Source organism: Lytechinus pictus, chromosome 5 (genome assembly GCF_037042905.1).
Source record: "Lytechinus pictus isolate F3 Inbred chromosome 5, Lp3.0, whole genome shotgun sequence".
Classification (NCBI taxonomy): Eukaryota; Metazoa; Echinodermata; class Echinoidea; order Temnopleuroida; family Toxopneustidae; genus Lytechinus; species Lytechinus pictus.
The window spans coordinates 15,107,349-15,179,437 of record NC_087249.1 but is presented as its reverse complement, the minus strand read 5'-3'; the positions used below and the strand labels follow the sequence as shown (position 1 = coordinate 15,179,437).

The following is a 72,089-nucleotide window of genomic DNA, read 5'->3' as shown; positions in this document are numbered from 1 at the left end:
CCCCTCCATCCACTTCTGCTTACATGACTGTAGAAGAAGAATAAAAATCATAAAACCCATATGGGTTGGTCAAGGAGACGTAAGAAGAAAAGGGAGAAGGAGAAGAAGGGGGGCAAAGGAGTAGAAACAAGCAGGAGAAAGGGGGACAGACGAAGGAGGAAAAGAACAGGAGGCGAAAGATAAAAAGAAGAAGAGAAGAAGAAGGAAGAGGGAGAGAACAGTGAAAGGAAAGGAAAGGAAGGAGGAGGAGGAGAATGAAAGGGAGAAGAAGAAGTAGGAGTCGGCGGGAGAAGGATAAGAAGAAAAGTACGGAGAAAGGGAAGAAGGGGGAGGTCATGAAGAAGAAGAAGAAGAAGAAGAAGAAGAAGAAGAAGAGGAGGGGAAATAGAAGCAATCCATGATGAAATAAATGCCAACTTTGATTCATGTCACTAGCATTTTTGTTATCTGCCCATTGTTTTGATGGCCGCCAGAAAGCATTTTCAAATCGACCGTTTAAGGCTTTATCAGTTTATCTTAGTGCACGCTTCACAGGCATGAATCACAAAAGTTTGACAAGCCGGTCAATGTCCAAAGGCACTTCGTCTACCGAAGATGTTGAGTTCGCGAAAGATAAAAAAAATCATCCTTGGTCGCAGACTTGGTCAAAGCGTCTCAGGGATTATCAAACATTTTAAGGTTATGATAAACGACATCTGTGAGTGTTTCAAATAGTAGCCATGGTCATGATGGTCGTTAAGTTTCTAGACTAAAAACGGTTGGCGTGTAATTGATGTTGAGATGAAAGCAAGGATTGACTGTACATCCCATTTCGATATTTTTTTCTTCAACACAAACCTACCTCTCCAATGCTATCAGTGGCGTACAGATGGGGGGGGGGGGGGTCTTGGGGGCACCCCGACCAAGAAATACAAGGAAAGGAAATTTAACAAACGAGAGAAGGGTGAAATAATGATATTATTTTATGAATTATGCACACAAAAAACTATCACAAAATTGGATTTTGTAGTGAAAATGTCGAAAGTTTTGATCGCTCGCTTCACTCGCTCGCATTTTTTAGATTATATAAATATATAAATGTTGTCCGATACGCCTGACCCCTTAGGACTTTTGGCTCATTACGCCACTAAACACTGTTATGGCATATAGCCTAGTAAGATGCAAAATATGATTTTTAAAAGGTTAGATCGTCTCCCGTATCTTAACATCTGGGTGTCACTTAAAGCCTCTAGTTTGATATCTTTCAGAGAATCTGTGCTCCTTCACTGGACAGTATTGAGTGATAAAGTGATCGAGCATTACTCTTACTTTGCCTAAAGACGTACAGGGAAAGTTCACGCTGACAAAAGGTTTACTGTATATTTAACAGAAAGAACAAATAATAACAAATAGTGTTGATGGTTTGAGGAAAATCCGTCAACGATTAAAAAACAGTTATTAGAATGTCAATTTTCATTTGTGACGTCATATGCGAGCAGCTTCCCCATTATGTCGTGGAGTAAAAATCAATAAAATATTTCTCTATGTAGGCCTAAATGTTTATGATGGAATGAAGATACTGAACCAAAATGTAACCTAATAATTATGTAACCGTATATAACAAGAAGTCGTACGCCAAAACTCTTCCATTTAGGTGCAGCGTATTTCTCATACAATTTTCTTCTTTTTTTACGGTGATAAACCGGGTCAGTATTGTTGAAGAAATGGGCTTACAACTTATCTAAAAGCACAAAGTGTCAACGTATTCATTTCAATGCTCTCAATCCGAGCGGAACCGATTAACATTTTGCAGACAAAATAATGTGCACCTGCATTCAAAATGTAATAATGGGATCCTTTTCGGAACTCGGCAACTATTTCGAGAAGATACGCACAGACAGTCAACAAAATAATTTTCTTTGATGTATCCTCGGACAGTAAATGGATGGAGAAATAGAAAGAGACGGGAGAAATTGTTTGCCTCAAAATCTCATTTTGTTTTAAGGTTTGGGAGAGTGGCCCCCATTCCGCGCACGACCTCTTAGATTAAGGACAAGGCTAAAGTAAATTGCGTGAGTTAGTGGGAGAAAACTGGAACAAGCGTTTCTTATATTACACGTCATTGTATAGACTTTCTTCTCCTGCGTGTACTTTATCACGGCATGTCAGGAATAACAAAGGTGGCCGCTTTGTGATATATATTACCACCAGAAATTGAAACGAAAATCGGGCATTATGACAAACCCATAACAAGCGATTTTGTCTGTATTAAGGATTCCTTGTGTAAAATTGCTAGTAAAGATAGGAAAATTTCCCCTCTGTATTTACTTTTTATATATATATTCTCCACATATATTCACAGGTCGATAAATGAAAGAAATTAAGGAGGATAATCAGGGGTGACACGAAGGTACATGTATTTTAGGGAAAGAGTGCCGTCTGCTTTTCCCCTATTCTTTCTTTATATCCTCACTTTTACTACTTTTACTGCGGCCGACGCTACGCTTCCATGCGCCATCCCTAGATAGCAAAAAACAACAAAAACAAAAGGGGAGGAAACGCGAACTTTCAAGCCGTTTTCAACAACGATATCCAGGAAAGTTTAAATGGTAGTTTGATAATAATAATAAGAGAATAAGGTCTACTTTTAGAAAGTGGAAAGTGCCAACTAGTTCTCCGACATTTTCTATCTATTGTTGCATTACTGCATGCTCGGAAATAATAACAAAAAACCCGTTGGATGAAAATACGACAGATATAGCAGCGACCTTGTCCCTCGAGTCTTTTCTGTCCATTATATACGCCACATTCACGGTGACAATTAATTTTCATCGAACAGTTTGCTGTCGACAGCACGAGCTATAGCACGGCGACATGGGAGTGAAAATGTCAATCTCGAATGTTTCATTGTTTCAAACGAAGGAGAGAGAGGGGGGATAGGGAGGGAGAATTGTCCGTGTATTGATGAACTAGTTCTGCAATTAGATCAATAAAAGTAGAAAAAGAAAGGAATGTATTCGCCAGCTATTTATATCGAGTAAACTGCATTTTTTCTGTTCTTTCATCTGTTATTGGTTGCACCGTCGCAAGACAGTTCAATTTCCTGATAGCTGACTTGATGAGAACGGCCGATATATATATATATATATACATATATGTATATATGAATTTAAAATAATAAAGCTCAGAGGTACTTTATTCCCTTAAATGGGAACATATTTAATCTTAGTTATAAGTTTGGTCATTGGACAATTAGGAAATAGAACACTCAAATCATTAATGATAGTTTTGTAGAAAATAACTTTTTTTAAACCTTAAAACGGAGTGACAAAGCGCGGACATTTCACATTTGTTAATTCATTTGATTGTGATTTACAGCTTAGCCTATAATCATGTCAAATATCTTTACCCCCAGAAGTTAAAGCGAAATACAGAGGCGATCAAACAGACATGATTATCAATTTACTCGCCAAACTATAGGAACAGGAATCTCTAACAATGTAAATTTGTCTTAATGGGCAGTGTACAATATATTTACATGATTTAACGATCTTTCTGGCAGGCATAATGCGAAAAAAGACAACGAAAACTATGGGATACCCGTTAATGCAAAAATTGTGCACTGAACAATAAACTGCAGTGTTTTGGGTTTTATTTTAATCTGAATATTGCGCCAAGATCACCTTTTACAGCTGTGCAGGCCTACTTGACTAGTACTCTATCTAATACTCTTTTCAGTTTCTTGTCCAACACTCCGAGACACCATAATCATGAGGGCCAATCCCGTCCTACTTTCTTGATAGCTGGGCGGTAAGAAATCTACCCCTCCATTAGACTACTCAACAAGTACGGGTTCATTCCAATTTCCTCCATTTATTACTGTAGAATGTTGAAGGACTTGACAGATTGGTGTTTTGACAGCTATACCCACACATGCTACTTGGAGATAAAAGTAGAAGATGAAAATAATTCAAAATAATCATTGGGCATACAGACCGGAAGATACTGTTTTAATTTTATAAATTCTTTGTAAATAATGTGATTCTTTATGATTTTTTTTAATGAAAATATTATAAATATAACAAAAATATTACTAATATCCTACATAAATATATCTCATTAGATAAAATATTTTGAAATGTCTTCCTAAAGACTTCAATTTTACATTGTGACAGCTAAAGGGATGTTTTAATGTCTGAATTTCGTCATTTCATTATAAAGAAATCATCACATTCTTTCATCTTCGAAGAAAATATACTCACAAAACTACATGTAGAAAATGTAGTAAATTAAACATGTGTAATCCCTTAAAATTAACGTCCCGTTCCTGGCTGACAGGCATCAATAACAATTATATCTTTAATATTATCTTTCCATTGAAATGGAAAGCTCGAATGATTGCTATCCTATGTTAAAACTTCATAATGCATTTCTAAATCGGAAGAGCTCGTCTGGAATAAGATGGATGATATTTAAAAATCATTCGATGGCTTGCTACAAGTGCTTAATAATCTATTGTAATATAAACAGAATTCCTTCCTTATCCTCGCATGCCTGAGATCGAAAGCTTGTGATCCGTTTCCACTTGAAGATAATCTTGTAAAATAAACGGTCTATATGCATCTCGATTAGTCTATTTTAAGACGTTACCTCACCGCCTCTTTTCTGTCCATCTCTCTCATGTCTTTCCCAGTTATTCCTATGTATTCCTCTATTTTCGTTCCATCATCATCAATTGCTCATTCATTCCCCCTCCCTCCTCGCAAGGGCGTCCCTGGTGTAGACGGGGGCATCGGAAAAGGCGGGAAGAGGTTAACAACACCCCCCCCCCCATCAAAATATCCTGGGCCACCCCCCCCCCCCCCCGTACCTCCCTCACCCGTTTTCTCGTTATCACTGTCTCTGCCTCTCTGTTTGTTCCTCTTTCCTTACTTCTACCCCTCTACCTACCCTCCCCTTTCTTCTTTCTGCTTCGTCACTCTCCCCCTTCTCCGTCTTTACCCCTCTATCTTTCCTATATCTCACAATCATCTCACAGGATTCAGTAAAGGGGAGGGGACACCTCCCGAAATTCTTTGTTAAAGCCATCTTCCTCCTCTGCCTCAATCACTCTTTCCAGACAGACATATCGCTACCTTGACGTTGTTTACAAGCATTCTGCATCCACTTGATTATCAAAAGATCAACGTCAATTGTCATTTAAAGAGATCAGGTTCAGCTTTCAAACGTCTTTTCTCCTGCCATGCGAATGATTATTGTGTGATCGAAATTGAGAGGCGAATCTTTCATTTTTTGTAGCGGAGAGATGTGATTTACAAGTTAAAGTGATACATTATTTGAGCCAACCCGATCCTCTGATGCTTACTGAAATGAGAAATGGGAATACAACATTTAATTGGCATGTAGTATTCCCTAGTTACAATTTATTCAGGTCTACGTGGCACGTTTTGACTCAAAATGTCAAAGGCAATGAAGGCCGCCCTCCAGTATAAATTTTCTGAAACAGTTTGTCCTCACTATTATGTTGTGTTATACTTGTTGGTTATGTTATATACCTAATCATATCTGGTATTATTAACATGTTTCCACTTCTCTCCGTTTTTACCTTCCTCGTGCATGTTATAAATTGCACACAATTTCCAATAGAAAAAGGGAGGCAGTATTGGGATTTAAGCGCCATGGGTATGACGTCATACCGTAGATAAACAATTGAAACTCTTAAAAGACGTTCTCAATAAACATTGTTCGATAGTGGGCATTTAAAAGTTGAAACACCAATATGATTCTATAAGTGAGTTTTTAACCTGTGAATATAATCAGAATATGGCTAGGGGTCCTCCCCTCCATTCATTCACAATGTCATACACTGGTGTACAGATGGGGTGGGGGTTTGGGTCCCCCTCCACCCCCCCCCCCAAAAAAAAAAAAGAAGAGAAGGTAAAGGAAGGGGACAGAGGAAAATATTTGATCCTTTTCTGAATGTTATGCAAAAATCTAGACAAAATCATGTATTTGCATTACAAAAGGTCAACACATTTGCTCGCTCGCATCGATTTAGAACCTTTGTCCATCCGCCATTGATACCTGGCCCCCTAAAATATTGGCTCATTACGCCAATGATACCATAGTGGCAGTACTGTAAATAGTTTATTCATTTGTTTTGTTCGGGGTTTTTTTTTTCTTGGCAAAATCTTTGTATTGTTTTTTGTGAAAAAAAAAATATTTGAAATCATAAAAAAAAAAAAATAGCCATGAAAAAGGACCCAAAATATTTGTATTTCGTCGTTCGGCATATGATGACGAATGACCCATATAAACCCCGTAAAAAGTCAATCAGGATTAATCTTAAATCAATCTGACATGGTCTCAATTATATGAAACTAGATTAAGGGTATCGGTGTCAGAAAAATAGGAGAAAGTTGTTATAAATGCTCTTTAAACCAATTCATAAGAAGCACCTTGCCGGTGGCGCCTTTGAAAGGTCGCCAAAAATGACACTCTCGTGGGCCAGTTGGTAAACACGTCACTCACATTACAATGTAAAGACATTCCAATGGAATATCTACCATTCCTCCTCAAGAAGTTGTTATCATGATGTCTTCTTCATTCTCATTCAAACAATGACAGTGTTATTATGTATGTGGTGAGCAGGGAAGTAAACAAGTCGTGGTATGATCAATAGCTTCTTGATTTTATAATGCGAAACTCCTTCTCTTTTTACATTTTTGAAGTGTTTTCACTAATAAAACCGAAATACGCTTTTAACTGTATAAAAGTATCATCTTGCTTTTGCCAGCAATTATCGCTAAAAATAATCAACGTATTTTATCACAGCGTATCCATTTTTTTTTTCTGTTCTTCTAATTCAAAGTCAAGAAGTTCGCAAAGTTTCGGTCGATCTTTTTTGAAGTCTTGTGCTTATCTCAGATTAATTTAAAACAATTGAAAATGACATGTACCCGGCGCTTGCCTTAGATTACAACAGCAAACATGACATTAAAGCACAATGACCGTGTCCTGTATCGGTGTTGAACCAAAATAACTTTTTTGTGATTAGTAATCACGGCAATGGCAGGAAAATTTATATATACACTCTAACCGCACTTATTTAACCTGTTTCTTCTTATCTTGTACAATACCAGAACAAACTTTTAACTTGAAATGCGGAGACCCGACGGCGGTGATATCGTCTTTTGCGAAAGATTGTTGCTTTATCCCAATAAATCGCATACATTACGACGTAAAAGATAGGATAGATGTCACCTTTGTCAGGTCCAGTAAGGTCACTAATGCGGTGGGTCTTTTGAAGTTCTGTTGTTAATTATTTGCATATCTAAGATTGACTTCAATAATTAAACAATGTCAATAGATGAAAAGTTTGCAGCGCTCACCTAGGTTTTTGAAAATTGAAAAAGGAACCTGAAGTACAACCCCAAGTTGGTGAACGTAATTTTAGATTTAGATTAGATTTTAGATTTGATAGCATTTGATCGCAGAGACTTTTTTTCATTATTTATTCGTTTCTTTGTTGTAGGCCCTGATCTTTTTTAACTCAATTTTTTTAATAATTCACTTTAATATTTGAGGGGTCCTGACCGTCTCTCGTATCTGTTCTCTTTCATCATTTTTTTGTCGGTAAGCAGTACCAAGAAACTAATGAGCTAGCAATTTTGAGGGGGCAGACTGGGTGTATGGGGCAAAATTTTATAAAAGCTGAAATATTTTGGGGTTTTTTTTATCAAATATCTAATTTTGTGCCATATTTTGACATAGTATTCAGAAAATAATATTATAAATCACAATTTTCCCTCCCTTTATTTTGTGTTTTCGTTTTTTTTCTTGGTCATAAAAAATATTTGGGGTCCATGGCCCCCAATGTCCCCCATCTGTAAACCAGTGACATTATCAAAATTTTGTGTGGTGGTTCTCTCCATTCTCTCTAAATATCAAACACAGTAGTGTTAAATTATGACATGAGTGTTTCTTGAGGACAACAATAACACAAGCGTTGAATATATGGTGTTAGTTATTACACAATCTATTCGTAATTTTAACAGTAGGCCTATTTGATGTTACGTCCTACTTCCTTTCTAGCACATGCGGGTCCTCTAGATCTATATGGCACCGTAGATTTTACACATCAACAACTCTTGTGTTAATCTGGTTATTGGTGTAAGAGGATGATCACACCAGTCGTGTTACTCCAGTGTTATTTTTGGGTTTTATATTATCAGCTATTGAACACATCTGGTAGTTACTTGGACATTCTTTGGTGTTATGTTCAATCCAATCTCTTCTCTGATGTATTTCTAACACCTGAAGGTCCTATAGAATCTAGAAACACCATGTGGCCTTGTTATTTACACCGTAGCTCATATATATATTAATTCAATAAATCGTTAACTTCTTTGTGGCATTCGAGTCAGGATCACAGAACAGGTCCCCGTGTCCCCATCCATGATCATAATGATCCAAACTTCGCCTCTGTACTGTTTGATTTGAAGATGTCGAGTGAAGCAAGTGGGGCTTGATGCTGGTTCTCTTTCAACACCACCCATATTACATAGCATAATCAGTGACTCACTTACACGAATGTGAATATGTGGGTGTAGTGTGATGTGACGGGGTCTATTTCGTAACGCGATGGTATGCGGTCAACGCCTTTAAGGTATGAAAGTCGCCTACACTCTCAAGTTAGGTAGTATAGCAATTGTGCATTTCGACTTGTAGGACATCGAAATCTTACCTTAGTTGGTCCCATATTCCTGATTGCGCTGTCGCTAATTCAACATAATAATGCTATTTTCTGGTTCCTATTATCCTTGCTTTTCTAAGTATTCATAACTGATTGTAAATTGGTATTATCATTGCATTGGATAGTAAATAAATTCATTCATTCATAATCTAGTTTGCTTCGTTTTCATCCAAGCATTTCTTAATTTGAATAATATGCCTTTAGCTTACCCCCACCCCCATTTTTTATAATTAACAGGGCGCCCCGGCTTCCCCTTATCTCAAGTCAGAGACACTTGTGTTTTTAACCTTTTGGTAGTGCTTAAGCCTTAATACAAGATGCCATTTCTGGACAATCAAGTGCTGCACACATTGGCGAACTTTTGCAACATTTTAACATCTACCGTAGACAAAGGGAGGCTTGTTACAAACTTAGCAAGTGATATTCCGGTCGATTTTGAAGATTGATTGGGCACTGCGGGTAATACAAAACAATCGTGAAAATGGTTCTTACGACCAATGGTTACGGTTTGTGATACGGTGGTCCTAATCGGATAATTGGAGGTGAATTGGACACCAGATGGCTTGCTAGTGGTAGGCCACTGGTATTGCGTCAATCTCGTGCTGGCGTTGCCCTGGATGAAACAACCTCCGTTCTACTTTTTTAACAAGTCGAGTATAGGTCATGAAAAGATGAAAAGGACACCTATATTGCGAAAATAGAGGTGCTCTGTTATTCCGTTACTTTGACACAGCATGTGGGGGGTTACACTATTTGTGATTATGAAGACCAATAGATAAAAGTCTGATGTGGTGGAAATGAAGAAGTTTCACTATAAACATGCATCTACGTACATGTCATTTAATTGCCTTTGCGCTTAACTGTATACACATGGCTATCCTTACATTCAGAAGCAATGCAGAAACTGTTGTACCTGGAGGAAGGAGGAGGTGGGGTGCTGCGGTGCTCCGAATTGTGATTGCTCGTAACTCTGTTCAGCCTCCCATACATTAATGCATACATACTTAAAATACAAACTTTCAATTTTCAGTTGCCTCGTCTTGAGTTTTCAAAGACGACATCTAAAAGGATTGTTAATTAGCCACTTTTTTAATAAAAAGGAGGGGGGGGGGTAGTATAAGAAGAATAATTTTATAGAAAGAAAAGAAGTGTGACATTCAAAATCGGAAGGCCTGGAGGTCGGCTTGATACTTACTAACTTCCATTAAAGGTGGTGTTGCGTCTACACTGGACTCTTTTATGTACAACGGAAACTCAATTTTCGAAATTGGAATCTCAGTTCTTTCTTTACTTTATTGAAGCCATTGGTTCCCATGGTAATTCTCAACAATTGTTTGCTACCTCTGGGAGGAGCGTGTCATATGACACCCTTGGAAATAGTCTCCGCCAACCATAATGACATGAAGTTTGGCGGACTCGGGATGAAAAAAAAATTGAAGAGGATTTTGAAATATAATTATATAACGTTTTAGTATCTCGTGAAATGCGAGTAGTTTAATATTGATAGCCAAGCTTACGAAATTCTTAGCCAGAGAAAACTAAATGTAATAATTCATTGTATATACCATGTATACGGTACACCCCTGATGAAAATGGGAGAAGATAACGCATTGATGTATTCATATTCAAGAACATATAGAAGGGGAATGTTTTCACATCTTGGACTGAGATAGATGTAATATAGTGTCATCCAGAGATGCAAATCTTAGCAACAGTGTGCAGCGCTAAGAGGGGAGACAAGGCCGAATTACCCCCCCCCCCCCCATGATTTTAAAGTAATACAAAAAGGAGACGAAGAGAAGAAATGGGAAGAAATGATGAGAATAACATATTATTCATTTATCCCCGTTATTTAATTGATTAAACAATGTTATCATCGTAAGATTGTCTTTGCCCCCCCCCCCCCGTCTAAATGATCTTGCGCCACTTTCTGCATAGCACCTTCCTTCTGTGTAAACTATGTCCATGACGATTTGTTGATGTTGGGAAACGTGGTGATATTCCATTATGTATAACCGGGTTGGTCATGTTAGTGATTCGAGATCAATTTGCCCCATCCAAGCAAGTGTGTTTCAGTTTGCTCTGATCATATCGTGAATGTGCTTTCAAATTTAAGAATAGTCATGATAACAACTACAAAAGAGGGGTTCATTACCATGAAGTACTTGTCAGAAAGATTCGACATTAATTGCCTCCAAAGTACTCCACATCCCTCACACAATCTTACTGTCATAGTTTACTTTTACATTAACTGTAGATAAATGCTAAAAATTTGACAAACAGTTTGGTTAGGGTTCCAAGAGTTTGGAGCAAATTAATTGTCTAATCATTATTATGATTTCTTTCATTGGCATGACTTTCCCGAGATATGAAGTTTTTTTCATGTTTTATGTAGGTACGAAGTGGATCATTATTAGTTCCTTGTGCCAAACTTACAAAAGAACATCGATCGCTGATTCGAGGTCAATTTAATTGAAGCAAAAAAAATTGGAAAGTAGTCCACGGTGTTTGGAATTAGTTGGATCAAAGGGAGAAAAAAATCTCAAATTCTTGTGATAATTACTCATGTTATTCAAGACCAACTGTATTATTAGTCTTATCGATAAAAGATATATATAATATGTAAACTCCCCCTGACAACAACAACAACACTGAACTGCTGAAAATAAGAATTCGAGGTCCTGTGCAGGTGACATGACATTTTCTCCTGCGACCATTGCTCCGGGCTTAATTTCGTCTAAGATGTAGGGTTAGGGTTACCCTGTGAAAGCTTACTGATTTTTCATTTGATGTTATACAATTGCATTCTTGGCAAATGAAATCAATGAATATTCAACAAGAAGGAAACAAATAGTAAGATGGAAGTTCATATTACCGTTTGATGTCATTTCTTAGTGGTGGTTTTCAACATGTTCAATCTATGAGGTTCCTGCTATCATTTTGAGTGTATCCCATCGTCGCAAAATGGATGTTTCGTTCAGTAATACAGTCATAACAGAATAATTTGTCAAACTTACCTTCACATCCTTTTCTGTCAATCTATTAAGTACATTTAGATGTCAATGGGAGTAAATAATGATATGGATTCTACATGCAGACCGAGGAATTGTTGAACTAAAAATTCTAATCATTAATTCGTCATGTTCGCAATATGTTTTTAATCAGAATAGTGATATTGTGTTTATAAACTACTCTCTTAAACACGTTGGGCAACATACTGTCCACACAACAATTGGGTAAACCTTTATCCAATTCTGGGTAGTTTTAAACCAATATGTGTGCTTTGGGTGAAAACTACATAGTATTGCTTGAAAACTACCCAGAGTTGGGGAATTTTTTTAATTTTTAACCACTTGTTGTGTCGACAGTATGTTGCCCAACATTTTAAGAGTGTACTCAAGCCTTCAAAGAAGAAACACCTTTGCAAAATGCATATTGGTGATTAACATCGCCTTTAATCACTGGAAAAGCGCAAATAGGCATGCTGTCTGACCGACCCGCCAGATTTCAGGTGCGAGTGTATTATACCAGCCGAATAGAAAGAGGAGAATGAAAAAAAAATTAGAGGGCAAATGGAAAGAAAAAATACTCGTCTATCTGACGAAAATATGACAGTATGAGGAGAATGTAAGTACATAGAACATATAAATTGTAAATGAAGTCTTGGTTGGTAATACTCAAACGCGCCTGACACTATGATTATTTCACTTTCCTAGCTACTGTATGTTAATATAAATTATTCGGATTGTACGAATTGATATACAAATAATCATGATTCCCTTTATTTAAAAATAGAAATGAAATTAAGACGCATGTTAATGTCCATGTTTCCAAAAAGTATCCCGGCTTTGTGGTTCAACATGTTCAAAGAGCAGATGATTACGGGTGAAGTCGTATGACCTGGTCATGATATTTGAACTTTTGAACTTATTTCGTGCATGCTCGATCTACTTTTCCTTCAGAGGGATCCCTTGCGATATTAATAAAATTATTAAATTACTGAGTCAAGAAATATGATGATGATTGTTCACTCTCGGCGATTCCCCCGAGCCGGCAGGAAACTCAATAATTCCGACAATTTCCCGATATTGACTTTTGGAATGACCGTCCGCAATCTTGACCCACTGTTCTCGAGGTCCAAGAAGGCAGGCTCTACTGAAGTTGGGGTCAAGCGGTCACTTGCACTTGACCGTCGTAACACATCTGTTCACATTTCCCTTGACCATGCTTCACATGAGTGGTCATTGGCCATACCAATATTATTGATGATTTAATTGCAAATGTAGGCCTATGCATGTAATGTCTGCTGCAAGCTTCGTCGGGCTCTACAGCCACTAGCTGCGTTGTAGTTATGCTCCCAAGCCACATACATCTGGATATTATTAATATTAGGCCTGTGACCCTTTAAAACGATATTTGACATTTTTGAAATCTGAAGGGAAAGATGACACTGCGTTTGAACTCTGCCAAAAAAGGTCGCTTGCCGATATCTTTCCAATTTAGCTGTTCCCCCATAGACGAAATCCTTCTGTTGACTTGGGAGAATACCCCCACGGGCATTAGACAACTGTTGAAACCATCTTATTTTCTGTTTTGTTCTGGAAGTAGTCAGTCTCGAGTCCCTCTCTACTGTTCTTCGACAATATCCGTCTTTGAATGATTTGAGTTAGAACGAATCAATCACACGCCACACTTCGCCGCCAGAAATATACCCCCAGATGCGAATACGAACCATTCATAAAAAAAATACCAACGCAAGAGATGCATCCGTCATGAAAACAAACGACAAAGTACATTGCCACTTTATTTTTGTAAAGAATTTAGAAAAGAAGGGTCACAAATTGGCCCGCAGGAAGTAAACGATATTACATTCAAGACAATATATTTGATTGATGTGTTTATGGAGCAGTTATTGATGATGCTTGAAAAGTAAAAATTTGTGTTTGGTTTCTGATCTTTGCCATTTGTTCTGATACGAAAAAAATTAAACGTTTCATTTTTTGTACGGGGGTTAGGGTTTTTTTTTCGTTTAATTTTCTAAAGGTTAGGGGTAGTAGAAGTTTACATTATGTTTTGTTTGAATCGGGGATTTGTTTAATTAAGTCAATTCTGTTCTTATTTATTTCTTATTTATTTTATTTTTTTATTATGTATTTTCATTACGATGAACGAATTTGTTTAACCCTCTCATTATGACCAAATGAATTAATCTTTGAAGTGTTCATGACCCATGCGAACCATCATACACCACGAAGGGCTTCATTGTATCCCATGAATTAGATTTTGCGAGGGCATCTCGATCTCTCTGCGGATCCCAGTTATGTCAAGTCATTCGAGCCCCCCCCCCCCCCTCCTTCGTTGATTATCCAGTCAGTCTGTCATATTTGAGAGAGATTCGACGAGATTGGAAGGGCCTTTTCATTTTCTTGAGAATCCCCCCCCCCACAAGTCCAAGCCAAGACACCGGCCTAAGCCTTCAAGAACCCGATGAAAGCATGGTATCAACACTCCTAGATCTCGGAGTTGACCTCAGCTCTGCAATCATGGCAATGCTTGCTTTGTTGGGCGTTTTTAGCATAGTTTGGAGATCGGGGACTCCCGCCTTGGTTCATGCATTAGCCGCGGGGAGAGATGAAAATGGGGGTGCGATGATGTTTTTTACCATCCTTGGATAAACATGAAGCACAAACGACAGGGACGCACCATAATATATCCAGGGGGGCTGGAAGATTCCCCCCCCCCCCCCAAAAAAAAAAAAAAAAAAAAAAAAAAAAAAAAAAAAACTTGATTTGCTATATGAACAACAACGAAAAAACTGACTCACCACCAGAGTAAAAAAAAATAATAATTGGTCAACTGAAAAATCATCTGAAAGGGGGGGGGTTGTCTCAATGGAATAAGGAAAAAAAATACTCAAAGAAGAAAGGGGGAAAACATTTGCATCAACCCAAACTTCCAGCCCCCCCCCCCCCCTCCCCCCGGGTATCTAAAGGTGAGTCCCTGAGGGAAGTAGGATGTGAGTAGAGTGGATCCAGAACCCCGTTTAAGTAACCATTATGGTTAACTTTGCTATCTAGTGGTAACCTGTCTGGAATCCTTTGATTTTGATTGGTTGGTGATTAATAGCGTTACCATGGTATAGTTACCATTGGATGCCAAAGTTACCATAATAGTAACCTTGATGCAACGGGGTTGTGTGTAACAAGAAAAGGAGGGTGATGAAGAAGAAGAAGAAGAAGAGGAAGAAGAAGAAGAAGAAGAGGAAGACTGAGAAGAAGAAGAAGAAGCTTTTGAGAAATTTTGTCAGTTATCTTCACTACCAGATGTTATAAGCTTTCCTCCAAATCCTTGCATCTGATTGGCTGAGAGCAAATTAGTCCGTGAAAAATCAATGACAAAACATTTCATGAAACGCCCCCTTTTATACGAAACACAGCGAGCTTTCATCTTGTCATTTTAAGCATATTTTCTTTCAAAGACAACTGACAGTATGGATAAAAGTAACTCTCAGATGTAATCGAGAAGATAGATGAAATATTTCGAAGATCTTGACGATAGAGATAGTTTCCATGCCCTAATCTGCGAGTCCTGTGATTGGCTAAAAGACGTGCAAGAATGCTAAATAGTGGACTTACAGTTGATCCCAAGGCAGAGCCATAGGGATAAACTTAAAAAAATCGAGCTCATATTATTTGAAATATATATTCTCCAGGTATTCGAAGGATGTAAGATGTAGAATGTTGGTGTGTCTTCGTGAACGTTTTCTCTTTCAATTCATATCATTCGTCCGTCTGATGAAACCCTATCACATAGGTCTGTCATAGTTATCCGCATGGACATCAAGCTCATATCCATGGCCCTGTTATCCCCATTGCGGGGCAAAAATACATAAATATTATTGATGATGTAAGAGCGAGGGAGCGAAGCTGCCGAATTCATCCAGAGGATGCCTAATTCTGTTCTGTTGAACCAAAATTAATGTGAAGGATCTGTGCGCACTTTGCAAGAAATTCTGTGAGCAATTAATTTTTGTATCATTATTTTTCACAGAATTTCACAGATTTTTTTTGTGTATTTTGATAATTTAGAGTCCCGTAACATATAACTTAGAGATCGATTGTGGAGTGACTTCTATGATCTAGCTTTCAAAAATAGTCTCACAGTCAATCGTTAAGTTTTTAAAACGTCTCCCAGGTTTTGAAGTGTCGGACGACTACCAGGACGAAGATATGGCGTGTCTCTACGATAAGGCCTTGTGAATGGATATCAGACTTGACAGTCCATCAGTTCTTCATAGATTTGATATACAGCCCCGAGATGGCTGGCTGATGATTACAGACGACTGGCTGTCTGACTTCTTTTTCACAGGACTGGGTTTGTGATGTTAAGTAAAACTCCAAACTTTGAATCGTAATATGAAATAGATCCATGTTCTCTATAAACCGCAAGCGAACAGGAGGGGGAGCGGCGGGAGGGGGGGGGGTGCGACAGCCCCTGACAGAAGTTTGATGATTTTTTCTTTAACATAAAAGAATATTTATTGAGGGGAAAGTGTTCCCGCCATCGCTGGTGACCGTTTACCACATTTTAACTATTTTAGTTGTCAAAAAAAAGTTAGCCGAAAGTGTTTGTTTATTTGTTTTGTAAGCTGTTGAAAAAAATGTCCCTTTTGACAAGATTTGCCAGGTACGCCCAGCTGCATGCTCTCCACAATTTGGATACCCAATGCACGACATGCTTATTATTTCACCTTTTAAAGATATGCCTTTAACCATGGTGGTATGAGTTTCCCGCCCCTCCATTCCCCGTCAGTTTCCATGGCAGCTACAGGTATTTGACCATGATATTTCATTGAGGGAATGACATCCGACGATTGTGAATTAATTAATCCCCTGATCATGGCATTGTTCAAGGCGACAGGCAAATAAAGCAATGAATTAATTAGGAGAGCCCTTCTACTGCTGATCGATGAATATGTGAACATTATTGCAACTTAATGAAGGGGGCACAAGGGTGAAACTTTGTTGCGGTATAAAATACCTCGAAACATGTTAACATGTCATGCATTGGCCTATATTCCCAAGATCACAGTAGCACTATACAGTGACATTACTGGAGCGTCTCCAGTCAAACCATTAATGCAAAACACAAAAACAATTATCTCGATGAGTATGCGTATCTCACAAAATTACAACGATTATTTCCACTTCTTTATAGAGAGGTTATGATAATCACGTTGGATCTGAGAATCAAACAATGTCGCACCCCTCTTCCTTTAAGGAATATGCCCTCTCGTGTATACTTTCGTTGCATCTACTTCAGATTGCAGCTCCTTTCATACAATCAATGTGTATTTACAAACTCGAACCATAGCTCAGGCCTGTGGATGGTATTTCAAGGTCTCTAGACACTGATTGCGAGGCATCATAAATCATTTCATTTCATGTCAAGTTCAATATATCAAATTCAACGAAAGAAATCTCATTAAAGCTTAATTACTTGTCCAATTTGACATTGTATATGATTGGTGTATTAAAGAGAGGTTTTCTTATGTATAAGGACAATTAGATTAGAAAGAGGAAAAGGGAGAAAGCGAGAGAGACAGAGAGAAAGCTAGGAGAGACGCGATGGCTTTATCAAAGTAATAACATTGTTGCATCACAATACAAAATACAAACGATGCAGGCATATAGGAAAACAGAAAAGGGCATTGATATAATAATAAATGTGAAAGTGCCTACTCTAGCATCTACAATCATTGTAAAATTAAGTTTAAAAAATAATAGAAATTAGACAGTTTCTGACTAATTGGAAACAAATTACAGACTTATTTCAAGAAAAAATGTCAAATCAGTGGGATGGAAAGGAAGGGAAATAAGCATTAATTCATGATAAATAAAAGGTGAGGAACAAAGAAGTCATATTGTTAGCAGTAGATTTTCAAAACCAAATATTCAGATTTACAGCCAAAATGTGAAGTGACAGATAAATTGGTGCAAGTAATTCATGCTAAAATTGTAACATGTTACAATTTTAAAACATGGAATAATTATCACCCAATGTCGATTGAAGAGAATAACTAATAGCCCCAATGAATAATCAAACATTTCTAATATAACTTCTGCAAACCCTAGTTTTATGTAAAATAATCCAACCGACATGACTGTCTGGATCGCTGACAATCTCTACAATAGCAAAGCATTTGCCAACGTTATTTCGGCCATCATTATTTCCAGATTATGGCAAATGTTACTTATTACAACTCGAGGCTCCCCTACAGAGCTGTGCCCTTCATGTGTGCGTGGTCTGATATCAAGGCTTTTGACGTAGTATTTTATCACTTTAAACTCTTATATCAGATTTACCATAATAACCCCACTCTCCATAGTTGATTGAGTCTATGAAGAAGATCAACCGCGGATATAAATACCATCCAGACAGCACTTTTCATGTTTAGATTGAAAAATAAAATATTGCCTTCCCAATTCAATTCTATGTTCATATGTAATTACCAAATTCATTCGTATAACACAAGAGGCTCAGAAAATTACCATTTAATAAATCCGCGAACTTTGTTAACATCTAAATCAATAAGACACATGGGCCCCGATGTCTGGCATTCACTTCCCACTGAGATCAAGCAATACTCATTTTTATCGGCATTCAAAAGAAAATTAAAATACCATATTTTATCTACATATTAGTTGGAAGATAGGTCGATTTTGTTCATGTAAGGGGGGGGGGTGTTTAGGAGTTTTCTTGGGCAAGTTACAGTTAAGTTTATTTATGCTTTATTTGTATGTTATTTTATCAAGTTATGTATATGTATTTCTGCAATCGTATTCTTTAAATGGGAATAACCCCTTTCAAGCTCCTTGTAGCTTTTTGGTTTTTCCCATATTTCTCTTATAAGTTCTCTATAATCTCAAATTCATGTACCTGATTACTATATATGTAATTCAATTATTAACGTTTTATATTCTGAATGTATATATTTTGTATTGTTTTTTATCATGAGAAATAAAATCACTCAATCAATCAAACTTCTTTTAAACGAAGACCACCCCCCCCCCCCAAAAAAAAAAAAAAAAAAAAAACATAGCGTACATAGTTTGGCATATTGATGTCTTCGGCATTTTCATTTATTTCATCTACGATAAAAGAATAATGATGATTTCCCCAGGTGAAACGAGGTGGTGTAATGCTTCAGATCTCCATGCTGAGTTCTTAGTCAAACCCCGCGTAGCTCGCCCATACATGCCCTAACTATACTAATTCATAAACTCTGTCTTCATTTATTTCGGTGGCGTACAGATGGGTGGAGGGCCCTTGCCTCAAAACTTAACACGACTAAGAAAAAAAAGAGAAGAATAAAGAAAGGAAATAGAGAAGGGTAAAATAAGATATTATCTTTCTGAAATCTATCACAAAATTGGGTTTTTGTATTAAAAATGTCGACCTTTTTGGCCGCTCGCTTCGCAAGCTCACAACTCTTTATAAACGTTTGACTCAAAACGCCACTGATGTATTTTTATCCACACCCTCCCTTTCCCACCCCTCACTTCCTCCCCCCCCCTCCCTCGACTTTTTATTGAGGATATCTTATTTTTCATTATAGCTATCTCGAGAAAAAAATCAAGACTGAATGCAAGGCTGCCATTCCAAATGCAATAGTTGTAATAATGGCGGAACATGTAAAGACATGGCTGTAAAAGTTGTTAATCTTGGAGATTGGGAAAAACAGGTGTACAATTTGATATGTACAGAATAAGTGCATTGAACCACTGAATTGTTTTCTGAAGAAGAAAACGAAGTGCATTGCTACGAACTAACATGATTAAAATTTATCATTATTTTTCAAACGCATTAATCTGTCACGATACCACATTGGTAAACAATTAATTGCTTATTACTGTGATTTCTTGATTGATTTAATTTTATTCAATGTTAAATGTGAAAATGAAAATCAATCAACAACTTCCTTTGTGGACAAAACTAATTCTAAACCGACCTATGTGTGGAATAAACCTGCCTTGATATCGTTATTAATTTAGTGCAGAAAAAATACAATAATCATTCTGCGCCTCTGTTATTTTTAGAAGGGCGGGGAGATATAGGAATAAATGAAATATGATATAGGATAGGAATAAGTCGTACGAGAACATTTTTTTAGATATCGGGGAAGCAGTTTATGAAAGGACTATGAAAGGACCATAGAAACAGTGCTTCTCGGCCGATCAAATTGTGGGAAGTTGGCAGATCTGATAACTTGTCTGACAAATGAACGCCTCTAACATCGGGTCATTCAAGCGCTTTCGTATAGAGAGTGTCCATCCATTCCCACCCCCACCTCTCCTTCAATCTGCTACTGGTATGGCGTGATATCTCTTTCACGCTTCTCTGACTCCTTTCTCGACACTGATCGCTCGGGTAGAAAGCGGTCAAGTCTCTGCTTAACTTGTTGAAGACCGTGTGGGGTCTACTGAAAGTGCAATGGCAGGTGATACGCATGTGGGGGATTTAAGTGGGACTTAAACTTAGGTAGGGGTAAGATCTTGTAAACTCATCAAAAAATATGGGAGAAGGTGCGCTCCACAAAAATACAGTTATGAGATTCGATAGAGACGATGCCTTTGCGGGTTAAATATTTCTTTACCAGACTTATGATTTTGGAGTCCTTGAAAGCAATCAAAATACGATTCGAAAGGAATTCTTCGTTTTAACCTTAAATGGCCAAAGAATAAAAAACAATATAAAACAAAAAATAAAAAAGGACACATACAAAAAGAAAACAGCTTTGCAATGAGCTTGGTCGATTCGTGCACTCGCTTGCATATTTTAAGTATTTTCCTCCCTATGTATATAGTACAAAAAGAAAGAAAAATAATATCTGCGTCCGGACTTGGTAGCAACTGATTTAAATTCACATTTGCCCCTTCCCCTTCTTCGTAATAAAGTCATGTTTATGCCTCTCTGTTTGTGAGGAAGACTTGCATCTTTTACAAGAGCAGGTGGGGGTTCATCAAATCGGATGCAGACGCCTCTTTCGTTCCGTTCACCTAGGTGTCCATTTCCTTCCTCTGCCCCGTGATCTGGAAGAAATTCAATTGATACCCTTACCATGCCCAAGACGGAACGGCTTCTATATGCTACGAGGAATTACTCCTTCCCTCTGATACCCTTTATTGAAGCTTATCGTTTCTTTACCCCCACTCTCATCCTCGCTTTGCCTTTCGTTCTATACATGTCCAATAATAATCATCCGTCAATCTGATCAAGTTGCTTGAGCAAGGATCTCCCTGCCTGAGCGATGACCCATCAGGCACAGGGGCACGAATGTTGCGATCAATAGTAAACCTGAAGTGGCCAATCACTACCATTGTTGCATGTGCCGTTTGTTCATTGCTGACCATCAGCCAACCAGAATTGTTGTTTGAAATTAGCAATTGAGCGTAAATATTTGTGCCTGAGATGGCCCTGGCTCCACACTGTCATGATACACATTATGATTGCTTCCCATTTTGTGACATTGATTTATCGTGTGTGTACCAAAAAGAAATATTGCCAGATCGTCTATTATGACCCAGTCGCACCAGCGAAACCCATTCAGACTGATCAAAGCTATTATCGTTATGACCAAGTGGAGATGCCGTGGTCGAGTGGTCTAAGGCGCCTGGCTATACATGGAAAGTCCGGGGTTCGATCCGCGGCCGCGGCACCTATGACCGTGAGCAAGGCATTTAATCTACAATGCTCTTTTATCCTGCTTTCAAAAAATGGAAATGCTATATGCATTATTTGTAAGCTAGGTGTGCACTTGTTTGTTTAAAAAAAAAAGACATATCATCGATTGGTTTGGAGTCGGTTTCGTTGGTGTGAATGTGGCCATTCCTAGGCTTCATTAGTATATGGCCCTTTGAGGCAGAGCTCGGAAACTATCAATATTGAAATTTCATCAATCTTGTACTCATTCATAAACAATAGATCAGTGAACTTGTCCCCAAACTGTTATATCATCGTAAACGAAAATGAAAGAAAGGAATATAATACCACTGATTAAACATAAACTGAAAACTTCGTATGAAACGCCTTCGATAATCATGTACTTGCGCGGAGTATCCGCGATTAGCTTTCTAAGGGCCCTCATCTCAAAATTTGAGAAGGCTAAAAATAAGTATCCACCTCTTCCTATTCAATAAACAAAAGAGCAGAGCAAACGATCAGAAGTAAAGCAACCTTGCCTTGGTTGCTAACCATATGGCCTCAAATACTGACAAAACACACTTAAAGGAGAATGAAACTCTTGGAGCAAGTTAGCTTTTGTGAAAGCAGAAAAATCAAAGAATAAGATCAACAAAAGTTTGAGTAAAATAGGACTAGCAATAGAAGAGTTATGAGCATTTGAATGTCGAGATCACTAATGCTATGGAGATCCTCCCATTGGCAATGCGACCAAGATCTATGATGTCACAGATGAACAACTCTCCCCTTTTGGACACTGAAAATATACCCCAAAACATCTCTTTTTGCTCATTCTAATCATATGACAAACGATTCATCAATGATATAATGTTGTGAAACCTCTGTACTTGTCCTCTCATAAAGAGAACACCTCACCTTGTGATAGACTCTATAAAAGTGAGAATATAAGTGAAATAAGTACTAAAGTAATGAGGGAGTTGTACGTGTGTGACATCACAGATCTTGGTCGCATTGCCGATGGGAGGATCTACATGGCATTAGTGATCTCGACATTCAAATGCTCATAACTTTCTTATTATTCATTCAATCTTCCTCAAACTTTCAACAATATGTTTCTTTTATTTTTCTTTTTGATATTGATTCAGCTGGTTTCAAGGGTTTCATTCTCCGTGATCCAGGTTTCCATCCCACGTATGTAATGCTCAATGGTGTGTCTTTTATTTATTGGTTTATTTATTTATTTATTCATCTATTTATTTATGTATTTATTTACTTTTTTTTTTTTTTTTTTGGTCTCTTTATTAAGGGGGAACCTCACCCCAAAAAATTACCGCCAAGAAAAAAATGATAAGAGGGAAGAAATTTATTGTTTTTAAATTTTGTTGTTTTTTACTTTTTTCTCCTTCTTCTTCTTTTTTCTTTTGCTTCTTCTTCTTCTTCTTCTTCTTCATGTTCTTCTTTGTCCTCTCCTCCTTCTCCTCCTCCTTCCCCCTCTATTAGTTATGTCGCTACTGGCTACAGCCGCCTTTAACCGTACACTATTTTTAGAGGGAGGGGTATTGGAATGGTTAAATGAAAAAAATGATAAAAATGAGGACAATTATTAATTAAAGGAGAATGAAACTCTTGGAGCAAGTTAGCTTTTGTGAAAGCAGAAAAATAAAAAAATAAGATCAACAAAATTTTTAGTAAAATAGGACTAGCAATAAAAGAGTTATGAGCATTTGAATGTCGAGATCACTAATGCTATGGAGATCCTCCCATTGGCAATGCGACCAAGATCTGTGATGTCACACACGTACAACTCTCCCATTTGGACACTGAAAATATACCCCAAAACATTTCTTTTTGCTCATTCTAATCATATGACAAACGATTCATCAATGATATAATGTTGTGAAACCTCTGTACTTGTCATCTCATAAAGAGAACACCTCACCTTGTGATAGACTCTATAAAAGTGAGAATATAAGTGAAATAAGTACTAAAGTAATGAGTGAGTTGTACGTGTGTGATATCACAGATCTTGGTCGCATTGCCGATGGGAGGATCTACATGGCACTAGTGATCTCAATATTCAAATGCTCATAACTTTCTTATTATTCATTCAATCTTCCTCAAACTTTCAACAATGTGTTCCTTTGATTTTTCTCTTTGATATGGATTCAGCTGGTTTCAAGGGTTTCATTCTCCTTTAAGTTACCAATTATTAATCAAGTTACTTTAACAAGTTCAAAGTAAGGTTCATGTTCAGTTACATCTGAAGAAATTAAAGAAGGATTGTTAGTACGATAAGGAAAACAGGAGAACGAAGTCTAACACTTCAAGAAGGGAATAATAATTTTCTCCATCTTCAGAAAACACGAATAGCATCACGTCGAAAGCGCGCCAAGCCGTCCGTGATGGACGACTTTATTTTTTTTCTTCAAGTAAATGTTTTCTTCATTTCACCCTAATCCTTTCATCAGTCTCAATGGGACCAGTAATCTGAACCAAAAATCTGTCACTTCCAGCAGGAGTTGTAAAGGTCTTGCTTGATGCCAGGGGAGTGAGAATTAAAGCCCCACCCCCCCCCCCCCTCCTCCCTATTTTGCCGACTCGGAAACATTTCGATGAGTAAAGACTGCAAATAAAACAAACACAACGCTAGAAACTGCATCAAAATCAGATTAATAATAAGCAAAAATGAAGACGTACCATGTAGCTGATAATTCGCTATTGATTGTGTTATATCGGCCGGTTGACATTTTGCAAGTAAATCATTCTTTTTTTCATTTCACGGAATGTGAATGCAGGTCATTATTATGGAAATTGATTGTTAGGGAGAACTTCTTTAATCATTTAATCGGAAAATTAAAATACATGCATTCAAATTTTTTTTTTTTTTTTAGATATAGTGTGCGGCTTCAATGGATCCCTCCTTGGAGTGTCAGTCGCATTCCTCATCATGACCTTTTCGTTAAAGCATATTAATAATAAAGATTTGTATTTTTGTAATAGAAATCAATGAAAGTTTTAATATAATGATTGTTTGTTTGTTTTTCATTAAGATCTGCCAGATGTTGGAGTAAACTTTGCCTCTAATTTTTTTTTTAAACAAGTGCACACCAAGTTACCAATAATGCCTATAGCATTTCCATTTATTTGAAAGCAGGATAAAGAGCATTGCACATTAAATGCCTTGCTCACAGGCATAGGTGCCGCGGCCGGGGATCGAACCCAGGACCTTTTATGTATAGCAAGGTGCCTTAGACCACTCGGCCACGGCACCTCCAACAATTTAACCCCTTTCTCTTTGCCTCTAATTTAACCCCTCTATCGATCAAAATACGCACATGGATGGTATTTTATGTCATGTTCTATTCACATCGAGAAAATGACACGCTTCTGGACGTGGAACAACACGATCTTTAATCTATAAAATTTTATTCCTGGACTTTCTATTGTCATTTTTTTTTTTTTGCAAAAAGAAGAATCGTGGAAGCTGTTTCTCCCTTCCATCACGCCCCCCCCCCCATTCCCATTGATGCGGCGCGTATTCTTAACACGCATCCTAAGTTCAAGTTCAACCATCTCCCCCAGCTAGCTAGCATAGCAGGAAGGCACCAAATCAAAATCAAAGTCATCTGTTCCAGCATTGTAATGGATATGGAATGGCTTTCTCCTTCAAGGCCAGCACCCCTTTAGCTTTATCATTCCTTAATGGAAAACGTCCTGTGGATTTTATTTTTGGGAGAAATTGAAATTATTTCACGTGTTTCCCATCCCATCAAAAGCTTGATAGGTCACATAGTCTTTCATCAAGCCTGGATCACGTCTTTATTTGCTTGCATGAAACATAATAAACAGTTCATGGGGAAAATGCGGAGGATGCGATAGATGCCAATAAGTTTTGTTATGTAAAGCTTTCAATTCATTTATTAGGCACGATTGAAATATTTTTGTTTCAAAATGTGTCCGCGACCTTTTCCCCTGCTTGACAGGTATAACATGTCTAATTCAAATTGTCTATAATGGCAACATTGATTTTTATTTTTGGTTGTAAGGAGCAGACTTTCATCTTTTTTTTCCCCTGACCATAATGGATTTGACCCGCCCCCCTTCCCGCTAATTTGCACTACCCCTCTCCCCTCCCTTTATGCTTTACATGCCAAGTTTATTGCCATCGCCAAGGTTGATCGAAAGGCCAGAAAGATTTATGAAGGTTCCAAGGCCAAGGCAATAATATGTACAGCGTTCTGCAGTCCGATGTGTTCGAGTCAAGCCGGTGAGGAAAGGGGTATATAACTGTAGATCCCATTTCCGGTCTAAGGTGGATTTCGATGTAGATCTTGTCGTACCAAGCTGAGGAAACCCCTTGCGCATGTGCGGGAAAATAAACGCACACTATCACCAGGTTTTTTTCATGACATTATTATAACATATTAAAAATCGATTCTTGGGTCCGTAACTTAAAGTTTAACAAGTATCGTTATCTTCAGGTCTTTTCTACTCTCATAGGGGTGGTCACCCACCCCGAACCCCCCCCCCCCCCCGTGTGGCACCTCCCTGTTTTGAGCATACGCTTAATTGTACTAATGTAAAACAAAACTATACCCAAGACCGAATGCCCTACAATCATAAATTCATTTATTCATACGTGATCCCTGCCCTGTTGGTGATCTTTCAATCTCAGCTAATTTCGGCAGTGATGAGAGAAAAACGGTGTCACTTTTTAATTAGACGAGGGTATGTCGACTGAACATGGTTCCTGCACCTACTCCTCTCCTCACACTCCGCTGCGGAGGAGTAATTCCGGCGCTATTTGGTTACGATTAGTTCACCACTGGAATTTATCACTAACTACTCTGCAAGTCAATACACCACCCCAATCAACAGACATGACAGATGAATTATGTTTTTGTTATCGGTAAAGCGGCGGACAGGTTGCGAAATGCGGGTTCGAATCTCACCTCGTATACGACCGTGCCCTTTTTTAAGGCATTCATCCTCATTGCCATGTCCCTCGGAGAGGACGGAGCCATCATTTCTCTGGTTGCTAGCTAAAAACAAACACATTTTCTAAGTAATCGGGTAAAATTATCACCACCACCATTTTGCTCTTGAAAGTTGATCTCTGAGAATCGCAATATGGGAATCAGTTTTTGCCTAATATCAAAGTTAGTTTTCGAGGGGAGTTGCGTCAATGAATGCCCGGTATTGACGCAGCGTACCAGATACAGCAGTCAACGCATTGGGCCTGGAATACAAATTTTGATTCTTTATTTTTTATTGGAAGACGATGTCTAATATTCATAATATTGTTTGTCCAAACATTTTTTTAAACTATATATATCATAATTATGTTCATCAACCAAACGATTTTCCCCTTGAGAATGTGATGTTCCAATCGAAAATTGTATACGCGAATCCTTGAAAAAGATCCACTTCGCTCAAAATTTATCGCTTTTCCATTTTGGGCTTATGCTTTTATCAAATTAACCTGTTTATGCTTCACTCCTTCAAAAAATAATAAGTCCTCGCCTTGGCGATGGTCATGACTCTGAAGTAAGCTACTTGAGTCAAAAGGTTTTTAATAGATCTCGTGGAATCAAATGTCAAGTCTAAAATACGACTGCCACCGGTCGTCTTGCACTGTCAATGTCCAAGTATATATTTATTTATGGAATTTATATACTTTCCACCGACACACTTCAAGCAACAACTTACTTCCTATTTCCATTCCTCATCGAATCGTAACGTAGATAAAATAAACTTCGACTACGCTCGTCTTTCACGAAAATGTCCTTTTATTCTTTCATGCTGGTGTAGAATTGGGGTTTTGAACCGGGGGGGGGGGGGCAGTCAAATGTATTGCTGTACACATGCGTGACCAAATTATTTCCAAACACCCCCTAAGCAAGTTTTTCTCTGTGTAAAATAACCCCCCTAAACAAGTTTTTTTTTTTCGCGTTGGCTTCATTTACACGTTTTGGCCCCTAAACAAGTTGTGGGGTGGACAGAGAGGCGACAAATTTCATGACCGTTTTCCCGTTTCCCAGGCCCATTACCAGGGTCGTTGCTTACAATCGGGGAAGAACCCGAACACTTTTCAGAAACGAGGAGGAGAAAGTCCCGGGGAAAATCGGGGCAAAGGCCTGACGGGAAAACATACCCTAAACACGTTTGGCTAGTCTTTAAAAAAGCTTTGGTAAAAAATACCCAAAATACGTTTGACCCCGCGATCGACTATGGACCAGTCTTGCAAAACCACCCTTTTTCTATCATGAATGAATTTGGTGATGCATTTTATCATTACTCATATTTTTTTATGTGGTGATATAGCCTGGAATATGGAAACCCCTTGGTTTTTGTTTTGTCTCTTTCTGTCTGTCTGTCTCTCTCTCTCTCTCTTGAGTGATTTTTAGATTTCGTTTGAAAGCTTAAGCTCGGTTTGAATAAAATTACCTCGTGAGTGTCCAAATCTGTAAAAGATTATATTTTGATAAAAAGGAACCTCTTTTTACTACCCCATCTCCGCTCATTGATTTAACGAAACATATTTCGTGTATGCCGATCCTTACATAACTATTTTTGTGATCAACTATATCAAAGAATATGCTATCCTGGATCCGAATAAGTACCCCCTCCTTTTTTTTTGGGGGGGGGGGTGCATTCTGATGATTTTTTATTCTGAGCCATTTTTAGGGATAATGCTAGTTTTGACATGTTAGACCTGGTTACACTGTAATCTATAGCACCCGAAAGTATAGGTCCTATCCTTTTATAACCCTTCATCACGTTCACGTTTCCTCTCTAACTTATATAGTGATCATCATCAGCGTCAGAAAAAAAGTGTACTTTGTATACATCATATATCAGTCACTCGACTCATTTGGCATAAATACTATTTTAATCAATAACACTATATATGACATGGAGCAAGGACCAGGGGAAAGGCGCAAAATTGTCACCATCTCCTTGTCATTGAAAGCCCAAGTACATACTCATCACAATCTAAATATACACGTATATGATAAGTTACAAGCTGTATAATTTTGTCCCCACGTAATAAAAAAGAGAAGACATATATATTGAGCGAATTTATTGGCGATTTCTGAATCGGTGACCTGATTTATGGAGCATGAATGGAAATTATGTCAGAAGACATTCGTCACGATTTCTCGTTGATTGGAAGCGCGGGGTCTTCTTTTCATCGCGGTTAACGCGGTTCCAACTGTCATCGCTAAAATGGGACGAGATGAATCTTTTTAATCATTCTTTTCGATTTAAAAACTATTCATGAGTATACCTTATTGATTTCCTAATTACACCGTATAAAGATGGCCATTGAAATGGTTGCTACGTGCTGCCCCCTCCATAAAGTTTCACACCCCAAATCCCAATACCCCTGGGAAGCGTTTCATGAAATCACTTGTTGGATGATCCAACAAAGTTTATTTCATCCGAGAGTTACCATGTAGACCTGCGCTTCTTGGCCAACCAAAAACATGGACAGTTTTTGTCTCACCTGCATAGCAGAGTGAGACTATAGGCGCCGCTTTTCCGACGGCGGCGGCGACGGCGACGGCGACGGCGGCGTCAACACCAAATCTTAACCTGAGGTTAAGTTTTTGAAATGACAGCATAACTTAGAAAGTATATGGACCTAGTTCATGAAACTTGGCCATAAGGTTAATCAAGTATTACTGAACATCCTGCCTGAGTTTCATGACACATGACCAAGGTCAAAGGTCATTTAGGGTCAATGAACTTAGACCATGTTGGGGGAATCAACATCAAAATCTTAACCTAAGGTTAAGTTTTTGAAATGTCATCATAACTTAGAAAATATATGGACCTAGTTCATGAAACTTATACATAAGGTTAATCAAGTATCATTGAACATCCTGCATGAGTTTCACGTCACATGACCAAGGTCAAAGGTCATTTAGGGTCAATGAACTTTGGCCGAATTGGGGGTATCTGTTGAATTACCATCATAACTTTGAAAGTTTATGGATCTGATTCATGAAACTTGGACATGATAGTAATCAAGTATTACTGAACATCCTGTGCAAGTTTCAGGTCACATGATCAAGGTCAAAGGTCATTTAGGGTCAATGAACTTTGGCCAAATTGGGGTATTTGTTGAATTACAGCCATAAATTTGAAAGTGTGTTGGTCTAGTTCATAAAACTTGGACATAAGAGTAATCAAGTATCACTGAACATCCTGTGCGAGTTTCAGGTCACATGATCAAGGTCAAAGGTCATGTAAGGTCAAAGAACTTTGGCCACGTTGGGGGTATTTGTTGAATTGCCATCATATCTCTATAAGTGTATTGGTCTAGTTCATAAAACGTGGAAATACGAGTAACCAAGTATCACTGAACATCTTGTGCGAGTTATAGTAGTTTTCAAAATCAGCACTGCTGCTATATTGAATCGCGTGATGCAGGTGAGACGGCCAGAGGCATTCCACTTGTTTGTATTTTTAGATATATCTTTTCAGACGAAAAATGTTGACGAATAAAACGGCCGCCTGAAAGACGCTTGTTGTAACGTTGTAATAATGTTCAAGCTTCGGGGGCCCAGTCTTTCATGTGATAACCAATAATATAGGCTCATAAATGAATATGAAAAATTATGATATAGAGAGAGCAAGCAAAGCAAACAAGTCAAAAACGACATTTCATCTTAAGGGGTATTGCATTCTGGCGTACATTTGGCATTTCAGGGCAATAATATATTGACCAAAATTTAGGCCTATAACGAGAGGAGAATTCCTTGATTATGCTGTCCCCGTAGTCACCCGCCTCTTACTTTTATTAGGTGTGTCCTTGTTTTTAATATACCTCGACCAAACCAGAGTGTGGGCGGTGGCTACGGATAGGGACAGATATGGCAAAAGTTGTAAAAACTAATTTTATTTGCTTTTATGTATTACTATGGAGTATTGAATCCTTCAAGGTTTTATCATGATTAGGCTTGGTAAAGTTTGCTCTCACAGGAAAGCCTTGATGAGGGAAAGGGGGTCAAAACGAAGAGATTCGCAAATAGACAGGCAGACAGAAGTTCTTACAAATATAAAGATTGAATGTAACGTCAGTGAATAGATTGGCATACCGTTTCGACTTTTATTTTACAAAACACCTTCAAAAATTAAGAGGAGTACAGAGAAGAAGAAAGACAAAAATCACATACTCTACCCCCATCCCCAAAGGCCACTGTGTTATAATTTTAAAGAATGGATGTTTTCATCGATTACTTGCTTACAGACCTTGAAGAAAACTGTGCAGATTTATCACATTAAAATGCTCCACTTAAAAACCAGGCCTTGACAGATGAAAGAAGCATGTAAAACGGGCGATTCTTATTTATAATTTGCACGCTTTATAAAAAAAATCACCAAATATGCCTCACCGGGGATCATTCCGACTGCGACCTCGAGAGATGAAAGAAGATTCTTATTGTAAGGGTGTTTTTTGTGATTAAAGACACATTATGCATCGCTTTACTGATCGCTCGAATAATGAGAAGCAATCTGATCAATTGATTTGGAAAATCGAACAATAAACTCGGTCTTCCGATAAATTGATAAGGTGCCAACGACACAAAGACATGAAAGATTGGTCACAGAAATGTGAAAAAAGCTAATGTTAGCCAAGAAACCTTCGATGAAAAATGTACAAAATCGAGAATCATCACAAAAGCGTGATTGAAATGGAAATTTACTGTTATTCATTTATGAGATCGAGGTATATATGAAGGAAAAAGAAATGTACGATACAAGCATTATCAGGAATACGTAAGAGTTATACCATAGGTCCATGGTTATACATACAACACCTTCATGTAAATAACAATTAATAACAATTTCCATGACATTCTACAGCATTATGGAAGTCAATGGCGTAAGGAAATAATGCGTGAAAATAATATTCATGACATATCTTACATAATTTATGGAATTTAATTACCCAATGCTCAATATATAAACACCGGGCTGGGGTGGATGATGACATTGCACATACTCTGGGGAATTCAAGTTAAAAAGCTACAGGTATTAGAATAATGTTCTGTCAATAGCGTAGGCCCTGTATCTAAATGATATGTTGAATTCTACTTTTTTTTTGGTAGCTCTGAAGGCTTACAATTAATGACACTTTATAGTGATCTTCATTTGCAGTGGATATTAACATCATGACAATTTATTTTGTGCATTTCACTGATACGAAATCATCACTCAGAATATATAAGAAGCAAAATCTATGTCAAATTATCAACGAGGTTTCAAGAAAACATGCAAAGAATAAGCTAGAGCTCTTTTACAGACAGAGATAATGGGTCGAATATGATTTATGGCATGATGGATACGGTTTCTTCGTGCAAACGAAGTGAGTGCGCATTCAACTTTTTTTTACATCTATTTAGCAATTATATAGGTCGCAGTAACATGATGGGTTGAAATTTTAGACAGCCCTTTCATTCGTCCAATCCAAGGTCTTTCTCAATTCATCACGCTTGCACGCAAGGGGCTATTTTCAGAGAGCACACACTGGAAGTCTTGAAATTATAACGGTATTCGATATCCACTGGTTGTCCATTTTCTTCTTGGTAGGCGGGCAATTTGGTAGATGATCCATAACTGGGACTGACGGGGTCAGGTAACAGGATAGGAGAAGAAAATGCGTCTTCTTGTAAGAGTCACGCCATTAACAGCACATCGTCAACTTATAAGAGGAACATTCTTCGACTTGGAGTACATTGGAGAGGGGCCACTGCCCCTAGCCCCCCCGGCCCCCACCCCACCCAACCTCACGTACGTTTGACAGGGCATATTGGCACTATATAACGACTTGATGTGCCATATTTCTCATTATTAGACAAACAATGCCTGCAACATCACGATAATCTATCTGTCAACCACCATTTTTTTTTGGTACTTCCCTAACCCTTCTCGGGAAGCACCTCTGCACATGCATGTAATAGGCCTCATCGGCTCAAAGAAGAAAACTGTGGAAAGGAAATTCGATGAGAAAAAAGCGGGTTCGTTTCTGGGGTCGTAGCACTTTGGGATAGTACAGCTTACTTTGTAACTGTTATAAGCACAGCATGATATCAAAACATTCATGCAGAAGAAATCACTGTTGCATGCTTTAATACGAATCATATATCTTTTATTCAAGTTTACAAGCAATACAAATCGAACAATAATTCATTGCTGCAACTTTATGTTGTATTTCTTTTATACTTCATTCTGGCCATCATTACCGATTTTGGATTGCCTCTTTAACAATCAGAGCGTGGAAGGTCTCGAACTCTAAGGTTTTTTTTTACGTTTTTCATTTAAGGCTTAAGTGGAATAATGAATAAACAAAACAAAACAGAAAAAAAGGAACACAAACGAGTGGACACAGCTCCTATTGTCACAAGTTAATGTGAACCAACGATAAACTGGACCATTTTAAAATGATTTTTTTACTAGATTTTGACATCATTTCCAGATAATAACATTACCTCTTACCCCCTTATATTTTTATTTTCTCCTCTTAAACCTCTTTCTTTTCCTCCTGTGGCCGTGGATTTTTTTATTTTCATTGGGAGGAGGAAGGGGGAGGAAGGTCCACTGCCCCCAAGCACCAATAAAACACCAGTGGATCTACATGGATTATGACGTGGTCATAATAACCGAGAATTATAACCGAGGGGGGGGGGGGGGGGCCGGTGATCAGCCACCCCCTCCCCCCCCCCCCCCGATAGAATGTGATATGAAATTCAAATTTCATTTTTATTATTATTTTACGATCCCTAAATTTATTTCATGTCATATCAACATATAGGCCTAGCGATATGGTATATTAAATACATTTTTATAAAATTTTCATTTAAGTTAGATTGCTGATAAAATCCCAATGAATATAACATAATTAAACTAGTGATTTAGCCTTACATTGTAGGCCTATAGTAAAAAAAATCAAGGCTTGGCGAATACCACTTTGTTATCATCTGGTGGATCTCGCCGCCATTAATAAAATGGTTCTCGCATTTTTACTTCTGTAAACATTATTTTGACGTCTGCATATCTGGGTAAAATTCCCCTTGAATTAAATATTTTGTCAACTTTAAATGCCATCCTTGTTGTTTTCAACGTTTCATGGACCTAATTTCTCTGAATTTCCCTTTTGCTTGTCGTCAATGCCCTTTCCTTGTGTCGCAATGTTTATGTAAAAAAACGAAAACGTGTAAATAACATGCCTTGTGGACGATGATTTGGGACACCTTTTACGACCCTATACAGATTTACGACTCCTTGTTGTTTTACGATCATACATTGGTTTCAGTATAGGGAACATGATATTAAGGGCAGGAGTCGCCGTATGATGTCGGTTCTGCTGTTTTTGATGTCTGAAGAAACTTCGCACTCATGTCTAATTTGTTGGATTTTTTTTTTTTTTTTTTTTTTGGGGGGGGTGCTTATATCGTTTTACCATATTTTACTTCGGGATTGTAGGAGAGGAGTAAATGGATTAACACCGAGCGATGATATTGATAAGTGTTGTAATGACAAACTCTTGAGGGACAGAACATGGCATTGGCGGGGCTTATTTCTAAAATAGCTGCGAAAGAACGACGCATGTGCGCAAACACAGAATAAAAAAAATGGATGGTTTCAAGTTCGATGTTGGTGTTGGAGGCACAATTTAGATTCCTCTCCCTACCTTCAAATACCATTCTAAGTTTATAAAAATTATCACATATCAATAGTGAAATTCGTTCCTGTTCCAGTTGCATTTTAAGTTTGATGCTATGCTGACATTAAAATTGTCTTAACACTAACACCAACACCATTAGGTCAACACGAAACTTTATATCACCTTTTGAAACTGTTAACCGTTTCACAGATCTTAAAATAATATTTAAAAATTCATGCCTTATTTCATAATTTACCTTAAATTCCCCCTCTTTGGATATTTTCTTCTAAATTTCCTCTGCTTTTGAACTATTTGGGGTTCGGGGAGGAGTAGGTACGCCCCTCGCTTTTTTTTTTATTGAAATGGGACATTAATGTCACATTTCCACGCAAACGATTGCGGCTTTGCACGTAGTCAGACATTCTAGATTAAACAGATAACGGATTATTCGCAGCATAATCATAATAAAGCGGATCGCACGCAACACACGTGCACATTTTGAAAAATGAAAGTATTTGAATTATGCGAAGTATTCTAAACATATTAAACTATCATAAATTCGTGATATTTGAAGATATGAGTCTTTCAAAGAAGTGGGAGGGGTAGAATATTATTAAGTACAGAGCAGGGTGCATCTCTATTTCTTTTCATCATCTCTTGCTGACTGACTTCCTAAAATCATTATAGTCGGGGTAGTTATCATAGTTTGTTGTTGTTTTGTTTTCGCTTTTATATCAAATTTTAGCAGTTAACAGCAGTTGATTTATTTATTTGATTTGATTTATTCATTTCCGTTTCACAATTGTACATAATATGATAAACATAACATAACAAGGTCGAAAAAACTACAAGACAAAATATAATATATATAACATAATCATAGATTTAAGGAACACAATTCAGTAAATAAAGATATCTCAAATGACATTTGTATTTAAAAGTAAAACGGAGAGACTTTCCGAAAAAAGTAAAGCTTTTACAAGAGACAAGCCCCTATCTTAGTTACATTACAAAATAACAACTAATAAATATTGGGTCTTAATAATAATTTTGTTTAAAAATAAATACAAACAATTTTTGTGCACTTGACAAAAACGTATAACTGATGGATCGTGTGAGAAAAAATTACGTTTTACAATATTATAAGAGAGGGGGGAGGTGAGGGGGGAAGACAGGAGGGACAGAGGAGTGCAGTACACTAAGTAGAAAGAAAGAAGAAAGAAGGAGGGCAGCAGGAGCAGGTACTTTGGCTAATTGCAATTTTAATAAGAAGAAAATAATAAAACAAATAATAATATGCATGACTATGTATATAATATGAGCGCATATCATACGCATATACACAAAAGTCGAGTATAATTGATTTAGTTATTCAGCTTGACCTGTTTGCGACGAGTATTGCAGAATTAACATTTTTTTTCAGTTTGCGTTTAAAAATATTTACATTGGGGGATTCTTTGAAATCTTGAGGCAGAGAGTTCCAGTAGGCAGGCCCAGAGAAGACAAATGAATTCTTTGCAAATAAAGTTCTTGTTAAAGGGAGATGATAATATTGTCGTTGCCTTGTTGGGTAGCAGTGTACGGATGTATTTTTACGGAACATATTAGAGAAAATGGCGGGAAGGTCGTCCTTGCTTAATTTGAACATAAATTGACTAAGTTCGAAAAGATATATGTCACTTACTTTAAGCATGGACCTACTACAGGTCCATGCTTTAAGAATGTTATTTTAAAAAAATAAGATATCAGTACGTGATCTAAAGTGTGTTTCAAAAATTATTATTGGAGCTTTTTTCTGGAGAAGTTAACAGCAATCAGCTAATATCTTACATATTTATAAACTACATGTAGCCCTATGTTGTATTCTTTTCACTGACGTTGTTGTTATATATATATATATATATATATATATATATATATATAACAATACGTATATATGTATATATATATATATATATATATATATATATGTATATATATATATATATATATATGTATGTATATATATGTATATATATTCCCGGAATGTGCTGCCGGTCGTATCCTTCTTTTCTCTTTCAAACAAGGTATGGTGCCAGCACTGGCTTACAGATGGGGGCTTGGGGGGGGGGGGGGGGTGGACACCCAGAATTGTCACAACCAAGAAGAAAGTTAAAGAAAGGGAAACGGTCAAGCGAAATATACGATAATATTCTCTGAATAGCAGATCAAGCTCTATTACCCCCCCCCCCCTCCTCACTCCACCAAGTTTTTGTAGTAAAAAAAAATCTAATATTTTCTCTCTCGTTTTGGCTATCATGCAGCTTTTTAGAATGTTTATGCCCTTACGCCATGACTCGATGCCAGTGCATTTTGATAGTGGTGGGTGCAACAAAACAGAAAGGTAACGACCTTTTCCCCCTTAATGAAAAATCATTGATATTTATTAGCATTATCACCTTACCCTCCTAATAGATAGATGCTCTTCATTTATAATGTTCGCCTATTTTTTTTGTTATAATTTTAGCAATTATACGTGAGGTGGTCGCCCACACTCTCCTGTTACAGACAAAGGATACGGCCTTGAATACATGCAGAATAAAACAAATGGAACATTTCTCCAAGACAAAGTCAACCATAGAGCTATTAGTTTTGATCCGCACATAAATTGTTAGAGCAATAGGGATTTAACCTCTGACCCGCATCATTCCCGGATTGAAATTGGCTTCTGTCATGTTCAATCGAAATGTATTGAAAACACGACCGTGGTAATAGACCTTCTTTTTTTTTACAGAATTTAGTTGAAAAACAAACCTGTTTAAACATAAAGGTCTTTCAGATTAATGTCCGTTATTAAGGCAGTAACACGAATGCAATGAACGAAAAAGAAACAGTTTAAAAACAAAAACAAACAGAATATGAACACATTATATCAGTATTACCTTCCCTGAATAGCGGCGTCGATACGTTTTAATGTTCTTCCAGAGGGCTCTGTAAAATATTAAATATCATAGGTTCGTCTCTATTGTGTCTGTTTGCCTAAATCCTTGTGGATTGCTCAGATTTATGACATATTGTATATGTTGAAACATTTCATTAAATCTTCGTCTCCTGAGAGGATAGACGCATATTTCTTCCCCTCTCATTCAGAAAAAAAAATGTTCGCCATCGGAATTTATGATCAGGCAGAATTGCTGGAAGGGGAAAATTTTGTATGTCAGTGCATGATTGCGGAGAGGAAATCGTAGTTTTGCGTTTAATGAAACTGGGATTAGCCGGGGAAGCATTTTATCTTTTTTTTTCATTATCATTTATTATTATCATTATTATTATATACAGTATATATAGAGAAGTAGGTCCATGATTACACTGAGCGTGAGAATGAATTTGACAACGATAATTTTCAGAGTCAGAGTCTGAAATTTTTATAATCCGAAACCCCCAAACTGTGGTGTTCTTTTGTGTTCATAGAGGACCACGTCGATTAGATTACTCCCATGATACACATTTTGGTATTAGTTATACATAAGGCGACTTTTCCCTTTTTAGATATAAAAAAGAGTAAATAAGGCCATTATAAGTTATAAATCACAGCTCACCTTTTTCAATGACCTTGCTAAACTTAAAAAGAAAGAGTAAAAAGATGGCAGTTGTCCAAGAGAAAGAAAATAAGGCCATTATAAAGTTTTAAATCACAGCTCACCATTTGCAAAGACCTTTGTTCCTTTCTTGTTATTTTGCTATACTTAAAAAAAAAAAGAGTACAAAAAAGACAGTTTTCCATCCCCCCCCCCTCCCCTCCCACAACCTGCTGCGCCGCCCTAAATTTTTTCCTTTAACCCCCAAATTCAGAAACCTTTCCATGAACAATTATTGTGCTATATATGTACTAAAATTGAAAAAAAAAAGACAGCGCCGAAATGCCATCGGTCTCTAACCCCATTTCTCTCCGTATTAACACAGTTCGGAACATCCTTGCCACATCTTACATATCCGTTTACAGCCGCCCCCCCCCCTACCCTCCTCCCCCAATCGCCGATTTCTTCTTATAATACTGTGTTAGCAGACAATCCAATGTGCCTTGTTGTCTGAACAAATATGACTGCATCCGTCAGCGTCACCATAGAAACAGATGCTGATGATGTGATGCACGAGAGGAGAAGTCCGGGGTTTAAATGATATCATTGCATGCGTACACTCGTTCGCCGGACACAGGTGGTGGATATTTGACTAAAGCGAGCCGAAGTCGTTCGCATAACTCCCGGTTTCTGTTCAACTTCGCGATAAGGAAATATAAGAAGAAACGTAACTCTGACAATGAGGATGAAGACAGGTTCCTGAAAATATTGAATATCGAATAGTACGATTGAAAAGCATATGCCAAGACATGCTTCATTCAGCTGCCAAATATACCGTGTGAGTAAAAAAATGACACCTCACAAATTCCCAATTTAAGGAGAAAAGATGACATGAGCACATAATCATTATACATGATAGGAAAAAGTATCTTCTCCCCCCAAAAAAATTTTGACACCATATTTTTGCGGTATGTCTTCACGCTTGGATATAGTTAGTAGGTATTCTTTACAGTGATGTAACGTTTGACTCCGGCAAAAGTAAGGCATGACCCCAATTAATAAATCCAGATGTCAATTATGTCATTATCCTACGAGGGTTGCATTAAAATCCAATGCAAAACACCTTTTCAATAATTATTATCAGAACTGTCTTTTTAAGATCTCAATTTAATTCTAATTGAAAAGGGGTTTGCAAACATGTTTACTATTTTGGATTCATTCATTGCAGCCATGCCTTATTTTTGCGCAAATCGAACTTTAGATCGAAGTAAAAAAAAAACTACTGAAGATTCCTGATTATCCAAGCATGAAGACATACCACATGAATGTGATATCGAATTATTCGGGAGAAGATACTCTTTCAGGCCTATATAATAATCATATGTTCATGAAATATGTTTCCTTAGATTGGGGATTTTTTAGGTATCATTTTTTTCTACTCACACGGTAGTATGGCGACAGTGAGAGGGGCTGTTGGCAGTCGGTGGTGTAGGCCTATACGTACCTGACAAGGTCATCGGGAAGTGCAAGCCCGTGTTTTTGCATCCGATGCATTGTTTGGCCAAAAGGGTCATCATTGCTTTAGGGTTTTTTTTCAGTGTTTAATTTCTGTAGTACTTGCCCCTCCCCTGTATGCTAGTGGCGTCGAATATGTATATAGCATTAACACGCAGAAGTACCCGGATGTGATTCTTATTATTTTTCCTGATATTCTTCACAATTTAACCATATTTTGTGCATATCAGTATTTACAGGTCCCATTCTGTTTTATGTCATTTTCTAATATTGTTGTTATTGTTTTATTTTATTTTCTTTTCAGAGGGCACATACACCAAACAAGATATTGTAGATAACCAGACAGTCCTCATCAGTATATGGGATACAGTCCAAGAGGTATGTCGTCTTATTATATTCTTTTTATTACTTTTTTATAATTATATATTTCTTTATTTCTATACATATTTTCTAAATAGGTGAATAGGGAAAGAGCAGGAAGACCTAAAGGTCACCTTTTTTCTTCAATTGAATTATCATGAGTGTGGGGTAACACGACTCAGACTCCCCTTCTATCCTGTTCATTGCTTGAAAAAAGTCATGACGTCGTCGCCTCGGCCCCTCTACCGCAACCCTTACTCACCGATGACGACATAAAGTTGAATAATGGCCCTGAATGATTTCGTGATAACATTGTAAATTTTAAATTTTCTGTTTCCCTGGTTTATTTATCTGATATATACCCATATATCTATCTCTATCTATCTATCTATCTATATATCTATCTATCTATCTATCTATCTATCTATCTATCTATCTATCTATCTATCTATCTATCTATCTATCTATCTATCTATCTATCTATCTATCTATCTATCTATCTATATATCTATCTATCTATCTTTCTTTCTCCCAATTCATCTGTCAATCTATCTAATTATAATTTTCTATTCAAATACTTTAAAATGATCTATCTTGACTATTCTCTCACAGGATACGGAAAGTCTGATGCGATACATCAACTGGGCCGACTGCCTTGTTATTGTCTATAGCATCACCAGCAAACAGAGTTTTCAACAGGCCAAGATTCTACTCCAGGAGCTCTCAGATTCACAGAAAGCCAGGGATGCGCAGGAACTACCAATAGTGTTGCTAGGCAACAAGAACGAGATGGAGAGGTACAGGTGAGTTGACAATTGCAACGCAGATAGATTTTAGAACCTATATTGAATGCATTTAAAATATTCGTCAAGTCACAAAGAATAGCTGAGAGGTCTTTGTCGAAAATTGGTGAACTGGGAGAGTAGATCGTCCTAAGATTCGAAGCTGACGAAAAATTGCAAATATGTCGTTTGCCCAGAGTCACGGTCGAAACTGCCGTTTTGATTCACCGTTTTTCGACAAAGACTGCTTTGTTAGGAAGGACCATCGACAACAGATTTTCTACGTTCCAGATAGTGTATGCGTATAGTGTTGCGAAAACTCCTTATTACCAATTGGTCCACATCCACTTGGCGTAGGCCTACTGTCTGTTTGGTCTCATCCCAGCTGGTCTAATTCCATTTTTGTCTACAACCAGTTTGTGAAATAACACTTGTTCATCTATTTACCATTTCTTCCAATATTATTCCCATTTAGGCTACATCCATATCGTCTAATTGCCACTTGGTCACACTCATTTTAGTATATCTGGTTAACTGTTTATGTATTTATGAATCAAATTTTCATTTGACAAAATGAATAAATGATTAGAGATGAAGTGGAAATTATACCAACTGAGCACTAGATTTAATGAGAATTAAAGTAAGTGAATATTATGCCAGGTGCACGTAGACCCAATGGCAATTAGACTAAATTGATAGTAGACACCAATTGGGTTTAACCCATGTTAGACTATCGGAAAAGTAGATCAACTCCATGTAAACCAGGTGATCATCTTCGACTCCTGCAACTGCTATACAGTAGATACATTTCCTGAACATTCTGAACGATATAGGTAGTGGATAACAATAACCCTTTTACCTCAAATTAATATAACAATATGATTGGTTTGAGGCTTAATTTATGATCACAAGCCCGTCAGAATTATCTGAATATCACTTCATGCCTCTGTTTCTTCTACTGAAAGGTGCATTTTAGTTTCCTTCAACATGTTCAATGGATCAAATCTTTAAAAGATGAAGGGAATGCTGAGGAGCGGAGGGGGGGGGGGGGTCTATCTCATACACAAGTGCTGTTTTACTGTCACTGAAATGATGTTACTCGACGTGAGAATTTGCCGGCGAATCTATGTAGGCATATATGACTTTGGTAAAAAACTACTATTTCCGACACCTCATCGAATGAATATTTGTGCGTAACATAATTAATGTATCATATTTTGTCCCTCTTTCAGGCAAGTCAGCAAATTGGACGGAAGTGCCCTGGCAACCCAGTACGCCTGCAACTACCACGAAGTCTCGTCTGCTGGCGATTACGAGGATGTCGAACACGTTTTTCACGAGACTGTCCGCGAGATTCGGAGGGAAGCCGAACGACACATGCCTCTGAAACCGCTTTTTATTGAAGAGAAATCGGTTACCGCAACGGAAAGTGGAAGCGTTAACGCTAATGCGCATGGGCACCACGGTGCCAGGACAAAATTGGCGTCGCCCAAGGCGCCAAGGGTTGTGCCGAAAAGGACGGTTTCGAGTTTCAAGTTCTTCAACAAAGGATTCAAAATATTTTCGCAATGATCCGTGCCTGTTAAAAAACGATGAATTGTGGCTTGAATTATGTAGAAATTGTATTTTGTCAGCCTTATGTGAAGTGAAGCAAGGATTAACTGAAATAGTATCATTGTGACGTGGAATCGAGCACTGAGGAGAGAAAGACGGGATTAGGCCAATGAAAAATCGCCGATAGGTCAACAAATGATGAGTGCCTGAATACACGGAATAGGGACATTGCAGGCAAGCTACCAATCAAAGTGACACAAACCATTGCAAACAGTAGAAAGATTGAAGGAGATAATGAGAAAATGACCAAAAGAACGCCAATTTTTCTTTGACCAATTTTCCTCTTCGACCAACAGTTCCTAAGAAAAAAATATTGATAAATATTATTTTTAAGGTAGAAGAAAAGGACAATGAGTAATATGATATGAAAAGACTGAGGGAGAGTAAAATTGATCTAGATCTTATTTCTTTACTGATTGGTCATCTTGCTTTCCCGTGCAGGGAAAGGGATTGGTGAAAATAATTTGACTGAGAGCAAGATTGTGGTCGACCAAAAACATGTAAGGGTTTTATGCCATATTTCATAGCAGTAACTACACTTTTGTCATATTGGACGAAAATGTCAAACCTTGACGGCATACCCCCATTTATTCATGAGTTTAGAACATTTTTGACCTGTTTTATATTTCATAAGGCTAGTAAAAGCCCCAGACAGTGAGATATAACACCCCCTCCCCACAAGAAACAAAATTAAAGCATTCATGTCATACCAATTTTAAAACATTGCCATTTCCTTTATATGCCCTCAAAGGTAAAATAATTTAGTATATCAATGTGTATGTGTGCATTATTTGATCAACACAAATAAAGAAAAAATGAATAAAAAATAATAAAATGAATAAAAATTGTGTGTGTACCATCCAGATTTGTTATTTGCATAGTACTGCCAATTTGGATTATAGTTCCAATCACTTTGCCCTACCCTACACAAAAGAGAAGCTTTAATTAATCAAGATTTGTCTGCAAAACTGGACATGAATTTTCGTTGAATCAATTTCCATTAAAGTAGCAATTTATTTTCAGGAAGATGATTCCGAGTGTTTGTTCATGAATATACATGTATCTTTCGTCCTCTGGTGCACATAATCATCTTCAAGGAAATCCCCCTCCCTGTCTGGTTTTCCCCACCTACCTTTCTCATAAATGTATCCCTTTTTTAGTTAAATCTCCCTTTCTGATAAAGTTGTCCTTATTGATAATTGTCAAGTACAGATTTAAGGACATGAAGGAAATCGGAGGGGACCACCATCAGATATCACCACCATCATCGTCATCACCAAATTCACCACCGTCATCCCCATCATCACCATTATGACCACCATCACAACTATCATCATCATCATCACCACCATCACAACTATCATCATCATCACCACCACCACCACCACCATCATCATTACCACCTTCATAATCATCGAGTATCACCATTTACACTCCAGAAAACTATAAAGGGGAAACCTTCACATAAACATCCTTTTCTTTTTCAAGGAACTGTTCCAGTATTTATTTTGAAATGTTGCACATAAACATCTTTGAGTTAGATACCTTTTCACACTTCCATAATGTGTAATGTATGTATGTATTTCAAATACATGTATTCAAGTAATGCATTATTTCTATTGGTGTCAATTCAATATCCTGGACTGTTTCTGAGAGCTTGTTATCAATCATCTAATAAAATGTTAGAAATTTATGACAAACTGTGCCTTTGATCAATCAAATAGCACTATTTCAGTAGCTTACAACATTATCTTATGAAATTGATAACATGTTTTGTGAGACCGGATCCAAAGCCCTATGGCACTTTCTGTCCACTATACAGAATTAAGAGCACTAAGTCAGGCCTAATTGTAATTTGCACTATATACAACTGAATATTATCATAATCTTATTCAAATTCAGTGTAATTTCAGAGGAAGCAGCATCCAGTTTCGGGGAACCAAAGAATAATGTTTGATAGCACCAAGCATCCCTACAAATTCAAAAAAGCCAGCCTCCGTAAGAAGTCTGTACCAATGCACATCCAAAGTTTGAAGCATGGATATAGAAAGAGAAAATCTCTGCTCTGGCATGGCCAATTGTTATTCACCAAAGATTTCCAAACAAATTGATACACATGTACATATAATAGGAAATCTTGCAAAGTGCTAATGTGGTTTCAACAGCACATCAGCATATAAGGTCCAACCAACAAAACCTTTTCTCCGCTTTCTTTACCCTCTAGACACTTTCTGATGCATACTTGAAAAGCAAAAAAAAAAAAGAAGATAAATGAGCTGCCTTCTATGAGTAAGGAATAAAGGGGCATATTATTTTACAAAATTCTAGGGGGGCTACCAATAGGTAGAGTCGCATATTCTAAAATACATAATGAAATATCTAAATATGGCATAATTCAATTAATTGGATAGAGCAAAATTAGGAATCATATTCAATTCAGTTCATTATCTAATATCAACAACCCCAGTCTTTATAGACCATACATATTATCTTTGTCTTTTGAAAGGGTGGATTTGAAGTTGCAATCCTAAAGTACAGAGGATTAGAGTTTCAGGTGATTTTCAACAGTAATTTCAATGCTATTCACATAATACTTGTTTCATTTTCATGCAAGTTTGGTACAGAACCAACTCTGTTAAGTGCCCTTTGATGTATACAATTTGTTAAACACTGCATTGCTGCCAGCTTTGCTTTTGTTTTTTACCCCCCACCCCACCCCCTTCATCAATGCTCAATTGCATACAATTCCACATAGACGTACATTTGAGAGATTGATATACATTTCATGTAGGCATACCTTGACAAAAAAGTACTTTGTATTCAAATGAATATTTTGTTTTAATGTGTAGGCAATAAATATTTGTAGAAGATAAAAAATAAACTATGATCTGTGAAGATTGATATTGAAGCTGTATGTGTATTTTATGTATTGACAAAAGAACTTGTGTGTAACATGCGAGAGACAGAATGTATGTTCAAAATACAGTTTTCAAAACAAAGATCAAATGAAAATAAAATACTAAAGAAATCTATTGACATGGGGAAAGGAGAAGGAATACAGTATGTAAGAGAGGATGATGTGGAAAGGAAAGAAAGGAAAAGCGAAGAAAGAAAGAAAAGGAATGAAGGAAGGAAGGAAGGAAATAAAGATAGGGGACAGGGAAGGGAGAAAGTAAAAAACAAAGAGAGAATGGAAAGGAAGAAACTAGAGAGTAAGAAAGAAAGAAAAACAGAGAGAAAAAGAATCTTGCTGGAAGTAAATAAGAGGGATGGAATGAAAACAATCATAAATTAACTATATGTATATGTCATAAGTCTATAACTTAACAATCTTATGATGGAGATAACAAACTGAAATGGAACACTGGTAAATAACATAAAAACTCTAGACAATTCTTAATCTATATGAACAGACAATGTGAAACACAATGGACTATGCCTACCACAAGACAAAATAAACAGAACTTAACGGAAGCAAAGAAAATCAAGCTCTAATGCTCTGCTTACATTTGGTCGACGATGATCATTGTAGAGTGCTTGTTAGGTGATTATATCCTGGTAGCCATATGACCTCCCAAGGTTGGCACACGATTGTAAAATTTCTTCAAGGGTTCATGATCATTGTACGGTCTACCGCAGAGGTCAAGTTACACAAATTTGTCAAAATTGTATCCCTTATTACACAGTAGACATGTAGGGGCATCGGATAAACAGTGCAGGGCACTCGTACAATATACGGCATTCATCAGCGCAAGGGCATGGTATTCTGAATGGATATCCTATGATCAGCGCAATGCACCACGGGTTACCGTATGACGATCAAATCTGTATGTCTTTGTCTTCAGCCTTCTAGGAGACCAACACAAGGAATCAGACAAAGATGCATTCAAACAATCAGAGACTATTCCATCATACGATGATCATAGCTAATGTTATGATGCATCAAGCTTAAACCCATTTGAAGTCTATGCAAATGCCATGTAAAAGGGATATTCTATGCATAAACAGCCTCTCTCATGTATCTACTTACATATATTCATGAACAAGTATGAACTAAGTATCTTGGTACATGTTATAGTATGAAATAGGACAGAAGGGGGGGGGAGGTTATTAGTATAGCTTCACTCTTTAGGAGCTTCCAATGGATTTTCTTGAGGTTTGTTGTCAGTTTTCTTAGGATTCTGGACCGTGAAGAAGCTAGTAAGGGTTTTTGTTTTCTTGACTGGCACTGGACTTGTTTTCTCCTTGTTCTGTAACAAGGCATTGGACTCGTACATCTTGGCAATAGCTGCATCCAGGCGCTGTGGGGACGTCTTCATTATAGAGGGCAGTGAGGGACCACTTCCAGGAAACTTTCCTGCAGAGCTGCTTGGTGTAATACTACCTGGGGGAGATCGGACGCCAGGTTTAAAGACAGGGGAAGTTTGCTTCTGCTTCACACTATCAAAGACTTGTCCTATACTGTTCTGTGCCACTCCTGGCATTCGTTGTTGAGCACCATTAGAGATGGGTAGCGGATTGCTGATAGGTGACTCAACACCAGTGGGAGGTGTTTGAACAGTGGTGTTGGATGGCTGAACAGGGTTGCTGCTGGCCATGTTCTGTTGACTGCCAGAAGTCTTGGGCAGAACACTGGTATCAAGTTTTTTTATCGCAATACCGGGTGTTTGGACTTTAATTTGGGGTGGTGGTACAGAGACAGTACCTGGCATCTTCTGTTGAGCACCAGGTAGGGCATTGGTATTGGGTACTTTAAGAGAAGGATTAGGTGCTTGGACTTTGGTGTTGGATGGCTGAACAAGGGTGTTGCCAAGTGCTGTTGCATGCTGCATGTTTGCCAGAAGACTGGATGCTGCAGCCTGTTGCAGGAGGTTACTCATGTTGAACGCTGCTGGGTTGATAGCTTGTTGCATTGGGAAAGGCACTACCTGGATGGGTGCAAGTCCTGGCTGCAGAAGAGCCCCACCCTGATGGATATAGCCAATAGGAGCAGTGCTCTGGAATGCTGTCCCAGGAAGGTGCATGGCACCAGAGGCATTCGACACACCTACCACCTTATTGAAGGCGGACGGCATGGTGCTTGATGGGATGTAGATATGCTGCTTGGCCAGAGATGCTTCATGGAGATTAGGCGCCTTCACCACTACAGGTTTACTCACTGCAGGCTTGGGAACAGCTGCAGCAGGCCTGGCTGCTATGTTGGTGGGTGGAAGTGGTGATGACTGTCCATCTCTTGCTCCCACACCATTCACCCAAGCAGTGGGAACAGGAAGATCGGTCAGATTATACTTTTCCAGAATGTGGTCATGCACGTACCAGCAGATCCGCTTGAAATGCTGTGGACGTCTTTCTCTCACTGCAATAGAAATGATCTTGAGGTCCAGCTGACGTTTGGAGATGACATGATCTATGTGATCTAAGAACTGCGGGGATTGAGTAGTGGTTGATCCAGGAACAGGACTTGGACTAGCTTCCTGTCCTGCAGCTGAGGCAGATCCTAGTGGAGACTCTCTGGCGGAAATACTCTGGCCCCCTGCAGGTTGAGATGGGGAACCATCTGGAGAAGCAGCAGGGGCTCCGGGGCTGGAGGTCTCCAGGCGATGCTGCTTGCGGCGCCAGTAATCCCTGAATTCCCGGATAAGAGACTTGATACCTGCCATGTTACCATGTACCAGCTTCAATAGCTCTGGCATAGCTGCAATTGTAACAAATGGGTTCAAAACAGAATTAGCTATGACCTCCTAATTTCAAAATATAAAAAAATATAAAAATACCTACTTCCAACAATCAATGTAATGATTGTAATCTAATGTCATGAAAAATCCTTCTTGAAATTTGTGGCATCTGAATCATTAGATCTTACATGTATGTTTATAGAAGAGTGCTCTAAAATATGGAAATGTAAAGTTAATCCAAACATGAGAATGATACATGAATTTTTTTCATACCATTTTCTTCACATGCTGAGAGTTTCAACAGCACATTAATATTGATCAGTCACAATGAAGTAAACCAAAAGCTTCAAACATTGTCTACTCCTAATTCTTTGGATCAGTCCCAAAAGAATCGTTTTCCAAGTGATGGCAAAGAAAGACATACCATGTCTTAATATCTCTGCTGTGTTCTGCCACGATGTGAAATGTGGATGTGAAACAAAAGAAATGTTATCTCTTGTTAGTGTATTTGTGAATTTGTTTCATGTTTCCCCGATGTTTCTGACAACATATATTAGTTACAGCCTACACTGATAAGCAGACATCTGATTATATGCAGGTTGTTCTTTAATTATTGACAAGGATGTTAGTTCTTATAAAACACAATAGCATATACCAATTTTTTAAAGGAAACTAAAACCCAAGAAGAAAAGCAATCTTTTTGGAAAGAGTAAAATGAGAGGAACACGGCCGTCAGATGGTAAAACGGTCAAAAATCGCTGTTCTGAGAAAAATGACTTTAAAGTTTAGAGGTTTGAGCTTTTTTATGAGACGGAATAATGCATTTTAGCAATGGGAAAAGAAGCACAATAAACACTAATAACTGAAGAATTTTGTGTTTATTTGGGGTTTTAATTATGAAATAAACGAGATTTTTGTGTAGATAGACTGTTTAACCACAGCACATTTATACGCTCATACTACATCATAAGATGGTAAAATGGTCTATCTTCTTAGATAGACCATTTTACCATCTTACCCCCTAATACCCCTCATACTACATCATAAGATGGTAAAATGGTCTATCTTCTTAGATAGACCATTTTACCATCTTACCCCCTAATACAGTAAGGACAAAATTCTTCAGTTATTAGTGTTAATTATGCTTCTTCTTGTCCCATTGCTAAAAATGCATTATACCCGTCTCATAAAAAGCTCAAACCTCTAAACTTTTAAGTCATTTTTCTCAGAACAGCAATTTTCGAAATAGAGCGTTTTACCATCTGACGGCCGAAAAATTTAACACAAGTTTCATCAAATTCGGTTATAAAATAAGCAAGTTATGGACGTTTGAAAAGTCTTGTACTTTCTACGGGGATCCTTAAATTAGCAAACGTGCTTCAAACTGGCTGATTTTGTGGACAACTCTCCATTTGTTTTGTACACAAATTTTCAGATTTTCCCTTTATTTTATGTATTTCACATTATCTCCTCCTGATCTTGACAGATGTGGTGTGAATTATATTTTCCCATGACACATGTTGTGCTCAGAAGGAGGCAAGGTGCAATTTGAAAGATAATGAGGAAAATTTGTGTACAAAACAAATGTAGAGTTGTCAAAAAAATCAGCCACTTTGAAGCACGTTTGCCAATTTGAGGATCCCCATAAAAAGTTCAACAAAAGTCTTTTAACTTCCATAACTCGCTTATTCTATAACTGATTTTGATAAAAACAAGTTTTAGATTGCTCCTCGCATTTTACTCTTTCTAATAAGATTGCTTCTCTTCTAGGGTTTTGGTTTCGTTTAATCTATTATATTATTATGATTACTTATTTGAATAATAAACAATCTCTCACCTTCTTCTGGGACTGGCTTGAGTTTATTGCCCATGCCACCAGCTAGCCTCTGGGCTGCAGTAGCATCTCCCTCCATCGAGTTAGCACCCTCCTCCGCTCCTTTGGCTTTCTCTCGCTTGGTGAAGCTGGTGGCGATTGGAAGGTTGGTAAGAGGCATGGCCTGGTAGGCCTCTAGTTTCTTCCTCTCATCTTGTCGGGTCTTGTTGGTCGATGCCACCTGGATGAACGTGACGATCATGGGTTTGAGCGCCTCGCAGCGTCGCTTTAGCTCATTCTCCCAGGCCTTGGCTTTGGCCGCCTGTCGCACCTTGAGGTTATCCGTGTCCTCCTGGTAAAAGGAAAGAAGATGGAAAGGATAGAATGATATTTAGGTAATGATGATGATGATGATGATGATAAAGAGCATTTCTACAATACCATTTGTCTGTGAAAAAAATAATAATAAAGGCACAGACTCCCACAATATGGCACACATTATCCATAGTTAATACTGGAAGAGAGAGGTCTCTAATTCAGAATTGTTGGTTTCAAGGTTGTACCAGTTGGTTGGATTGAAGAAAAATAGGATTTTTAAGCTTGAAAATAAGATAAAAGGAAATGAAAAATATGATTTTTTTTCACAATTAAGGTTGGCAGCTCCTTACACTTCTTCAAATACTGTATTCAAAATGTTACAATTGTTCCAAAGGTATTTCAGGCGTGTACGTACAAGGGTAGTAATGCCCAGGCCTGGTAATGCCCTTGATGATTTTTCTGATCATTTGTCAAAGATTCAGATCTCACCTCATCTTCTCCACCTTCACCTGCTGAGAGGTAACCATGAGGAACAAAGAAACCATCCTCTTCCTCATCATCGTCATCACCATCCCCATCTTCATCTTCACCCTGGTCAGAAAGAAAAGTGAATACCCATCAATCACAGTGCCAATAATGATCAAAAAATAAAAACAGATAGCAACAAATTGAAATGACAATAATGTTAATAATAACAACAAGTGGAACGCCTCTGGCAGTCTCGCCTGCATTACGCAATTTAATATAGCAGCAGTGCTAACTTTGAAAACTACTATAAAATAATCATTCACAAACACACCATTCATATAATGACATAATACCACGTTCATTGACCAAAGATGACATTTGAACGGTGACTTAAGACTTGTCAAATACACCCATGTCCACATTTCATTCACTCTATCCATAAACTTTCAAAGTTATGATGGCAATTCAACAATTACCCCAACATGGCCTAAGTTTATTGACCTTAACTGACCTTTGACCTTGGTTTTGTGACCTGAAACTCACAGGGGATGTTTAGTGATACTTGATTACTCTTATATCCCAAGTTTTATGAAATAGATCCATAAACTTCAGAGTTAGGATGGTAATTCAACAAATACCCCCAACACGGCCAAAGTTCATTGACCTTAAATGACCTTTGACCATGGTCATGTGACCTGAAACTCGTACAGGATGTTCAGTGATACTCGATTACTCTTATGTCCAAGTTTTATGAACTAGATCCATAAACCTTCAGAGTTAGGATGGTAATTTAACAAAGACCCCCAACACGGCCAAAGTTCATTGACCTTAAATGACCACTGACCATGGTCATGTGACCTGAAACTCGCACAGGATATTCAGTGGTACTTGATTAACCTAATGTCCAAGTTTCATGAACTAGATCCATAAATTTTCAAAGTTATGAAGGTAATTCAACAAATACCCCCAACTTGGCCAAAGTTCATTGACCCTAAATGACCTTTGACCTTGGCCATGTGACCTGAAACTCAGGAAGGATGTTCACTAATACTTGATTAACCTTATGTCCAAGTTTCATGAACTAGATCCATAAATTTTCAAAGTTATGATAGTAATTCAACAAATACCCCCAACTTGACCAAAGTTCATTGACCCTAAATGACCTTTGACCTTGGTCATGTGACCTGAAACTCGAGCAAGATGTTCACTAATACTTGATTAACCTTATGCCCAAGTTTCATGAACTAGGTCCATATACTTTCTAAGTTATGATGTCATTTCAAAAACTTAACCTTTGGTTAAGATTTTGAAAATAATTCTCCCAACATGACCTTTGACCTTAGTCATGTGACCTGAAACTCAAGCAGGATATTCAGTAATACTTGATTGACCTTATGTCCAAGTTTCATGAACTAGGTCCATATACTTTCTAAGTTATGATGTCATTTCAAAAACTTAACCTTAGGTTAAGATTTGATGTTGACGCCGCCGCCGTCGCCGTCGGAAAAGCGGCGCCTATAGTCTCGCTCTGCTATGCAGGCGAGACAAAAATGATAAATAAAGATAATAATTAAAATAACAGTAATGATAATAATAGCAATAATACTAACAATAACAATAATAGTAATGATGATATATAACGAGAACAATATTCCCCTTTTATGGCAATCAATATATAGCAATGTCTCTATTGTACTTTACAGATATAATATCTGGGCTCCGTAACACAAAGGTTAGCGATTAATCACTAAATATCAATGACCAATCAAGATCATTGTCGCATGGGCACTCTGTTTAAAATACTGACCAGGAGCCAATCAGTGTGGTTCTTTCATATTTTCAATTCATCGCAGATCTAAACTCTCTTTGTGTTACTGGGCCCTGGTCATCAGATCCTGAACTTTGGGTGCTCTTTATTTTGATTTCAAATGCTAATTCTGCGCAACGAGCAAGTGCAGTATATGGTGTGGAGAATATTCATAATTTTCTAAATATTCATCAGTGGCAGATTTGGGGCAACTAGTACAAAATAAGGTTGCCAAAAATCATGCCATTTGGATAATTTTAGGACCAATTGGACAGGCGATTGTAATTGCCCAAAAGCCTCGTGCATATTCTATGCCAAAGTTAAATGACCTATTACAAATGGAAGACATTACCTCTGAATGTGACAAGCTTTCACCAGGCTCTTCCCACTCGTCATCACTATCAATCTCATAGTCAAAAATATCCTGAAAAGAAAATTATTGAAGGATTACAGATTACAGAATAGTTTAAATTAAATGGAATATACGATGGATAGGTAAATTGTCACTTTGTCTACACCCATTGGCCCGAATTCACAAAGGTGGTTTTGAAAACCCACGGTTGAGTCCATGGTTTATTCAGATTTCCTGTATAAATTACGCTTGATTTACCGCGTATCGGGCGCGTGTATAAAGAATGTCCAATACTGATGCACGCTTTTGTCACAGTGCGCCAAATTGACGCCAGTTGCCATGGTTAAGTACGCTATTTTAATCATGGGTCCACTGTTTTGAATTAATGAGTCCACTCTTCAAACAGTGGACTAATTAATAAAATAGCGTGGAAAACCATGACAACAGACGTCAATTTGGCGCACTGTGACAAAAGCACCTATCAGCGTTGGACATTTTTTTTATATACGCGGTAAATAAGCATAATCTATACAGGAAATCTGCATAAACCATTGACTCAACCGTGGGTTTTCAAAACCACCTTTGTGACTTTGGGCCATTGTGTCTACTTTCTGTTTGGCCTCATCTCACATGGTCTAAATCCTGGCTTACACCAATGCCAGGATGAAGACTAACAGAGCCAATGGCAACATAATGCAGCAAAGGCTAATACACTGCATAATAGCAATAGCGTCGTGGCCCAGTGGATTAGTCTCCGGACTTTGAAACAGAGGGTCGTGGGTTCAAATCCCAGCCATGGCATAATATCCTTCAGCAAGGAATTCATCCACAGTGTGCTGCACTCAGGTGAGGTAAATGGGTACTGGCAGGAAGTAATTCCTCAAAAAGCCGAGTGCACCGAAAAGGTAACCTAGCTTAGCCGAGTAATAATAATAACGGCCCGCTGGGAGTACAGTTTTAGGAACTGAAGTGGCTACCCTGGGTAAATATACCGTTATTATTATTATCATTATTATTATAATCAAATTTTGCAAAGATTTGTTTTGAAAGCTAAACTGAAAGCTTGCTAGGAACTTACAAGGCATAGCAACAAGAAATATATATACACACAGGATTCAAAATATTGCACATTATTAAAACAAATGACTGAGTGGGTACTGGGTAAACTGAATACACTCGAACCTGTAAATTAAAGGACAAGTCCACCCCAACAAAAAGTTGATTTGAATAAAAAGAGAAAAATCCAACAAGCATAACACTAAAAATGTCATCAAAATCGGATGTAAAACAAGAAAGTTATGACATTTTAAAGTTTCACATCCTGGCTGGTATGCAAATGAGGAGACTATGACATCATCTACTCACTATTTCTTTTGTATTTTATTATATGAAATATTCTAATTTTCTCCTCATTGTCAAGTGATACAATGATTAATTCCTCCCTGAACATGTGGAATTAGCATTGTTTAATACTATATGGTTCAGTCAAGTTGGTCCTTATTGTCAAATCTATAAAAAATGAAATATTGTATAATTGAAACAATAAAAGAAATAGTGAGTGATGGACATCATTGACTGACTCACCTAGTTGTGCATAACACTGTTTTGTGAAAAATAAGCAAAACTTTAAAATGTCATAACTTTCTTATTTTACATCCGATTTTGGTGAAATTTTCAGCACTATGCTAGTTTGATGTTTCTCTATTTATTCAAGTCAGCATTTTCCTGGAGTGGTCTTGACCTTTAATATCGCACATGAAAAAAAAATGACTGAATGGGTAAACTGAATACACTCAAACCTGTAAATTAGGGCTGCCAAAGGGGGGGAAAAAGTGGGTATTTAACACACATTCCTTTCAAGAAGGAGATAATCTTGGTGGACACCAAAGACAGGTTTTTCACTCTTAAAGACAGGTGTAACTGTTTACAAGGTTCCCAGGAGAGAAACATAGTTAAACTTGAACACCATAGTCAACATGCATTATCAAATCTTGGACCCGAACTGGGAGTCTTATGCCTAAAGCTACATGTACACTATCCTCTCACCTCATCCTTCTTGAATGGGTTACGTCCAGTGACGACACCAGATTCCTTCTTCTGCCATGTCCCGTAGTAAGCTGGCCGGTAATTCTCATGGAACTGCAGCAGCTTCATCTTGAGTCCATCGGGTTTCTTCTCCTTTGACTTCTTCTTGGACGATGCAGGATCATCGGACGAGGTGGTAGGCACATCAACATCCATGCTATTAGGAGATAGTTGCAGAGGTCAAATGCCAGTTGGTCAACAATGACTTCCTGTACTTTTGGTATGGTTTCATTCAACCAATGATACCATCCTTGTCAAGTGTACAACCAGTTCATCTACTAATCACTTGATCTAATGGCCATAGTTCATTTACAATTTATTTGAGTTAGGCTGGAAACCCATTTTGTACATGTATATGCTAAAATATACCATTTATAATCAAATTTTCATATGGCACAATGCAAAATAATAAGTGGGGGGGGGGGTGAAATTAGACAATTTGGGAATCGGACTAGATGATAATTAAACTAAATTTCTCCTAAGTCAAACAGATTTCTGTGGTCTCAAACGATTTGACTTGGGCATAGTGACCAGTATTTGTATTCATTACCTGTCTTTCCCTTGGGCAGCCCTTGAAGGTCCCGGTGTACGGACACCTTTCCTTGGTTTGAACTTTCCTGATTTCAGCCCATCCAGGTACAGACTGCCAGTTGACTATAATCAAGAAGAAAAACGAACAGGTGTTAGTTCAGGAAGGAGAAATGTGAATTGCGATGAAGGTACAACCAGTGGTGAAACAAGAAATGCTACCGGGCAGAGTTTACTAACTGCAGTTTCTGATAAATCTCTGATATGAGAATAAAACCCTTTTGATCCACAATGCTAGAGGTGATAGTGCATAACAAATGAGGAAAGAAAGCACAACTCTTATTATTATTATTAGTTTCAAATTAGGACAAAAAAATATGGGGACGGTGAAATAAGGAAAGAGAGTGAACCTGAATAATTTATCATTGTGTCAACTGAGAAGTGCATGTATTCAACTGGATTTGCAATGGCGTGTGAATTTAAATATTATTTGAATTTGTGAAAAAATCATTTTCTAAAAAGATGTAACATAAACTTGTAAACAGGATCGTCGATATATCAGTTTACAAATTCTAACTTTTTCAGCTCAACAGCCAAAATTTGCGATTATATGTTTACTTGGATCATATATGGATTTCAGGGGCATTTAGCGGCAAATTAGCCCTGATCCCCAATGTACTTTTTGTTCCCTGTGGAGTATTTTAAGTGCTAAAAATTCTAACCCAGAATGAATATACCATATAAATTCAAAGAGGGAAAAAAGATTTTCAGGGCATAGAATGGTAAAAATATCTGGTACCGGGCAGGTGGGGTGATATTGCAATATTAGAGTTAGGGCTGCCAACCAGAACAAGTACATTTTAAAAGCTGAAACTTTGGTGAAATCAGCATTTCCAAAGAAATACCATCTGGACAACACATTAAAAAAAAAAATCAGTATTTTGCATGAAACCATCAGTATTCTTCTCAGTTTTCAGTAATAAATAATGAAAATCAGCTCTAACAACCTACATGTAGAGACTGTACTGCTTGAAATATCAAACACTTTTATTATTAAAGTGAAAATATGACTATTGCCAAACTGCAATTTCATTAACATTTTTTTTTATCACTCACTGGTGTCTTAAGATGTTTATCAACCTGCTCCAAGTCCAGGTCCTTGGCCTGTACTCGCCGGCATGGTGCTAGGACCATATCAGACTTGACCTCGAAGGGCGCAAACCAACCCTTGACCTCTGGTTTCTTGACCGGTGCTTGAGCTTGGACGCTAAAGAAACTTTTGAAGGCTTGAGACTGCTTCTCTTTCTTCAAAAGCTGGAAATGGGGGAAACAAAATAGGAAACTTGTTAACTACATGTATTGAACAGCTATTAAAAAGAAAAGAAGAAATGTCCCAAAGAATGACAAATTATGGCTTCATCATTCAGCTAAATGTAAGTCAGTAATGTCTGCAACCGAAAACTGACGGAAGCAACGAGGTTCCGGTCACATTTGTTTCCATCCCAATATTTCGATGAAGCTAGAAACAAAAGTGCATGTCATAGAAATAAATTTCATCTGAGAGTAATACTTTTGGTACGGATGGTACACTTACCTATATTGACATCTAATCTTTGCCTAATTAAATCAAATTCCTTCACAAAGTCAGCTCTTTACAGATTCATATTATAATTTAGTGGTATCAGTTATTTTTAGACTGAGGATATTTAATTGAGGTAAGTTTGACTGTATTATAAAGTGCAAAAACACAAAAGTCACAAAAACCTATCATTTTGATCACATGTTGCATGTTGGCAGAATTGCAAAAAAATTAAAAAATGAATTTATAAATTAGAGATTAGACATGAATATGTACTGTTTGTTTCACTCACCTCTGCGGCTTCTTTTTCTTTTTTCTCTTCTTCTTGCTTGATACGTTCCTCTTGCTTTTTCTTTTTCTCCTCCTGCTTAGCTCTGTAAAATGAATCAAGAAAGATGATTATGTACCTAGAAGAGGCTTGCAGTTCACCTCGTGGTTGGTCTTGAAATGATGGAGTCCTTGGACAGTGGAGTGATAAAGATGGAAGTTGAAATGCAGGAAAGAGAAAGATGATATGAGCAGTATCTTCCATGACATAAGGTGAAATTGTTAAAATGAAAGAGAAAGGCGTGTGAATGTCAGGCAGTCTCATGACCGATTTGAGGGAACCTCAGAGCCCCCACCTCTTTTCTTCACACAGTAATGGTTAATTTTTAGGGAAGCAAACACTTACTCTATATCTTCTTGTTTCTTCATCCGTTCCTCCTCCTTGGCTTTCTTCTTCTCTATCCTCTCCTGCTCCTCTTTCTCCTTCTTCAGCTGCTTTTCCATCTCCTTTTTCTTCTTCTCCTCAGCTTTCTGCTTCCTCTGGGCCTCTTTCTCCTCTTCCTTGGATTTCCTCTGCTCCAGCTTCAGCCGTTTCTTCATCTCGTTCTCCTCCTCCAGCTTGCGTTTCTTCTCCTCCCGGAGCCTCTGCTTTTCCTCTTTCTTCTGATCTTGCTCCTTGAGCCTCTGCAAAGCCTTTGCCGACATAGGAGTCTGTTACAGTTGTAAAAGTTAAGGTTCATGAGTAATAAAGTCATCTGGTACTCTAATAACCTTCAAGCATCACCAATACCCAACTTGGAAGTTGAATGAAAACATTTATCAATCAAAAGATCAAGACCAAGTTTCTGATTTGAGAACAATTTCCTTTTGAATTGCTTTCCCAAATACTTGATATTTTATATTTGCACTATCTGATGGACATAGAATTTTCAAAAGCCAGTAGAGCGATTCATCAAAATCTGTTGTCTCTTCCTTGAATTTCATTGGCTGAGAAGCAGTTCCTCGGGTAACTCGCAGAAAAAAAAAACACCATAATTTCTTCAGCTACATGTTAAAATGTCTTACAACTCATTCATGAAATGCCGGACCATGCATTTTTTTCAAACTCAGAAATTACATACAGGGAGGAACAATGGAATCTTCTTTTTTTACAATAAATATTTGGCCATTTTACAAGATACATACGTACATGCAATGAATTTTGTGATCAACTCGAATCTATATTTACCTTCTTTATTGGTTTCATCTGATTTGATGGTGTAACTGGCTGTGGGGGCATTTGCATTGACTCATTCTTGACCTTATTGTTTGAAGCACCTTTCTCCTCCAAGCAACTTGTAGCAGCTTCCATCAGTGTGTCTCGTTTGTCATTCTCAACACTGTTGCTATGATTACTTGCCTCACAGCCCTCTTCATCGGAAGATGCATGCTCTAATGATGATGCTGAAGACATGCTGGTGTTGACGGCTGGATCGTTGTCTTGTGGTGCTTCACCGGTGTCAGTGCTGGTACCCGTAGGACTTTCAGTTGGACTCTCTCGTTTCCTCTTTTCAGCCTTGCTCTTCCTTGGAGGTTCAAAGTCGTCATCGTCCTCCATTTCATCATCCGCATCAGTGAGGTCGATGATAGCAGAGGTTGAGACATGGGGCTGTTGGGTACTCTGCACAAACCTATCAAGGGAAGCTGTCTTGGAGACCTTTTTGGGGAGTCCGGTCGAGGTGCAATCCTTGGTCTCCACTGTTGAATCGCATTCTTTCTCCGAAGGCTTGGTGTCCTCTGAGCTAGAGCTGACCTCTTGTTCCGGAGGGGCGCAGGGCTTGCCTGCCACCTCGCTGCTGAAGCCTATTTTCCGTGCCTTCATGATTGAAGGCTTCTTCCCATGGAGTGTCTCAGCTTTCTTGAGGGGAGTTGTATGTTTATCGCCATGCTTCACTTTCCCTGTTCCGGAGAGGAAAGGGCTAGCCTTATCGACCAACTTAGGCTTCTTGGTAATTTGAGGGGATGGAGTTGAAGAAATGTTTGGCTTGTTTGTAAGAGTAAAGAATGGAAGCCGTCCTGTACAACAGATAGAGAAGGGGGAAAATAAAAATGAAAACAAATATTAAAGAGGATATATCATCACAATGAAATATACATGTACATGTTTTACCCCTCCACAGTAATAAAAGTATGTCAATTTCGCTCTGAAATCCATTGAACTGTCGGTTTTGTCTCAACAACAATGTCCATCTCTGTGTTCCAGGATTTTTATACATGTATATATATATACATATACAGTGCGTATCAAAAAAAAGTTTACACTTTGAAAAAATCCTGTAAATTTATACATTTGTAATATCCTGAAGATTTTTCCACATTTTAACATTGGTACAGATCCATTTAAGCAAATGACGATATAACAGTCGAAAAATATTTCCGCTTGAGTGAGCACCACTTACTTTTGAAAATTTAGTGAAAAATGATTTGCGCAGAACTTTGAAATAGTTATGCAAATAAAAGTAGACCTTAATCATGAAGAAAACGTGGAGTTTAGCTAGTAAAATTGATTTGAAGATATCTTTTACCTTTTTAAACTTGTTTCCTTGCCCAAAACACTTCGAAGAGTGCATTGCGCCCCACCCCACTCCCCCACACACCGAGGCCATCGAGATGATATTTGCTTTACACTGAGCTGTGATTTACATGAAATGGCTTAGGCTTGATTTTAATTTTATTAATCATTGGCAAGCTTGGGAAAAGTGTGGAGAAACAAGTATTGAATGAAAAATGAAATGTAAACCCACTTTAAATGATAAAAACTCAGTGCAAAAATGCTGGAGATATCTGATATAAACTTTTGTTCAGATTCAGTTATGTCCTCAGATCTAGCTGGCACAGAAAGGGTAAAAGGTTGTGCCTACTAAATGTTGAAATTTCAATTTGGGTGACAAAATTTTTACAAAATGCTTGAATGTATCCGTTTTATTTCAATTGACTAAAAGTGCAAGAGAAATGTATGAGAAATGTTTCGCAGGGTAAGTTTGATTTGGCCCTTTCCCCTTGACACAGCGTGAAAACAAGCATTTCTGCGCAAACAGATTTCTGCGAGCTTTACAAAAATGGACAGTGCTCACTCAAGTGTAACATTCTGTCCAAACTTTTACTTTCATTGGATAGATGAGACCCAAACCCAAGATAATATGTGAAAAAATTACCCACATGTTGTATTTTTTTGAATTCCCAGGGCTTTTTCAAAGTGTAAACTTTTTTTTGATACGCACTGTATAATGTGATGACAAGTTTACTTGTACCAAACGTTCTTGAGGTGTGAGTATAAAACATATTGTGATGAGGCCAACTCAAAAGATGATGCAGAATGGTGTCCTGCGTCATCTTTTGAGTTTGCCTCATCACAATATATCTATATCTATATATATATCTATATATAACAATATTACATTCTACCTTTCTACGTGTTGGACACAGATGAGATAAAAGAGACAAACAGGTACTGTAATGCATTGTAGTTCCAACAAAGTTTATTTCCAATTCCAAATTTTTCGACGCAAACCTCGCGTCTTCGTCAGGGATACAAAGCTCACAGTGACAAGATATTGAAATAATAGATACATTCATGATTATGGTAGTCATGGAAACGCGCAGGTTAAAAAAGCATCACCATCATAGTGAAAGCATACTGAGGCACAGTACTACACCATAATATCGTCACGAAATGGGTTTTATTTCGTGTGTAGAAAATTATCTTTGGTTGATTTATAATGATTTTGTTGTAGCTTGCGATATTACATGCATGTTTCTACACTAATAATGACGTAGATAACAACATGAAAGGTATGCATGCTTTGAACCGTTTTTGTTGAATAACAATTTACTGGAGATGTTTAACTGGTTATTGTGGTTATCACTAGCTTGATCTAAATAAATGCTTTAATTTGATATGTCATTCATGCATACCCGATTTCGGAGAGCAAAGTTATAGCTAATCTAAGATTGTACCAGAGGTTAACTGTAACAGAAAATGTATAATTAATGCACAAGTACGTTAGGTTTCTGAATTCCTGAGGCTTTGCCGATAATCTGTTGAAATACGGTGCCCACGGGGTGCATTGCACGTAAAGTATGCAGATTGATTTGGAATTGCTATCCAATAAATAAAGTTGGTGGATGCGATCGAAATGATTTATATGATCGTTCGCATGTCTTTCCACGGGGAAACCTAGGATGGATTTCTAGTCCTAGGCGACGACTGTGGTTAGATTTCCTTGTGTGTTGGGTCTTTTGCACGCCAGCAAGAGACTATACCAGGGCTTGCTCTTTTGGTAGTCTGGTTGGTCTGGAGGCGGACGGTTCGGAGTCTGGAGTAGACGGCTGGTGGTCCGGAGCAGACGGGTTGGTCTGAAGCGGATGGTTGCTGGTCTGAAGCAGACGGTCGGAGGTCTGGAGCAGACAACAGGAAAACTACAAGTAGAGCAGAGCCAATGGGTGTGGTCGTGAGAGCCTGACTGCAGAAGGACCCATACATATGGTCGAAGAACCAGACGTAGTTTCCGGTACTGAACAGACGTGGTTGCAGTGCTGAACAGACGGTGTTGCAGTACGGTATCAGACGTGGTTTACGGTACTGAACAGATGTGGTTGCAGTACGGAATCAGACGTGCATGGTTGCTGTACTGAACAGACCTGGTTGCAGTACGGAATCAGACGTGGTTGCAGTACGGAGCAGACGTAGTAACTGGTCGTAAGCAGACGACCGAGGAAATTACCAGAGTCCATAGGTATGGTCGTGGGAGCTTGACTACGGAGAAACCCATACCTATGGTCGAGATAGCTTAACTACAGGAATCAGATGCATATGGTCGAGAGAGCTTAACTACACAAGCTAGATGCATATGGTCGGGTGAGCTGTTGGAGCTGACAACAAAGAGTGTAGCCGTCTGGAGGTTGCCTGGTGGTGGTACTGACAGGATCGAGGCGTGTGCAAGTGTCAATTGCGGCAGTATATCTCTGCCAAACGGATCCGCGACTAAAAGTTTGGAAATCGACGTGGCAAAGACACCCGCCGGCGGCAGGCATCCTGACAAGAGCGAGCTGCCGGCGGACCACCCAACCACCCCGCCCAGCGACTTGCGTCACAATATTTACAGCCTGCATCTCAGTATGCTTTCATACATATGTATATATATATAATATTATAATATGTATATATATATATCTGCTACATTGGATAAGCTCTGCTTTAAAAGTGCAGTGAATGGAAATTTTCTGGGGCTAGCTCTTTGGGGCATTCAGGGGCAAAATCGTCTTCAGCCCCCATGTGATTGTCCCCCCCCCCCCCCCCACCACAGTATAATCTATGCAGAAATGATAAATAATAACACAGATTCAAATTAATTTCATATGGTAAAGGGGAGAAACAAGTGGGAAATGGTTATGGGAGCTTAGTGATAGTAGGAAAGTAGTACGCAATTAATAGGCCTACCCGGTAATGATTTTCATTTCCTTTTCATTTTCATTTGGATGAGTTTTGAAGTCATCTGAAATCCAAGGTTTCAAAAAAAAAAAAGTTTACTGACCTTGCTTCATTCGCTTTGCTGGTGGACTGACAACATCATTTCTTTGTGCATCATTCATGGTTCCTGTTTGTAGGGGGGGGGGTGGAATTTCATGAAAAAAAAGTATAAAATGTTAATGAAAAAACCAGATTATGAATTCAAGATGATTTATCACCTTTTTACAAATTATATGTTGGTTTGTACAGCAAGATAGACAGATGCTAGGACCTACTTTACAGGTCCATCCATCACATTCATCCACGGCCAGATTATACCTAGACTCTATAAACCCAGCAGTAGAGGACGGCCAATATGGGAGACTGTCTCCCATGTGGGAGATTATCTCCAATGTGAGGGACCTTTGTTAAGAATTTTGGTGTCCAATTTCAGAGACAGCAGGGACTCAGTTTTATCATTATGAAAGGAGCAATAAAAAGCTCTCCTAAAAAAAGTTTTAAGGGGAGCATTAGGGGAGCACAACTCAAAAAGCTTCTTCTTAAGTTCTTTGACATACAATTACAAGGGGAGCTCTCTTTGTCTGATTTCAAAATGGATGGAGGAACGTACACTAAGTTACAACCCATAGGTATGTGTGAATACGGGCGCATCGCGAGCGCTGGTTTTGGCTGCACGGTTTTCGCGCGGGTTTTGCTGAAAGTGGCATCGCCTCTGTCTGGGCGGCTCATCGAAAATGGGGTTTCATGCGCATGCGCACATAGTTGATGCAATCTCGTGCCTTGATACAGACAGTTGAAAACTTGCTCTTTCTGTACATATAAGTTTCAATGTGGATACTTGCCTGTGAAGTGTGGATATCGGAGCTTGAAAGTTCATCAAATTTTTGGATGCGCAAATGATCGAAATTTTTTTATTGTAAGTAGAACTACGATCCAATTATGTATCCTCACTGTTTGATAATATATTCAAATTGATAAAAAAACTTAAATCAAAAGATTCTTTCGTGGAGCAGTCCAGATATAAGCGGCGCGAGCTACCCTTGTCACAGCCGGTCTCTCGGCAGTCGAGCTGCCCGATGCGGTGGGCTCCCGACGGTCTTTCGGCAGTCGAGCTACCGGTACCCGATGCGGAGGGCTTGGTGACGGGAGTGGTCGATAGTGAGTCGTTCATGCTGGATTGAACTAAATTGTTCACTTGATAATATTGTGCCTTTTTCTGAAAATGTCTGTCATTATACCGTAGATTGTTATTCTGATATTGATTTAAATATATACATTTTGTCACAAAAACATTCTTTCCTCCTAAGGTTATAGAATCATATTTTATCATTTGGAAACTGGATTCTTTTGGAAGTGGAATATTAATGTTAATCTATAGTGTTTCTTTTTTTTCTTTTGTAGAAAAAAAAATATTTTGAAACTTTTCAATCATGTTTCATTATTTTGAGACTGGATTTGCTTTTGAAAGGAGAATATCATAAATGTTGACTTTTTAATTAAAATGCAAAAATTATGTTTATTTTTTAGTTTCTTTTTTTTTAATATATTTTTTTAAGTTTCTTTTTTAAATTATTATATTGTTTATTTTTTTCATTTTTTTTTCATATTTCATTATTTGGAGACTGGATTTGCTTTTGAAAGGAGAATATCTTAAATGTTGATTTTTTTTATTAAAATGCACGAACTAGATGTTGTTTATTTTATGTTGTAACTTTTTTCACTCTTGTAAGAAAATACATGAAAACTCAGAGGAAAGAATATTTCATTTCCAGATGGGTCTGAGTCCTGTATTTATGTTTATTATTAATTGTACTATTTATTTTTTTGTTCACTTTTCTTTTTTTAGGGGTGCAGGTGGGGGTTGTATTTTGAATTGGAAAATGGGGATGGGATTGGTACAAGTTTTTGTTTCTCTTGTTTTTAGTGCTTGTTTGGAGCTTTGATGTCTGTTTTGTTGTTGTTGTTTAAAGCTTTGTTATATATTTTTCCTGGTTGTTTTTTGCATTGTTTTGAAAGAAATAGACCACTCTTTTCCTTTTCTTTTGGATTCGACTAATAATTTGAATTTATTTTTCTTTAAAGGAGAATGAAACTCTAGGAGCAAGTTAGCTTTTGTGAAAGCAGAAAAATCAAAGAATAAGATCAACAAAACTTTGAGTAAAATAGGACTAGCAATAAAAGAGTTATGAGCATTTGAATGTCGAGATCACTAATGCTATGGAGATCCTCCCATTGGCAATGCGACCAAGATCTGTGATGTCACACACGTACAACTCTCCCATTTGGACACTGAAAATATACCCCAAAACATCTCTTTTTGCTCATTCTAATCATATGACAAACGATTCATCAATGATATAATGTTGTGAAACCTCTGTACTTGTCCTCTCATAAAGAGAACACCTCACCTTGTGATAGACTCTATAAAAGTGAGAATATAAGTTAAATAAGTACTAAAGTAATGAGGGAGTTGTACGTGTGTGATATCACAGATCTTGGTCGCATTGCCGATGGGAGGATCTACATGGCACTAGTGATCTCAATATTCAAATGCTCATAACTTTCTTATTATTCATTCAATCTTCCTCAAACTTTCAACAATATGTTTCTTTGATTTTTCTCTTTGATATGGATTCAGCTGGTTTCAAGGGTTTCATTCTCCTTTAAAAAGAGAGCTCAAACAGGGCTTTTGTAATACAATGTATGTATACAAATCTAAGAAATTGACAACTGATACAATATATTAAAACTTCATTTTCGTCCTTCTTGATACTTGAAATAAATTGCATACAATTCTACATACATATTTTACACTCAGCTGCTCATTCCTTCTAAAAATGTAATCACATGTCCATTGTCTCTCAAATCAAAAGCTACATATTATAACAAATTGTTGAAACAATAGAATACATAAGGAATTGGTGAAACAATAAAATACATCAGAAAAAAGCACACATATTTTTATTTGGTCATACAAAGTACAAAATAATTTTTTTTCATATGTAAAAAAGGACCCCCGTACAAACACATATACAAAATTACAATACTAAGTTGAAAAAGAGCTTGTAATTTATATCAGAAAACAAAGAAATACATTAGAAATTACAAAAACAATACTTTAGACAAATTCATTAGGAAATTATCTACATGATGCTGTTTTGATGCCAACTAAATTATATGAATTATCTATCATAATCACCTTCATTTGGCAAAAAAAAGAGGCAAGTAATTGTGATTTTCTGTTATTTGCATAATTAATTAGAATTAATTAGAAGAAATTATTTTACACATAATAAGAAAAATTACTAGATGAATTGATACACATCAATTAAGCATTCTCTCACCTTTCCATTGATACCTAAATTACTTCATAGGGCTCAAAAACAAAGAAGTTAGAGCCTGTTGAAGACTTGGGTTCAAAATGGTCACAAAAATGACAAAATGGTCACAAAAATCGATTCTGTACTCCATTGACTTTACATTAAGACAATGACCACAAATTTGGATGAATATGTGCGACTTAAACTGGAATAACTTTATAATTTCTTTATGAAAACTAAAGTTCTTGGTATCATTTTAAAGGTCTTTTTAAGAGCTTTCAAGTGATACCAAATTTATTCATATTTGATGATTTTCATTTTTTTTGTCACATACCTACAACCCACAACCAAAGGAGACAAACAATCAGATAATCATGATAATACAGTACAGTAGGACCTAGATCTAGGCCTATGCAATATTTATCTCATTGAACTTTTTAATGTCATTCTTGCAAGTCAGTTTCCTGACATCGAGGCACAGACTGGAACTTCAAAAAAACGAAAAGTTCTCTCCTTCTACCCCAGTCTCGATCGGCCATTTTGTTACGATTCATAAAAAAAATGGCCGATCGAGACGGGGGTAGGAGAGAACTTTTCGTTTTTTTGAAGTTCCAGTCTGTGCCTCGATGTCAGGAAACTGCCACTCGTTAGACCTTCATCCATATAATCATGGTAAGTGCATAATTTCTGTTTTCACAATTCATTTGGAGAAATATTTAGACCATATTCATAAATCACGCTAGTCCCGTGAGTATGGTCAAATACACGGTAAGCCCCTGGCCTGGGCTTCGCCTTCGGCCCGCTGCGCGGGCCGGAGCTCCCTGGGTTAAGGCCAAGGGCAAGGCAGCTCGTTCCTAACTAAATTAAACTAGAAGTTAGAACTTTAGAAGTCTAGATTCATGTTTAAAATTACTTATAAAACTTTAGCTGACGCTGGAGTTTATTTACCTTTTTATTCTGTGAATCTAGGCCTTCTCCTTAAAACAACGATGACACAATGCAATCTTAATATCTTCTGATTGTTATGAACTTATGAAAAAGTAGAATCCGGCCTCTAGTTATCCCTCAGGCTAGCTCAGCTACGCATATATATATAGCTATAGACAACGTAAATTTCCACGTAAACTCATACTCACGAATTTGATCGAAGCGATATCCCGCGACTTCGCTTGAAGTTGGCGGGAGATTGAAGGTACTTACAGTGCTAGAAAAAAACGTGATTTGATTGGAGAATGAAGGCTGTGCTTAGTAAAATTACCCAATCAGCTATGGTTTTTTGTAGAATAGTATATATATGGCACGAGAACGCTCAATGGTTCGATTCCTGAGGCTAATAAGAATTGACCAATTAAAAGTCGTGTAAAGTAGATCATTTTTCGATCAACAATATCGATCGCATTTGCGGTATCGTTTGGGAGGAAGAGACAGCGAAGAGAGGTTCCTCATTGAGATTACACGGTGACCGCGGAAATTTTGCCAAGCCTGGTCCCATGCACTCAGATTTACGTTTGCATTATAGATGTTGGAATAGGTGTTAACGCATACGTACGCCCCCAGCCAGACAAACAGACGGAGTGACTTTGGAGAATAAAGCAAGATGTCGTTTGCTGGGTTTAAGAAGCAAATCAACAAAGCTAATCAGGTAATGTATTAAGAAGGTCTTTATGATGTTGATGTCCGTGCATGGACTCCAGTAGTGAGTGAGGTTTTGTAACTTGTAAGAGTAAGACTTACAGAGTGAGAATAACAAAAACTAATGTTAAACTTGTTCGAATCGATGACGCGCAGGAGCTTCCGCCGGCGCCGGCCGCCTGCCTATCTAACAGTCTAACGTTAGAGTAACCCAGAGAGCTCCCGCCCGCGCAGCGGGCGGGAGCCCAGAAGCTTACCGTGTATTTTACCATTGTCACCGGACTAGGGTGATTTATGGTCTAAATATTTCTCCGAATGAATTGTGAAAACAGAAAGTATACAATTACCACGATTATATGGATGAAGGTCTAACGAGTGGCAGATTCCTGACATCTGGGCACAGTCTGGAACCTCAAAAAACCGAAAAGTTCTCTCCTTCTACCCCGTCTCGATCGGCCATTTTTGTTAAAAATCGTAACAAAATGGCCGATCGAGACTGGGTAGAAGGAGAGAACTTTTCGTTTTTTTTTTTTTTTCTGTTTCGTCTTTCGAGGAGTTTGTTAAACAGTTAACATTTTTATCATTTTTTTTAGATTTCTCCTCGTACACTGACGGCTCGCTATCACTCAGTATCATGCAGCCACATAGGAAGTTGACAATGCAAAATCCCCCTGATGGGGCTTATCGATTTTTGTCTTTATTTCAATATATAAAAAGAACTACCAAAATAAAGATTATTAATTATGTTTTGTCCTGAAATGCACCAAAACGGAGAAAATAATTACTTACTGTAAAACTAAAAGGTGGAAAAACGATGGCAACTTCACTTCCCTGTTTTATCCAAACTTAATACATACATGTAAACATATGACCATTGAGTCCCTGTACAACAGTACATATCGAGCTAGAACTTCAGTCTCTGTATTTAGTGAGTGGAGCCAACGGAGTTCAATAGAACAACCAACATAAAAGAGACCCTAAGCTTTTGGTCTAGATGTAGACCTAATGTTAAATCAGATTTTCTAAATTAAGATAAGATTTTTTATTTATTTTTTTTAAATAACAAGTCAATATTTTCTAATTCTAAAACTAAAAAGTAAAACAAAGTGGAAATACCAAAAATATAGATCTAACCTTTTATACATTGAAATCATTTTCAAAATCGTTACATTTCACAACTAAAATTATTATTAACTTCTATTCTATTTATTAATAAAATCCATTTAAAATATAACTTATTTTATATAGGGATCTAGACTAGAATCAGGGGTGATATTCCTCCGATTTAAATCAAATTTCCTTCTTTTTTTTTCCAGCAAGGCAATTTCCTTCATTTTTGCCCAATTTTGAAAATCCAATCTTTTTTCCGATTTTTTTTCTGATTTGGTATTTTTAGCAAGTATATTGCACAGCGTGGCTCTAATGATTTGTAATTTCAGCACCGCAGTGATTCCGACCGTACACCTGAGCTAGCTGCATGCATGCCCCCGCGGCTACCCGGGCCACCGGGCTCTAGCGCAGCTAGCATCTTGGAACGTGTGAGTGCAAATGTTCATTCGCGGGTCACGTTACGAATATCGTCTATTGGTAACCTTTTAAGTTTTCTTTCAAGGGGAATTTGGGCAGTTGCAGGGATCAAACTTTCATTATTTACTGTGATCTTGGTCATGGATATTGACATGCAAATGAATTGTTCTCTTCTTGTTTACGACGACTGAGCTAGCTGAGCTTCGTTTTTCGCAAGTTTTTTTACTTTTAATTTTAGCATCGTCTTCGTATCATATTCACGAACACTTCAGTTACAAAGGAGGATAACGCATATTGTCATGACTGTTGCATGCCTTGTGACGGAATTCACCTCATTGATTGAAGGAATTTTTGTTCTGGATTTCTTCAGCACTAATTTTCTTTTTGGATTATTATTTCGCCAAATTGGATAGATCTACAGTGAATCTCTGTTGGACCTGTGATTTTTTTGTTATACATAACATGTAGGTCTAGATCCTGTGATTTTTTTGTTATAGATGTGAACAATAAGGCCTTGAGTAAGAATAAGTCTTTTAAAGCCAAATTTCCCCTCAAGGTGTGCGCAAAATTGCACCATTTAAAGTCCCAAATGCAAAAAGTCCCCACCGTGGGAGGGGGATACCGATACGCCCCTCCCACACCCTCCCTCCCTTGGTCACTTCGCTCCCTCGCGCTCACTTAAGTACATTTATGTCTTCTTTTTTTTCAATAGTGAATATCACCCCTTCTAGAATATGTAAGTCATGAGGTCTTGAAGATGCTGTTTCTGCATCCTCTCGTGTAGGGTACATGTATTTACAAAATAATTTAGCTCCTAGTGACTGGTTTGGTCCAAGTTGAGGAACTGCCTTGGTACAGCTACTGCAAAGTAAGTGTTCCTATTCAAACATGAAATGAGGATCAGTTTCTTTGGAAAAAAAGTCATGACTCAGAGACTCACATTCTCGAAAGAGAAACATTCATGATTTTCAAGCCAAGGACTGAAAATCATGTGCTTATTAAAGAAAACTACATTTCTTTTTGGTTGTTTTGTTTGCCATGGTGTGACTCTTGGGAAAAATTTGCATGTTTATTTGAATTATTTCTTTTAGTATGATGGTGGTCCCCAAGACTGCGCACCTAACGATTCGAGTTCAGATTTAACATGAATTTCTTTTTATTTCATAAAATCTTTCAGTTAATAATGTACCTTACATGTATATTAAAAAGTGTACCAAATATCTCATAAAATTTTGAAAGAAATATAGGTTTTTCTTGTAAAAAACCTCAGGCAGTCATTTTCAGATTGAAAGACCCCATGTCTGTGCACCCATTCACTTCAGATTCAGATTCATTTATTGGTCCATATTAAAAACAATTTTTTTTCCTCCACTGGCAGTACATTGTAATATGAAATACATAAATAAACACTAATGACATTATAAATCAACAAATATTAACATTGAAGGAATATAAATGAAAATGTATAGCAAAAATAACAAAATAATTACTCATACGACAGAATAAAAAACGAGTGAGAGAGATAACCGAGGAAAAAGGATGGAAGAGACTGTGTGAAAGCAAAAAGAAAGAAGTCAATTTAATAGATAAAGACATATAGATAAAGACATAGAGTGGCAAGTAAAGAAAGGGGAAACGAGGGAAAGAGAGAGATAGAGAATAAGGAAAGATCATGGAGAGAAGATACACAGCTGCTCTTAAAGTAATTACATAATAAGAAGAATACATTAAAAAACCGGCTTTGTGATGCATGAATGGAAATGATGATGTGACAGGCAAGAATGGGCAGGAGGTCGGACAACTCGTGTTTGAAATGAAATTTGGGCTGACCTATAAATCATGCACATGATTCAGGTATTTTGATAAGAAAGGCCGTATTTTGAGGCCGTCACATGAAATGCTCAAAATTCATTATTATTCCACCAATGTGAGTGATCTTTTAATGAATATCGGTCTATGTGTTGCATGTGTAAAGTTTGTTCGTTGCATATCTACTTAATTACTAGAATCGCGCAGATACGCGTGTGCGCAGACAAGGGGGACTGCACATACAATAAACCTGGAGTTGTACATGGTACATGTTTCAATGGAAGTGATTTAAATCAATGATTAAAAAAAAATAGTGGAAGTGGAGTAGGGGGCTAAGTGTTTACTTTGTATAAAGGATTTATTCATGTTTTGCTGATATAAAGTTGATAAAATCTTTCTATTTTGAGTATAAAAAAATTAAACTGGCATGAATAAAAATATTTTCAGTCATTTGTACATGTTTCAATGGAAGTTATTTAAAATTAAATCAATGATTTAACAAAAATTATACCATGTAGTGAAAGTGGAGTAGGGGCTTACAAGTATGAAGTGTTAAACCGTTTCGCTTGATTCGGCTGCTTTTTGGGAGTGCCAGCAAGTTACACTAATATTGTATAACAGGACTATTTCGGCACTTTTAGATCATTGTACATGTACATGTATGTATGACCGATTATTCTTGTGAAGTTTGATGACATTTGATCTTGGGACTTAGGTCAAATACATGTACATGTATTTTATCCAAAAAAATGTACTCGTAGCTGATCCCTCCACTTTTATTTCTGGAGTCCAAATAGATACGGTACATGTACATGTATGTAATCACATATGGTACTAGTGGATCATACCGGACACTTCATAAATTCAATCATATTAAACACAATATTCCCTTAAAATTCATCAAACTTCCACCATAAATATAAAAATACCTTTGAAATATTATAGGCCTATATTTCATGATATAATGATCATTGATGTGAAAGCTTTACCAAAATAGTTTTTCTTTTTTAACGGTATTAGCTATTTAGCTTCCAATTGCACTCCTCTTCGCATTTGAAATGTCTTGGTCACTTGAAAATGGTATACTAAACCTGTGTTTTCTGTGGGAAAATTTGAGAAAACAAGATCACTGATGAGTTATTTTTACAATATTTTATGATTTTGAGAATATAATGAAGACTTTGAAAATGTGTTTTAGACAACTTTTCATCCTCTCCCTATTCGAGTTCCCCTGATGTTGCAAAGTTTTGAGCCAATTAAATGATATTCTGATGTGTATGATCATGATGCGCACGTTCAGTAATACAAGGCTGGTCGGTAATTAGGCCTACACTTACTCAAAAAGTTATACTGATATTAGGAAATTTGAAGAGGCATAAAACCAGTATGGGACCTCAAAAAAGAGATTTTTCAAAATAAATTTCAAATTAAAAAATCTCAGTGAAATTGTTTTAACTTTA

General features: G+C 37.6%; 2 protein-coding genes across 2 annotated transcripts; one reads left to right on the top strand and one right to left on the bottom strand.

Moving 5' to 3' along the window:
- Positions 1 to 38,189: 38,189 nt before the first annotated feature.
- On the top strand, positions 38,190 to 44,841 carry LOC129261754 (ras-like protein family member 12). Its single transcript, XM_064099345.1, has 4 exons — positions 38,190 to 38,253; positions 39,489 to 39,562; positions 40,157 to 40,347; positions 41,559 to 44,841. Exons 1-4 carry the CDS (start codon positions 38,190 to 38,192, stop codon positions 41,896 to 41,898), a joined length of 669 nt encoding a protein of 222 aa, XP_063955415.1. The 3' UTR covers positions 41,899 to 44,841.
- LOC129262368 (chromatin assembly factor 1 subunit A-like) lies at positions 43,415 to 66,874 on the bottom strand. Its single transcript, XM_064099881.1, has 12 exons — positions 66,798 to 66,874; positions 62,406 to 62,468; positions 58,061 to 58,887; positions 57,239 to 57,543; positions 56,858 to 56,939; positions 56,103 to 56,300; positions 55,009 to 55,112; positions 54,420 to 54,615; positions 52,374 to 52,445; positions 50,236 to 50,337; positions 49,453 to 49,780; positions 43,415 to 47,635 (listed from the first exon to the last, which is right to left on the bottom strand). Exons 2-12 carry the CDS (start codon positions 62,461 to 62,463, stop codon positions 46,062 to 46,064), a joined length of 3,846 nt encoding a protein of 1,281 aa, XP_063955951.1. The 5' UTR covers positions 62,464 to 62,468; positions 66,798 to 66,874; the 3' UTR covers positions 43,415 to 46,061.
- Between the last annotated feature and the right edge of the window lie 5,215 nt (positions 66,875 to 72,089).

Bases quoted from the DNA above. Each gene is read 5' to 3' on its own strand.
- LOC129262368 (XM_064099881.1), bottom strand. From the start codon at position 62,463: ATGAATGATGCACAAAGAAATGATGTTGTCAGTCCACCAGCAAAGCGA. The intron at 50,338-52,373 runs GTAATGTCTTCC...CTTTCTGACCAG, and splicing joins AAAGCTTGTCACATTCAGAG to GGTGAAGATGAAGATGGGGA. The intron at 49,781-50,235 runs GTGAGATCTGAA...TCCTTTTACCAG, and splicing joins GTGAAGGTGGAGAAGATGAG to GAGGACACGGATAACCTCAA.
- LOC129261754 (XM_064099345.1), top strand. From the start codon at position 38,190: ATGACTGCATCCGTCAGCGTCACCATAGAAACAGATGCTGATGATGTG. The intron at 39,563-40,156 runs GTATGTCGTCTT...ATTCTCTCACAG, and splicing joins TATGGGATACAGTCCAAGAG to GATACGGAAAGTCTGATGCG. The intron at 40,348-41,558 runs GTGAGTTGACAA...TCCCTCTTTCAG, and splicing joins AACGAGATGGAGAGGTACAG to GCAAGTCAGCAAATTGGACG.